Source organism: Xiphophorus hellerii, chromosome 3 (assembly GCF_003331165.1).
Source record: "Xiphophorus hellerii strain 12219 chromosome 3, Xiphophorus_hellerii-4.1, whole genome shotgun sequence".
NCBI classification, from domain to species: domain Eukaryota; kingdom Metazoa; phylum Chordata; class Actinopteri; order Cyprinodontiformes; family Poeciliidae; genus Xiphophorus; species Xiphophorus hellerii.
Window position 1 is genome coordinate 4,872,804 of NC_045674.1, and position 59,989 is coordinate 4,932,792.

General features: G+C 35.9%; 1 long non-coding RNA gene across 1 annotated transcript; it reads left to right on the top strand.

The window, feature by feature from the left end:
- Positions 1-831: 831 nt before the first annotated feature.
- Positions 832-32,267, top strand: LOC116716348 (uncharacterized). Its single transcript, XR_004338434.1, has 3 exons — positions 832-1,042; positions 8,326-8,388; positions 30,994-32,267. It is a non-coding gene; the product is annotated as an uncharacterized LOC116716348 (long non-coding RNA).
- The last annotated feature ends 27,722 nt before the right edge of the window (positions 32,268-59,989 follow it).

Consider the following 59,989-nt stretch of genomic DNA (forward strand, 5'->3'; position numbering starts at 1 on the left):
TAGCAACAATAAGCAAATAAACATGCCATGGTAAATTAGCTATGATCACATCTGACTTCTTTTTAAAACTTAAGATCACATCTGTTTTGTCCCCAGTTTGAATCCAGGAGTTCCACTGGTTAGAGCCATAAGGGAGGAAAAAAAAAAACATCTGCGCAAACATTTATGCATTCATTTTAATTAATAGAGCTTCATAAAATTTCTTAAACTTAAGTACATTTCATTTCAGCAGAACCTGACAGAGGTGTATTCAAACGGGTTTCCTATTCTAGAGTCTTCAAAACTCTGTAAATTATTCTTGGTGGTTTGATTATTGTGGCTTTTGCAAATACTCAGTTGAGAGAAAATCAGAGATTTGATTAAAACATTAGAAGCAGAAAATGGCAAACAACCCGTAATCATTCTGAAGTTACAGGATATTTATTTTTGCCAGTTTTACAGCCTTTTTTTACCATCCATCCATTATCTCTCATTATCTGGGGTCAGGTCGCGGCTACTTGGGCTAGCTAGTGGAAAGTACACTTTCATATAAGTATGAATGTCATTCATTCAAGTTTTCATACAAGATTTCATTTTTCAAGCCAGTTTCCAATCATACTTCTCCATGTTTAGGATCTCTGAAATGGCAGTGGAACATTGGTCACATACTGTATGTGTGAATATTTGCACTGAAAACATTTGAAGTGCAAAATAAAACAGTTTTTACTGTGACAACACAACACTGCTGGAAGTACAGGTGCTGTAAAGTTTGTTGCAAAAAATGTAATGTTTTTGAATACAGTCTTCAGCAGATCACTGATTGCCTCCAATTTCTATTTTTATTCTAGGAGTTTCCTCTGGGAATTGTTCAGTAATTGTGCCTCACCGTTAAAGAAGCCTCGCTGGTTTCTGCACAGCTGGATCGCAATATCTTAATGGGAGACAAGGTCAGGGATTCTTTGTTTAGATACTCCACAGAGGACAAAAACAGAAGAGAAATTGTGGTGAAACAAAAAGACAGACGTTGCTGATTGCAGTATGGGGGTAATTGGATCACGAAAAGGTAATTTCAAACAGGGTCACAGCCAGGCTGTGGTGGGCCTGCTTGTGTGTGTGTCTGTATCATTTTGTGGCACATTGTTGGATACACACAAGTCTGGTGAAGTAGTTCAGTCGATGCTTGTAAATCATTCTCTCAAGAACACATCAGAGATCATGACTGTTGTATTGTTTACATAGAAATAATAGATGAACTTCTCTCTCTCAGTTTTAACCACATTCATCAGAAACTGTCATCCAACACAGCCTGAAACCCCAGAATCTACACTAACAGATCGATAGCAGTGGTAATGAAAAGCTCTTTGGATAATAATAGTCTCCAGTTTGTTTTTAGTAACTCTGTTCTTTTTTGGAGATAGAATCAGCAATGAATTAGAACATCTATGTGTTGATGTCATAGATTTGGATAGAAAAGGACATAGCTGGACATAATTAGTTTATTTTTCTTAGTACAGGACCATTGGCAATTATCCAAACCTCTATTTAAACTGTTTTCTTATTCATTTGTCTATTGGTCTGACTGGCTTATCTGGTCCTGATTGATCAATCATTTGTGGCGATTGATCGATCAAGCTAAAGTTTGTTGTTTGCCAATGCTAATTACCATTGGTCATGTAAACCTGACCAATATATTACAATTAAATCCTGTTCTGATGCACTTTTTTCCATATTGTGTTTTTCTTTTGGACCTAAAAGTGAATTAGAAGAAGCCAAGCTTTTTTTTCCTTTTCCTGTTTTTGGTGTTATTAAAAACAAAAAAACTAAATAACCAGCCAATTTGTCATTATTTGATTTTCTATTGCCAATTGAGAGAAGAGCAAATGTGCACAGGTTTTTCTAAAACTGCATTTAAAACGTGCTGTTTTGCAGTTTTTCAAACTATAACACAACTTGATCCAGATACTCATGTGACAGAAAATAAATGATTGTTGGAAAAAGTCAAATAAGTACTGGTATAGATGCTCAGAGATGAACTTACACCACTTAGTGCTGGAATAAATGAAGTACAACATGACAAAATGAGAACCTAAAGAGGGAATTGTCCTTTAATGTCCTTTGCAATCTGCTGAAGCAGATTAATCCCAGAAGCACTCTGAAGTGTGATGAGCTGGTTAGACCTTCCTCCTGGATAAACTAGCACAGTGCTTCAGTGTGAAGACTCTCCCGATTTATGAGGCTTTAGGTGAAGCCCTGCAGTCTGTATTGTGATTGTTGCTGTGTATCGTTGAAAATGAGTCTACAGTACAGAACCAAACATGAACTTCACTGTAGTTTCCATTGCAGTTGGACAAGATGTATGAAATTAGAATTATGCAAAGATAATATGCTACCTAAGGGGTGTAACTTTTTAAATTGATATTCAAGAGACACCATGAACTTTAACAAAACAAGTATTTGGAGGAACACTTCTTTAAACTGGCAGAGATTACCATATTTGGATTATTCAACCTCAGAACCCAACAACCTATTATTTTAAACCGAAAACAGTTGGCTTCTTGATAAAATAGACTTTCTTTAAAGGAAGACAAACTGTAAAACAATTTAAAGTCATGTTTGACAGAAAAATCTGTGAATAGGTGAATTTATGAATACTGAATTGCAAAAAGGCAGTGGTCCACTTTAGTGGATTAAACCATAAAGAGTAAATATAAATTCTGGTCAGTGTTCTGTCCCCAACAACATCACACTTCATCTGTGTTTTAATCTAACTTGTGCTCACTTTCTTTGTCTGTTATGTTTTTGTTTTTTTTAATTTATATTTGAAGATCAAATGACAAGCCCCAACACAACTGAAGTAAACAAGTGCTTAAAATGATGTGTGCTCGCTACCTTTTCATGAGATGGATGCTCATTTGGCTTTGACGCTTAGTTACTAGCGGTAAAAACTGAGAAAATTTTATTAGATTGCTGACATGTCAAACCTGTCATAGCATTTTTGTGAATAAATTATTGACAAATCTGGTTATTGATAAATTTGGTTTTCCCAGTACTACCCCGAAAGCCTAAGGTTTTTTGACACACAGGCACATTTTTTGTTTGTATTTTGTTTATTCAGTCAGACAGCGAGTATAACCTCTTTCAGCTGAAAAAGACTGGAGTAAACGGAACATGTGCCAGCATAGCTTTGCAAAGGCCCAATTTGCAGTCTGCATTGTCTGATTAAAAGGAAACATCCCTGGTGTTGTTTGACCAGGCCCTTTCAAACACAATGCAATTTTTGTTCCATTCTCATCTGTTTTGCGCATTCTGTTTAAAGTATTGCTGAGGACAAATCAGTCAGAAGCTTTTTTCAAATTGACAAACATGTTTTATTTGTGTATCCTTCATATTGTCCACATTACAACAAGCTTTTGTCAAAGCACATGTCCCACAACCACTTAGGTAAAAACATGCTTCAATCAAAGTGATTATCTTTTGAAGTTTTTATATGAAATCATAGATGTGCTGCATTAATGATTGAATATAGACACAGGGTCGGGTCATTGTCAATTTAGTCTTTTATGTCTATCTAGATCATAAATTATCATGGTGACAATAGAAGAAACATGTTTCAACAGTATTGTTTCCATTAAAGTGCTTAAATGGCAACACAGTAAACAATCCATTTGGCTGTCAAAGCACATAGGGAAAAGAACAAGAGTAAATACATAAATTGTCTGTTTCACAAAATGTTGGGTTTTGGAGCTTCTTTTCCCCATTTTGTTTGAGTTGATTCCTCACATCGGCTTTTCCGGTGAAGACTACACTGTAACAAATTGTTGTATAAAAACGGCCAAAACTGAACAGTATCATACTGTTTCTATTGAAAACGGTACTGCACCGTGAAAAACAATGCATTCTGGGCAATTATTACTGTTTTTAATAAAATACTGTAATATACTGTGAGTAGCATTGCATTTTGGGAATGATGTTAGATTCAACGGCAAGGAGGCTCTTTAAACAGAACGCTACTGTATTTCTCAAGAAGTCACGTCGTTGTGACATGTGGAAGCAACCTCTAGAATTTTCTTTACAAGGACTATCCATTTGAATCCTGCATTTTATGAGCCAATCCGGTAAGTTGGAGCATAATTTATTTGTCAGATGTTGTCATGCAGTTGTCATTTTTAAGCAGACTGTAGCTGTTTGAAAGTTAGCTTAGTTAATCTGTCATGCTGTAATAAGGAAGCTAGCATAACATTATTTGATATATCTTGACCCTGACTCCTTAAGCATCATATGCTAATCTGAAATTACTGCATTTTCAGGCACTTTCTTGATATCAACCCTGAAAGAGGGACCAAGGCCAGCTGTGGCAAGATCGTCTCCAAGAGGACAGGAAAAACTGTTCAAAAGAAGTCGGTCACTGTCAACCCCTGTGTTTCAACTCTGCTAAAAAACCTCATGGACTTTGAGTGGAATTTCATATAGGTTAGTGAGAACTTTCTAACCAGGCTATAGATATTGTTGCCCCTCTGCGCAAAAACAAACAAACAAAAAACTATACAGGCATGAAGGCAACTTATCCCTGAACAGGAGTGTTCTTGAGAGATTTATTTTGGTTTCAAGGTCAGCATAATCTTAGACATCTCTTTTAATTTATAGCATAAATTTTGTTAAGGCTCCCACTTTCTGTTCTTCAGATGTAATTTGTAATTTTGACTGTACAGGCACAATGTTTAACTTATCTTGGCAGTGTGTTGTCAAATATTGTTTCATTGTTTTATCATTTGAAGTTGGAGCTCTGATTTTGCCCTAAAGGAAATTCAAGTCTAAATGTTTCATTTAAATTTTTATCAAACTAAAATTTGCAATTTTTTTCTATGCTTTAGATTGAAAGTTAAATGTTTCATTTGTTTTATGTTGCATCATATTGTTCCTCACTTCCACTAAAAGTAGTATTTTGTATTGAAAAAGTAGTGTGCTGAGTTGTACAATGGATTATTTCATAATTTCTTTCATACTTATTTTATTTCAGACTAATCAAAAGGCCACAATTCATGCTTTATTCAAAAACTCTTTAAATCAGTTAAGAAATTTATTTTACAAAATAGATGGTGATTTTCTTACTGTTTTTCCAGAATACGACTTACTTTGGGCAGTTTACCCTCAACATTCTTGTAGAAAAGGTTTAGGTTTAAGGCACACATACGTTGTCGTTTCAAAACCTTCTTCTTTATTATGTGGCCACTAAAGACTGTATATGAGTCAATGTTTGAGTTGGTTCTTTTTTTTTCCCAAATAAATGTTGGTTGACATGATGGAACTTACATTTTCTAAGTGTTTTTTTTATGTTTCTATTTTGTATTGGAAATTTACAGTAGTAAGCTGTATGTGAATTCAACAGTAATGATACCATAGAAAAACTGTAATATACTGGCAACACAGCTGCCAGTAGTCTACTGTAAATCTGATAAAAACAGCAATGTGCTGTAATCAAAAGATTTCTTTTGTGACAGTAATATACTGTAAAGTTGATTACAGTAAGGGTACTGTATAATTAACAGTAAAATGCTGGCAACCCTGCTGCCAGCATTTTACTGTAAAAATACAGGGCAATTTGTTACAGTGTACTTTTATTTTAAAAGTCTTACATTTAAAGATACAACTTGTGAAAGCAGAACCACTAAAAAGGGAAGCTGTATGTTGGTTGATTATTATTTTTTAATGAAAATCTGTTCAAGTTAAATTGATTTTTCTGTAACAAATCTGATTCAGGTTGATCTAATTTTCTGCTCCATATGCTCTGTTGATGATTTTTTTCTTCTTCTTTTTAGTAGGGGAGGGACATTTTTTATAGAGATTAAAATCCCAAGAAATCTTTAATAGGATTTCCATTTTAATTTAAACATATTTGCAAACATTAGATGCATCTTCATCTGTCAAAGCCATGCATTCATTTTGAAATATTTCTCTTGAAACAATGAATAAATAGTGTAGGCTTGACTTTTACTGCATATAGTTGTTTTTGTCTTTTTTTTATTTTTATTAATTAGCATGATCACTGTCTATTGTAGGGATGTATAGTTTTCAGAATCACTAAAAGGTTTTGGCTGATTTAGCTATCTTTTTATTTTTACTCTAGCTTGGTTACCACCACTGACATGCTATCAGCTTATATGTATAATTGTTTTACACAGAAACTGTGTTGAGTTTTACCCCCTGAGTGTATAATAATGTACCTGGTGTTCAGGTGAAGTGTCTGATTTCCAAACACTTCTTGTTTTTTATTCTTTTTTATGCCTTGAAAAAGATTCATTAAGATTTAACTCAAAGTTGCCTTGTTGTAGTCCTGCTCCATGCCACTTTCCCCTGTGTTTGAACCTCATCCACCAGCCTCTGCTGACTCTGAAAGCTATAAAATTTATATTTTTGGCAGTGCTGAAAGTTGCTGGAGTTTCAGAAAGCCTATTTGAAAACTTCAGCTGAAAAGTTTGCAAAGCTTTGCTAAACAGAGATGTTAATTAAACCACGATGATGATATGTATAATGATTTTGTAAAAAAACTACCATAAAAAAGGCAAACAAGTAAGGTTATCAGTCAAACTAGGACTAATAACACGCTACGTTAGGCAGGTAGGAAGGAGGTGGAAAGGTATTTCCCTTTATTGAGTGTGCACAGTAATGAGTTTTGTTGGGAAGAAAAAATAGGTTATTTTCTGTAGGTAAAACAAGACTTGAACCAATTTTCTTAAGCTATTTAATTTCCTGTGCAATAACCAGCATCCTGTTTCCACCTGGTCTCTGTGTTCCAACAGTACAGATGCTTTGATAATGTGCCACTTTTACATCTAGTCTAATCTACTAAAACAATTCAGACACATTTTAATTTTGCCTGATTTATAGAGCGAAACAACCTGGTTAGATAAAGAAAAAAGAAAACTTAAAGCTATTAGAAAAGTGTATGTACTGTAAAATTCATCAAAAACATTACAATGATTATTTTCAGTGAAGTTTGCAACGTCTAACCCTCAGAGCACCATGCTGGGAAATATTATTTGGTGTTGAGCTTGCTCTAGAAATACACCGTTCTGTCCTCGTGCTTGGCTGTGGTTCTTTTGTGCCCTTCCTCCTTTGGAAAAAATCCTTGATATGTTGAGATTGTTTAACTCTTGCACTCTTCCTGTCCCTTCAGCTAACTAGAGAAAACCACATTCTTCTGGCAGATAAGAGTTACAAAGAGCACATTTTCTGTTGCAGAGCTCTGATGTACAAGTCCTTTAACTTGGCAAAGTCAATAAAGTCCTTTAATTTGAGTGGTGTTGTGATTTTTACATTGTCAACATATTTTCCTGAATATTTGTATAGAAATGATTTTATTTTTGGTATAAAATGACATAACACTTTTACATTTAATAATGTTAACTTTCCAACACTGCCAGTGAACCATGGTGAGAGTTGTTATCTTGCCTGGAGTGGATGGAACCCTAAAAATTTACTCACAGTTTTCAATAACTAATCAGGGTCACAAAAAAATCTAAATCAATATTTTACACCTCAACTGTCTGCAAAAAAGGTCCACATAACAGTCAGCAATGTCTCACATTTGAAGGAAAATTTAAGAGTCTGTTTGCAAGATTTCAGTTTTCATTTACTTCCAACTGCACAGCTGGTTAATATCTCCAGATAGAGTTATACTTTATTCATATTTGTTATGAGGAAACTACTGTGAAGTTTGAGCTTTTCCAAAGTTAATCCTACTCATGAATGTGTCCCTTGGAACATGTGTTTCCAAGACTGGTCACTTTACTCAGCAAGGCTTAAAGGTCTCTAGTTTTGTGATGATAAAAGACCTGCCACTGGACCTGCCACACTTTGATCAATTCTTCTAAAGAGACGCTGCTGCCGAACTGATATTTAAATTTTTCAAATTAAAACCCCCAATTACCGCAGTTTCTTTGTGCTTGACCTGTGAGAAGACAGTTCTCTGAGATACCTTCGGCAGTGGGCTGATATTAACATACAGCTTGGTGCACAGCACAAGCATAAGGCGCCTGCACCGAAAGTACAGTGGATTTTTGTTGCCTTATTGTCTACCTGGATGCTGTGTGTTGATATAAACTGAACACAGAATTAGATAGGTGTTCTCAACAGTATCCAGTGTGGCTGTGGTGTTGGATAAATACATAGCTTTCCCATTGCACTGATGTCAGATGCTTTGAGAGTGCCAAAGCTCCTCGTGCTACCCACCTCATCCTTCTCACTGTCCTTTGCCAGCTTAACACAGCCATGTGCACGTTTATTTAGCAGCTTTTCCCCCCAGGGCAATTTGCATTCTCCTCATTCCTTCCTGTTTCTCCCCCCTAGGGAATCAGTCAAGGTGTTTGCACCGGAGAAGTTCCCTGAGGATGTCTACAAATTGAACAATTGGTAATTCCTGTATTCTATTAACATTTACAAAATTGTATCAAAATACTAAGAGTTTGTAAGCAGAAAAGTATTTTGAAGATTCTAATAGCTTCTGTAGTTCAAAAGAAGGCAACTGGACTTTCTTTCTTGGTTATTAAAAACGTTTTTTTTTCTCATAGCTTTTAAGATTAATTACATTTGGTGGTTATTCCTTGTTGATGTCATGCACTAATGGTTAAAAAGTCCAAATAGTGCCACTGTCTATTTGTTCTTTTTATATTATTAAATATTAACTATTTGTCTGGTCAATTGAATTTCAGTGCCATATCACTGTCAATTATTAGACAAATTGATAGAAAAGTAGGTCAAGCCATCAGTTTCAAGTATCCAGCATATTGTTAAGTGAAGCTTTATCAATGCACTACAGGGTCTCAAAAGATTAAGTAATACTATTATTGGGTCACTGCTGGAAAATTTCAGTTGATTTGATTCTTAAACATTGCTGCACTGTGTGATAGTCATGGCTATTGGAAAGCTGCAGGACCTGTGCAAAGGAATTGTTTAACCTTTCCCAAAAAATCTGTGGCAGGTGTGTATGCTACACTAAAATAGGTTGCAGAGTGATGTGGAAGGTTATTTTTTTTGTTTTTTTGTGTATGTTTTTCTGCATCAATTGAAATGAAAGACAATAGAGTTACGGGGCTTTATGGTCATACAGGTTTGGCTTTTTTATTCATGCATGTTCTCCTTTAATCAAAAACAGTTATACTGACAATGTTTAGGCTTATTGGAGTCATGTTTTGGTGAAAGCATGCCATAAAGTACAGACTGTGTACAAGGCTTTTATCCATTTCATCTTTTCATCTCTGTGAAAAACATACGTGCAGTTAAACAGTTTTGGCCGGCGTGGGAGTGAAGCGCAAAATAAGAACAATTCAGCATAAAAAACAGCAGATGGTGAGGCATATGAAGCTAAAGGAAGATGTCATTTCATTCTAGTGTAAAATGAAATCTGAGGTAATAAGCCAAACATAATGCAAACTGAACTGTGATCACATATTATCTGTGAAAATTCTCATTGCATTTTCTTTCCTGCCATAACTCATCTCTCTCATACCAATTATAACCGTTTAAAATAGCCAAGATAGCTTTTATTGCCAATCCAATAGCCATCATGGCCTGGAGGTTGTGTGTGTTAATATTTCATCTTCAGCCTAGTGAATACCATCAACTGGGATTTAACATTCTTTTTATTTAATTTTAAATTTCAATACAATCCCTGCTGCTTTGAACAGAGGTATCAAAACCATCTCTGAATGACAATGAGATTTATGAGTAATTAATGCTTTGGTGCAAGCCCAACTCTGTCCTTTAAAAGACACATGCTAATCCTGGCTGATGTAGGGATCAGAAAACATGCTGAGAAAAAGATGCTCAGTTTCAAATTCAGGTGAAAGCAATGCAGCCTGCAATGGCTTGTTGTTGGCTTGGTAACGTAGAGCACAGATTCCACTTGTTTTCCCCACAATATCCTACAAAAGATTACTGAGTAAATGTAAAATGCAGTAATTTCACCTATTTTTGGAAAATCATCCTTGGTGTCAACAACTGCTATCAAACATTTGCATTAAGTGGCTTTGACTCTTTTACATTGGTGTGGCCCACTCTTCTTCGCAGAATTGCTTATAGGTTACATGAGGCTTTATGAACACTAATGACCTGCTTTTAGTCAGACAGTTTCTGTTAAAAGTTGTTTTCATTCTACATGTTTGGCAAGAAATGATGAAACTGAACTCGACTTTCAACAAAATATCAGATATCAGAAATAAATCTTGATTTACCTCATAAAATAATTTCCCATTATTCACCTCAAGCCTTCTTGGTTTTAAAGTATTTTGCCCTTCAGAAACTAAATCAACTTTTGACGACTTAATTTACTCGCATTTGCATTACTTACTCAAAACTTCATTTATTTACGCATAATAGCACATTTTTCTTTGCTACTGAGCTGACATTATGACCAACAACATGGGTCACCACAATATAAAGACTAGTCTAAATATGACAAACATTACCTGGAAAAACTACATTGGGCAGTAGAGCACAGAGGTTATCCCCACAAGCCATCCCTTTCACATTTCAAAGGTAATCGGACAGAAATGTTTAAAAATGAATACAATCTTCTGACACTTTTGGCACATTCAGTTGTACCAAATGTTGTGCTAACTGTAAAGTTTTACAACAATTACAAAAGAAAAATGTGAAAAATAAGTGTTTTGATGCTGGCTGTCTCCATTAGCAACATTTTGATATATCTGTGAATAAGTGTCTTTTTTGTTGTTGTTGTTGTTGTTTGAAGGATGCTCCTTTCATGAGGAAGTTTGGAAAACAAAATAAGACAGCTAAGTCTGAGCTTCTCTCTTCTTTATCAGCAAATAAAGAAAGGTACAGTTGGACATGCTTCTTTTTGAGGATAATGTAGCTACTAAAACACTGAAATCAAAAAGAACAGGTCTGTTCAGTAAATCATTCATTGGACAAGCTAGAAAAAGTGAGCTTTTCAGATTTCACTATGGATAAAGGTTTGCTGAAAGAGTTTTTCACTCATTTTATGAGACCAACAGAGGTTGTTGTTGATGTCTTTGGCACCTGATAAAAGAAACTGATGCTGCCTCTGAAACTTGCTGATAAAACATTGATGGCTTTTGTCTGAATAAAGTCTGCTCATGTACCGTTAAATATTGCAATAATATACCTGTGTTTTGTCAGCCAGCTCTTTTTATGTTTTATGTTTATGTTATATCACATCCTTTTGCTCTAGATGGCAGAGAGCACCATGTTCTCCCCTTTTAAAAGCAGATTCTATTTATGAAAACATAACACCCTGTTCTCATGAAATCTCTTGCCTCCTCTTTCCTATACAGCCTCATCCAGGTTTCCTCTTCCCCCGGGTCACCTGGATACATCTCACAATTTAGACTTGTAACGCTATTGATTCACATGTAAACAGGACACTGTTCTCATTTCCCCATGTTGCCATTTCTCCTTAACTCGTACATGGAAACCTTCCTTATCTTTGCATTATACCTTGAAAATAAAATCACCGACTACATGAACCAATGCATGGGAATTTGTGAGGTTGATGTAACGAGCATGCCAAGTAACTTAATTAATGTGAAGGAATTTTATTCGCAGTAGGTAAAAAAAAAACAAAAAAAAAAACAGTAATTACCCAACTGACATACTTCATGTTTGAAGTACTACTATTTTAGAGAAGTTGAATCATTTTTGTACCCACAAAAATGTGTATTTGAAAATGGTGCCACTGCCTCAGCAGTTTATCCTTCTTTTTTCCCGTACTTTCTTTCTGACATTTAAGTTAAACAGACTTGCTCTTCTTTTTTATTTCTAATTTTCCTACGTTGCACCTAGTTAATGTAGTCCCTGACACAATAATAAACTGAAAGTCATTCACTGCGTGTTCATCTGCAGGCAACCAGCTTCATCTAACTGCTCAGAGACCACTTGGATTGCTCTGCTGTTCTGATGCTTATCATCAATTTCAGTTTGGGCCTTCATTTAATGGGCTGGTCTTATTTCACACTGAAAGGTAGATTATATGCATTATTCACATTCTAATATTGTGGTGATATTACAAATCCTCCCTCGCTTCTCGTCTCCGCCACATGCAAACAAACGCCCCCTCCCCTACACACTCTTGCCTTACAGTGATAAAATATGTGCATAGTTTTTACAGCTTCATCAATTGAGGAGGCGCACAGAGGCATAAGAGATTACATACAGAAGTTCCTTGAGCTTGTTTTTCTTGTTTCATCTTCCTCACATGGCGATGAACTGCAGAGCTTTTCCTTTCCGAGTCTCCCTGTGCGGATTTGTGAACTTCCAACTCAGTCGCAGCAGAAAGTATTGTAAACAGGAAAACAGAGCTGGGAGCCCTGGGTAGGGGAAACAGGTTCTTTTATTTGTGAGTTTAGTAAAGAGAGGTTCAGTGCACCAGGCATGTAGCTGAAGGCCTTGGAGGCTCCCCAAAGCAAGAGGCAAACTTGTCTAGCTGACCACAATGCATTATTTAGATCAACGCTGATGGAAGATGAGGGCATCTGCAGGGTAGCTGGGCTTGACATGGATTATAATGTTTTTTTCCAATGACAAAAAAATGAGATTCATGTATTTTACTTCATTAGCATGATGTCTTAGGTGTTTGGAAAAAGTGCTAATTTCTTAAAAGAAAGCAGCTTTTCTGAGATTGTGTTTTTTTTAGAAATAGATTATTAAAATCTTCTTCTTTGTAAACATGACTGCTCCAAAAAAAGCCCTAATGCAGCAGTTTTTGAGCAAAACTAATAAATGACAATGTAAACAGAACTAATAAATGTTCCACCACTCAGCCCAACAATTTATTTGAACATTGAAAATATCAGCAGAAAAATCAAGCATTTCCAGGGAATCCATTTTACTATCTGATGCTTTTTGTCAACCAAACAGTGCAGAAGGACATTGAAATTAACTCCAGCTCTCCGCAGACACTCATTTTTGAGTCCACTCTGCAAACAGCAATTTATTTAGGTTTAAATTTGCATCAATCTGCTTTAGCTTTCCCTTCACTCAAGCTATTTCGCGAGCAAATTTAACTCTGTACCTAGCCAGAATAAATTTAGCATCTGAAAACTGAGAGGATTCATTGATCTGCAGCATTTTATTTGCCCTACCAACCATTACATGCATACCATTTGGTTGAAGTACATTTTGATGACCAACTAGCAGCAGACAGACTTTAAAGTGTATGGGTGGTGTCACATTGTCCTTAGAATAAGGTTTTGAAAACTACATCACTGTAGCATAATTAGACCTTCACAATTAAAAATTTGACTAATTATGAGGCGAGAAGACATGTTACATGTACCACTGTACAGTTCCTCAATGTAATGTATTCTGGTTATAGTGATGTTGATAAATGTAGGGATGACATCCAGTGGGATCAAAGTATCAATGCTAGTCACAACTGAATCTTCAGTGTGTGTGAATTACATTACTGGACTCACCATAGAACACTTTTATGGTGAGAAATGGATTTCACAAAATAAAGCTTCACATTTACATGGTGTTTTGGTTTGATTTCCAAATCTGGACTGAAGATCTAATCTCACAACGTTCTGATCTTAAGTTGTAAACTTTTCCTATGCAGTGTACAGGTTTGTGTGTGACCTTCTTGGCAACTCCTGGCTACTTTTACTGATAGATTTTTCATAACAGAAGAGAGCATGTTGCTTTGTAGGAATCTACACTGTGATCTTTTATTGCAATGTTCGCTGTTCTTGCCCTTTCTGAGCTAAAAATATCCATTTTTGGAATTAATCAGGGAGGTTGTAACACTCCAGATTAGTTTTGCTTGTAGCTCCGCCAATTTATTATCATGAAAGGGAATAAAAGGAGCTTTTTAAAAGCTGTATTTATTCAGTTAAATATTGTGTTTGGCGGCTTCATGACGTCTCCAGAACAACTGGCAGCACGGTAGGAGAGGGGGAGGAATTGTATGTTTGGCTGTAACCTTTATACCCCCCTTGATGACAAAATTGAATCAATAAGTTAATACAAAATATTGGAAATATAAGGGCAAGAAGTCACAGTCCACCTGCTATGACCTTTTAAAAGAAATCCAATGAAGCTGTATCTAAAAAAACAAACAAATCTTACGCTGCCAGGATTGTCTTGGCTTTGCAGAACCTTTGCATTAAAGCAGCAGAAGGTGAGAGAATCTTACAGGATCAGTCCAAATCAGAGCAACAACCAAGAGTTACATCACAACGCTCACAGCTTCCTGAAACACCCCCTGCGCTAAATGGACTTGTTTGTCTACCAAGGGGGTCCTGTCAGGAGCTCTGATGCCATTAATATTTGATGGAGGTAACCTTTATCGTATCCCACTGCTGCCGATGACCTTTTTCATTTTAGCTAGACTATATTCTTCAGTAACCTCACTTGTCCTGATTCTGGTTGGACACAACTCAGACACAAATTGTTTCAAGATCCAGATTCAGTCAGAACAGATTGTTCTTATTTTATTCACAGAAATTCTTTTAAGTAATTTAACAAGCTATAAACCTGGGATATAGTTATTTTTATTTTTTTCAAATCATGAAACTTCAAACATGATGGTGGCTGACTATTACAACCTGTAGGAAGGTTTTCTTATTTGATGTATTATTGTCAACACATCAAAAAAATCCAGAAGGTGATTCAAACAAACCTCAAACTTGTCATTAATAACGTTGTTTCTAATTTCTAGAGTAGTGTAAAAGAAAAAAAAAATGTTTCCCTTACAAATTTCTTAGGTTGACATGTAAGCCAAATCTGTATGTCCATAATACCCTATAAGACTATTGTCTATTTGTCTTTCATTTACATTGGTGCAGGAAAACATACACAAAAAAAAGACAAAAAAACAACCATAACCCTGATCTTATTCTCAGATCATCAAATAAATCTTAATATTGACACTAAAACATTGGTAAATATCAGTGGTTTGAGCTCATACTTTTCAATAAGCCCACATCCCTGTACAAAAATATATTGTTTTTGGTCTGATAATACTTTAATTGTGGTGTCTATGTTAGCTTCAGAGGAAAGTTGTTAGGAAAATTATCCTCCTGTTCATTTACTCATGAGTTTATTTTACAAGTTATCTTTTCATATTATTCTTTTTATATTATTCTTCTTTTTATATTTACTTAACTTCTCTTTCTTTTGTAGTATATTATTAACTTTGTTTAGGATGTTTGCTTAGAAGCTAAAAACGTTAAACATTCATGTGTTATTAGTTCCATATGTAACTGATTAGTTGCTATAATTAATAGAAATAGTGGCTTTAAAACATCAGTTTCTATGCAACCATTCAACATAATGTCTTTCAATTACTGAAAAATGAGTTACTTAATAATTAATTTTATTGAATATGAATATTTATTGAGTTGTCCAGAGTTGGACTTGATGTTGTGCCTTGAGTGATTGCCCTGCTGCATCTCTAAAATGTGCAAGGATGCTTTATAATCCCAATTTTGTGTAAGCAGAAGATTAATTGCGGTCCTGCTGACACAAGTATTGACAGCAGGAGGACCAAAAGTTGGGCTACTTGTTTTTATTTTTGTTTTTTTTTCCAGATAATTATTTCTTTTGTTGGATTTTTAGATAAATGTTCTCAAACTGAAGATTGGATGTTTTTCCAAGATTTCAGACTGATATAATTTTACAGTCATATAAGTTGAATGCTACTGTTTTTTATGTTCATCAGGCGTGACAATAACCGTGGCTGTGTGTGTACTCCCCAAAAATTAGTTTGCATGATTTTTTTTGTGTTATTCTAAAATGTAATGGATATAATAATTTTTTTCTAAAAGAAAAGTAAATAGTTAGTATATTTGTGGTTTGTTTGATAAGTCTTAATGCTAAGCAACTGTGAAATTTACCATTTTAAAATGGTTATTGCAGGATCCTATTTTAGTGTTCTGTAAATGCTTGTACAACATTTTACTTCTCTTCCACTCTTCCCTCTCTCTGAAAAACAGTCTTCCCTGCTTCGGCAACATTTGATTTCCCAGGAGATACTCAGCAGCTAATCGGATGATTTAAACACTAATATCTTCAGATTAAAAAAAAATTTTTTTGCTTAAGCAATGCTTGCCAGTGTCTTGCCAGTTTTGAAAGTAACACTGTGCAGCTCAATATCATATTAGAAAACTATCTTCAATTTCATGTAGTGAATACTGTTCTATTTAGTCAGACAAAAGAACAAAAAACCAACTACAACCTAGTCATCACACAGAAGTATGAGAAAACGTGTAATCAAGATCATGTCCACCTATCAGACAGACAGACTCATCCATTTTGATTCTAACTAACTTACAAAACATGCCTTCCTGCTGCAAGTACATTATTTTACTGACATCAAAACAGAAAGTGGAGAAAAATGCTTTAAAACAAACTCAATCTTGTTGCCAAGTGATAAGATTAACTGTACAGATCATAAACCAAAACTGGATTACTGCCTCAATTTATGCTCTATTTTAACTCCTGTACATTCAAAAGCTTTTATAAAATGAAATGAAAAATTCAAATAACAGTAGGTTTATAGTAGCTCTGTGTAAAAATATCATATGTTCAAATCAGTTGAACACGCCTGCGGTAGTCTGCACTTCAGTTGAGGTCATGTGTGTACAGCACAATTATTTTAAAAAAAATTTTTCAAGATTTTCTTAATAGCAGTATTTGCAAGGAAGCATGTCAGTCAACATGTCTAATGATTTTAAGTTTATAGTCAGACAATAGTAATTAACATTGATAATGTCTGACCGCCCGACGGGTTTTTGCAAGGATTGCAGTAACCTTCAGCCCTTCGTGGTGAACAGTGACCAAATACTTTACTCTGATTGTACAGTTTACTCCCATACTATACAAAATGGGTGTGCAAGCAATGTACTTATTTCATAAATGTCACTAAGCACACGGTTTCACAAAATGGGCTTTAAAGGCTTTAGGTATACCTCACATGAAACACATTTTATGATAACATGCATAGAAAAATAAGTAATTGTGCAACTGAATTTACAATTTAACAAAGACTGTTTTAGAATGGTATTTGGGTGCATTTGTCGCATAACTTACGTATGCAATTTCCCTTTTGATGTGCACTCTGTCTTCCATATCAAGTGTTTCATTCACACAGTGTCTCAGATTTTGTTACTTTATTTTCATGTCTAGGAGCAGTCTCGCAGAAAGCATATCAGTCTTCTTAAATGGGTCAATTTAAGTTGCTCTTTACACCGTACAAAATTCAGAAGACAAATAGGTATAAAATTGCTCTAGGCGACACTGGATAATGATTTTATTTCATTCGCCGTGCAGTGTCCGGCAATACTCGGGCAGATTGTTCTGGGAGCAGATGTGTTTGTGCCATTGATCTTGGCCATCTGATAAGGAAAGTCAGCGACAAGCTGTTAACCTCAAACAGTGGGAGCATTAATCCATTTCAAAACATCCTGCTGCTTTTCACCTCGCTCTGCTCAATTTTTCCTCTTGTGCAGGCTTGCTGGGGAGAGCAACACAAGCTCTTTAGTGTTCCTGCCTGCCCTACAACTATTTTCTATCTACCCTCAAATATGATGAATTAGCTATTTCTTGAGGAACCATCAGAACTCCAAAATAGGCTGGTATTGGAAAACAGGGATCGGGTTGTTTCTTAAAAATCCAATGAATCACATTTGCTAGGGGCTACAAAGATTTCATGTGACTGCAGCTTTATACTGATAAGAGATTGAATAGAGAGTTTTATTGCCCTACAGCAGTTTACAGGCTTTCAGTCAACAGGTCAACCTGTTTCGAACAGTGCTTCTGTAATGAGAAACGGTACCTCTGAAAAGCATAAACCTCAGGGCGGGCCCCCAGAAAGATACAAGACTAGGCACTAATACATATGTTAAAAGAAGTTGCATTAAGGGAATTTTACCATTAATGATTGTTTTTTAAAAAAAGACCTGAAGGTTAATTGAAAGTGCCTGAAGGTAATTTATTAAATCACTTAGTATGAAACTCTGATTACGAATGAAAGGTGCCACTGATAACTGCTTCAGGAGGATTGCGTGTCATTACAGGTTTTACGCTCAGTTCCAGCACAAAGTCTGATGTAACAGTTTCTAATTTAGCTAAAGTCAAGGGAAAGTCATCTGACAGTTGGGATGACGACTGGAGGATATGAAAACTGATTGAAAACCTTAAGAGGTGAGTCAGGGAAAGTATGAAAAATATTAAATGCTGGTTTTCTGATTCTGACATCAATGTAGTTAAGCCTGTGTTTGGTTTTAAAAACATTTCTGGAAAGTTTTATCCACTTGTCCAAGCATGGTTAACCAACAGGACATAAATAATAAAGTTAAATTCAGTAAAGTAAAAAAAATGCATTATATGTGCTTATTGTGTTTGATTTAAGAAAGGTTAATACACACAGAGCTTCTAGAGTTGTGCATTTTAAATGATTGATGTGCATTTTGTAGCAGTCTATTGAGTGCTAAGACTGTTTGAACTATTACTGCTTGTTGCAATTTATTGTTATATCTTGTCTCTGTCATTTAGTGACAAGAATATATTTACATTTACAATAAAACTTAATCAACCAACCTAATTAACTAGCTTTTTTGCTAGTTAATTACAAACATATGTTTGGGTAGTTTGATTATCATTCCAAAAATAAGTCTGGTTCATCACATAAAAGTCTGTGTATTGGTCTGATGTGATATGAACACTTCTGTTGATGCTTTTCTTCAATTATAAGTTTGCATTTGAGTCTACAAGTTTCAAGATTTGGGTTTGATAATTGTATGTGGTACTGAAGTGTTGGGGTCAGATATACTACAGCCTTCACTACACAATTGTTTTTGTTATTTAGTCTTTCTCCTGCCACTTGTGTTTCCTTGTGATTTTTATTGAGTGATCAAACTTCTCCCATATTTAGTTCATAAATTTTGGTGTCAACACTGATTCTTTAACTTGTTTCTTCCTATTTATTTGCTTTGTCCATTGGAGGTTGTAAACTTACTATTAGAATAATTCCAAATTCCAATCATAGTAAATGCTTCCTTTTTTAGAAGTTAAATCATGTGGAATTTCATGTCAACATATTCCTAAATTTTTTGTTATGTAGGCTCTGTAGGCTTAAATAAAACTCCCAGGCTGTATATCCAGCTTGAAAAAGAGGCCACTGAATAGCAAATTTGTAAAACCAGTCCTAAAACACTGGAAGCAAGTGAAAGGAAGCCAAAATCAATGTAACAGTATTTTCTACCACTTGTTGGAAGTCTGGCACTTGACTTATATACAGTCTGGAAGAGGATTACTGAGGCCAATAAAAAACCTTTTACACTAATCAGGACAGAGAGAAACAAGAGCTAATAATATGACAACTATACAGTTTAATGTGTCTAAAAATCTTGTTTATCCATTACAAGTAAAGATTATACTGCAGTGTTTTACTTACTAAACGTTGAAGGCTATCACTGTCGCAGTATTTCTTTTGTCATATTATTCTGGATTTTGGTGTTTGGGTAAAAGCTAAACGTTGATACAAAATATATCTTCTGTTTTTCCTTTTTAGTTTTGACCACACAAATCAAAAAAACAATTGGTAATTTGAATTGTTTCTGCTAGCAATAAAACCAAATTCTTCATGTCTTTCTCACTTTAAACATCAGCATCTAAAGGAATATTTAAATTTAAACCTGACAGCTGAAACATCTGTGATCCCTTAATTACTAAGGACCGTTGTGTGATGTTTTTGTCTTAGAAAGGAATGTGAACGTTAAATTTAGTGTTAATTTATTGTTGTTCTGAAAATTTTGTAGGAGGTATCTTACACCTAAAATTGAAACATATTTATCTTGTATACTTTCAGCTTGACTGACTTCTCCAGAGTTTCAGCCAGCATCTGTGAGTAGGTTTACCTGTAAACATTTGTTAACACTAAGCTGGAAAAGAGCTCCTCCTGTCCTCAGGTTTTGGCAGTTAAACATGCTCTCAAGTTTCACCAGGCAGCATGTTCGTGCAAATTCTCACAATCGTTCTTGAACCAGAGAATTAAACCTGTTATCTGGGAAGAAAATACCTTTCAGACAGTATTGCATGCCTGGCTGAGGTCTTATTTGCTTTACTCTGACATGTGCTTTCCTTGTGCCATAGACAAGCTAACCTGTTTAAATGTAACGATCTGGATGTCTGAGCATAATGCAGTTTGACCCGTTGTTAATGATGTCCTGACACTTGGTTAGCAGACCTCCCTATTTGGCTAAAGACATCTAATTTGAAGTGACAGAGTTGCACTTGTTTCTCACTCCACACTGTGTTTACCGGAAGAATATTTGGGGTGATGTGAGAGGTGAAGGACTCAGATGGTTTGGTGGGTCAAAGGGCTACAGATTCAAAGAATATAATTCTTTCTACTCAGCTCCACCTTTTCTATGTTTGACATTAGGTTTTTGCTTCTAATTGAGATATTTTTAAAAAAAAATATAACTTTGGAAAGAATTAGGATAATAATGATTTACGAATACTTTCCTAGTCATTGGAAAAGAGCTTCTTAAAAGTTGGTGATGATTGACCAATGCTATTGAATAAGCCTTTAGAAAGTTTTATTTAATTATTGAATATGTTATACCTTTTGGAGTGGTGGGCTGGTTTGGTAACATTAGTGTGGTAAACTAAAGCAGGATAATGTGCATAGTTGAGATCTGTACAAAGACTGCGAGTGGCGCTTCGAGAAACTTTAATCAGGTCTTAAGCACAAAAGTCACTAACGGGCCCAGTATGGTCAAAGTTAAACAGTTTCATGATTTGCACACACACCCTTCAAGGTCCTCAAGACACATTGTTCCGGTCTCCTTGGACCGGAAAACTCGTCCCGCTGCTTTTTACATCATGGTATTGAGGGATATATAGCTGTACTTTAGTAGAATAATAAACACAACAATCATAGCATGAGAGGAACAACTATTAGAAATTCAGTTCGGAGGAGGAGGAAATAATGATTGATGAGCTACAACATCTTATTTCATTGGTTCAGAACAAAATGAGGTGATTTTGTTCTGAACCATTGTCTCGGTTTCCTCTCCTCAAGTTCAAGCTTGTACCATCAAGAAAGAGGTTTATCTATGCCTAAAGGGCAAGATTCAGCTTGAGATCTTTTATTTTTTTAGCTATTAAGCTTTTAAATGATTCTAGATGAATTGTGCTGCTTGGATGAATTGTTACTGATGTAAATTTGTAAATGTGATTTTTTGGGGAGTAGGTTTTTTTTCTCTCTCTGTATTTTTGTGAGTGTTTCTGTCGTGACTAATTTTATTGACTGCTGCAAATGACTTGGCCCCTGGGGACAATAAAGTATTTCAAATTCAAATTAACATGGGTTAAAATAAGATAGGAAGCAGGTCGAGGTCTGGGTTTTGGATGGGCCAATAAAAAAATAAAACTCATTGTCCTGTTTATGACCCAGGTTTAACCGATTATTAGCTTCAAATTTGACACTCAGATATTTTACAGAGGAGTTTGTGATTCCTCCAATAACTTCAAAGTTACCCAGGTGCAATGGATTAACAACAAAAGCCCAAATCATACCCCTTCCATCACTTCACTTGACAATTTTAATAAGAGTTTTAGATTGTAATATGTTTGGTTTGAATTTGTCTGAGCATAGTGCTGTGCATTGTGGGCAAGCAAGTCTTTTGAACAGATGTTTTCATTTTGGGTAACATAAATGCGACTTGTGTTCAAGCAAATATATGAGGAGGTGCTGGCTCAGCATACAAGAGTTCATCTTCTATCTTGAAGGCAGGGAAGGGAAACTCCAGGCCACCAGGGTTGGTGTCCTGCAACTTTTAGATGTGTGTCTACTTCAACACACCTGAGTCAAACAATGAGGTCATTAGCAGGACTCTGGAGAACTTGACTGCACTTACGAACTATTTGATTGAAGTGTGTTGGATCAGGGAGACATCTAAGAGTTGCAGGACACCAACCTTTGAGGACTGGATTAGTCACCCATGCTTTAAGGATTCCTGCAGTAAAAACTGTCTACTGTATAAACTCAGTCCATCAGGGCTCAAACCTTTACTAGCTGTAGAATCAGAAAGTACGGTGGAGTGCATGTTTTTTGAGCTCCTCCAAGAGGTTGGCATGCCAAAGTAAAAAATTGTGTCATCAGCAAAGACAGAGTGTCTGCTTAACATATGACAGAAATTGTTCTAATTCAGTAGCAGTTGGACATTTTGTGCACTCTCTTTACAGAGTTTTGCCCAATGTGAAGCAGAAGTGTTCAGCATTTCCAAAAAATATGTGGCACCTTGGTTTCACTGGAGATTAGATTGCAGTAAGATGATGCTGGAGCGTTCTTTACCTAAGTCTCTGCATCTCACACTATTGAACCACATGGCAGACATCTGGTATCTGCACTATTCTGCGATTACAATTTTGTAAGAATGGTAACACTAACATCAGCTGCTAACGCTTTTTTGAGCACATTTGTCAGAGCACCAGTACACTTTTCTATTTCTGAAAGTGCCATAAAAGCCAGCTTCATAAAATGAAATAAGCTTTTTCTGTCCTTCTCTATCACCATTGTCCAGGCATCTAACTCTATTAAGAACAGAAAGAAAAGAAGCTCCTTTCTTTTTACACTGAGCAAAAGAACCCTCCCTTCTTCCTGCAGCCATCTCACCTCTCTTTGACTCTTAAATCTGTCTCCAGGCTAGCTTGGAGTATTTGTGGTGGAGCTGGTGCCATTCACCATGTGATCTTCCTCACTGATACTGATGTTCTGAAAAAAGATACTTTAACAGGATAGGAGGAATCAATGTGCTTCTATCCAGCTTAGACATTCTATTGCTTGTTATTGTGATACAGAAAATCTGTATCACAATAACAGCAGCAGACCAAGAAATTCTTTATCTTTCCTCCTACATCTCTCAAAATGTTTCTGCATCAAGGGCAGCAAAAAAATGTTGCAATAATAATACATTTTTATCAAAATGTGTTTTATTATGTAATTGTGTTTTGCTGCTACCAATAAATAAGAACAGTTGTGGTTTACAGCGGTTTGAGAAAATATTAAAATGTTCATACCAAAAAACTGTAACAAGCAGAAGTCTTCCTTTGCAAGCTTGATAGGAACAAAACATGCAGATGAAAAACATTTCTATCATTGAAATTTAAGGTCTTCTTGAAGCACCGGCAATTTAGAGAAAAATGTGAAAATATTATTTTTACGCTCATGTTATTTTAAACATGTTCTTCTGTAGAAAGCATTTAAATTGGTGTAAAGTGTGGTCTCTTACGAATATCCTGCTATGGTGTCATCTCCCAAATGGAGAAAAGGTCTTGGGAGAGCAGATCATTTGTTCACCGACCTCGGGTATTAGGTTTTGTTTTACTTGTTATCTGGAACAAAGAAAAAGTACAGGTGATTAGTGGTTTCTCTGACTGGAAACATCTTGAATGCATGTATTAAATTAGATGCTAGCTAGTACGCCAGCATTGCGTCAGCACTGATCAGCCAGTCTGATCAGAGTTCGCTTAGCAGTCCTGGTGGGAGGCATTTAGGGGGTCGTAGCTGTAGAACTATGTGAGACAGGAGAGGAAGATGGAGACAGGAGCCATGAGAGACTATTATAGGTGTGCGCATCTGAAGAAAAGAGAAACAGGCATGACTGTGTGTTTGTAATTAAATTAATAACAATCTGAATTGAACCTAAATTGGCCTAGTGGGGGTACAATGACGCAACATGTATTTACATAAGACAGCGAGTTATACCATGCTGTTTATGTTTTGATAATGTTGCCCCCAGACGGGAACTGTAGTTTTATCAGAATGTTGTGTAAATGTGTGCCCTTTGAAGACAATAGGGAAGCTTTAAACACATTGTAACCAGGAGCCTCTGCATTCATAATCTGGGCCCGGTTGCGTATTAAAAAAATACTGCCATGACATCAACAATAGACAAATATACTTATTTTCTTCCTTCCTCCATTTTTTTAAAATATGTGCTTCCATCACTTTGTGACCTTTATGATTTTGGGCAACCTTATTGGTGTTCAATGTGAGCATCTGCTGGTGTTAGACTCTGCTCACCTGGTGAAGTATAACATTAGCAAGAAAATTGCAAGTTCATAACATCTGGGAATAAATTAGCCAACAACGATCACATTAGAAACAAGCTCTTCAATGTGAATATTGCAAACAGTTATAAGGCATTAGCGCTACATTCACAATATTGAGCAGTCTGAATATGAAGCATGTTTTATTTCACGTTTGACCAGCCTACATAGTGTGTTTTAAATGCTTCCCTTGATCTAAAGTGTGTTCAACAGAAAGGAAGCTTTGAAACTGTTTTTTTTTTTATAAATACAGTGAACTATCTATGGTCATAGCGGTTAGGAACCACAACCACCTGTAAATAGCTGAAACCCATGAATACCTAAGATCCCCTCTAAAAACATTTAGAACTGACTAATTTGATAGTTCAGACACCAAATATGCATTTAATGCAAATTGATAGATGCAGTAGAAACTGTCAGCAGAATCTTCCGTATCTCCGCTCTTGGTGGTACAGCCAATCAGTGCTTAGGAAAAGAAATTATACTCCTGAACTACCTGTCAAACAATAAAGTTTTAAGTAGTATTGCAAATATATCAGCCTCAAATACTTTCTATATGCTCCACAAAAATCTGTAAATAGGGCTATTTCCACAAAAAAAAAGACCAAACCATGAATGGGTGAGGATGCTTTGTAGAACAAATGTGTAGCAAAGCATAAATTGTGTTTGTGTAATTAGGGTTAGGGTTAATTCAGTCTGAACATGCACAATTGTAAACTAGAGGTGCTTAAATGCAGCCCATACTTCTTAAAACAAAATAATAACACTGAATCAAAAATTCTGAATCAAACAGAAACTTCAGTGCCAACTTTGATCATCTGAGAGTGACCTACCCTGCAAGTTTGATGTGCAAATAACACCTTCCATTCTTCTGATGAGTTTCCCCTTATTAATAGCCACCACTTTTTATACTGTAAACATTAAATTTGAATCAATTCAAACTGGAAGAACATCAAATGGTTTCTCTGTCATGCCCAGTTTCAATTTTGTTAATGTTAGCATTGAATACACATAATTATATATACATAAAAAAGTTAACAGTCAGTTTGATCTTTGTGCTTGACTTTATTTATACAGATTCACATTGCAAAGATTGACGGTGTCATGTCAATGTGTTACTGGTAGTCAGCACAGAGATTCTGTTGTTTTCATTCCTTTGCTCTGTTTGTGGTGCTGAGTCTTGTGAAATAAATCTTTTTAATGTTTCACTGATTAATAGCATAGTGGTATGTTTTTCTCTGAGTGTTTGAACTCATCAGACAGATCCACTTTGCATGTGGAGTCCTCATATTGCACTTGTGAGTACTGTTATCAGTATTGTATAGATTAATGCAGAGGGATAACCATGTGTGACTGTCTGCTGTGCTATGTGAGCCTGTGCTGAGGAGTGTTCCTCTTTTCTGTTGGTGGAGATGGGACCCATCCATCAGCTGAAGGAGCAGAATAACCAAGAGTGACATTCAATTACATTATGCAAATGTGTGTTCTTTATTTATTTATCAAGGCTTCACCATTCATTTACTCAATTAACTATTTTGGACATGCACTATCATGAGGAGATTGCAATATGCTTTCCAATAACAACCAATAATGAAATGTATTATTAGCAATAACATTAATGAAACAAGTGAAGTGAGACGCCTCATCACCATTGGATGAATGACAAATGAACTACAATAAAGGGAAAAACATAGAACAAGGACTTGCAACATGATACCTGTTTGACATTTAGGACACAGTCCATACATACAAAGATTGCATATTAGGAAAAATTGCATATTAGGAAAAAACAAAAAATCCATGTTCAATAAGTGGGCGTGTTACACGCAATCTACAAATATGCACATGTAATTGATTTAATGTGCAAAAGTAGTGCAGACCGCCCTCTTTTCAAGAGGATTTTGCGTGTGCTACTGGCTGTCATCATGGAGAGTGTTGGAAAGTGGAATGGCCATAAAAGAATGATAAAGTGGAAAGTTATTATGCTGGAACTATGAAAACAAAAACATCAATAATACATTTCATGTAAATAGATTTACAATGTGGTACAATGCAACAGCGATTAATCAAAAATAAATCTCAAAACAACTGATTTAACATCAGTAACACCTGAACCAATCCTTTCCAAAGTGTTTTCTGCCCATAAAAGCTTGCTTTCCTCACTGTCACCCTGCCCCAAAGCCAAAAATGAACAATGTGTATAATGAAAGCCCTGATCTTGAAGTGTACCTGCATCTCCACAGTGTCTGAGTGGCTCCATTACAGAATGAAAAGTGAATCTCTTTTGTTGCTTCCAGATTTGCCCATTATTAAGGAAACCCATTAAACGACAGAAGGTGACTTTCCCTTTCACAACGATGACACATGGAAAGAGTCCACTGTCGGGTTGGATATGGAAGCGACTGATGGGGCTTGGGAGGAGGTTTTGACCCAAGAGGAAAGGGGTTATTGATTGACTGAGCCAGCACTGCGTCCTGTGCTCTCTGTCAATCACCTGTAAACCCTTTTCTTTGCTGCTCTTTTTTCTTCTGGCCACGAGTGAACTCCTATTTCCCAAATGCTACTGTGTCCTAATTTAACTTCATTACTGTGTGGCTGACATCTAGGCAACAAGGGGGGAACAAACTGTATCTTTCAACCCTGCATGTTTGCAATCCACTGGATGAGCGACCTTTTCTATGGCCATCCATCCACAGCTCTCCTCATCTTCTCTTTGCCTTCATTCGAGTTCCCTGTGGTTAGTCTGTCACTGTCTTTCTTATCCTTGCGCCCTCCCCATGGTGCCCACAAATGCAGCTCAGCAGCATTGATAATGGCCTGACAGACCACAGTGGTGGGCTTGCATCGGCTCCTCAGCTCCGTCCATTCTTCCTCAATCCTGACGCCTTGCCTTTGTCACCAAGGTCACCTTGCTGCCTGTCGACTCAGAGAGAGAGGCTGTCAGGCTGAAAATGGGAGGCATTCACCTGCCTCCTTTAGTCTTTCTACTGAGGTTGCTTACACTTAGTGTGTTCGGACTGTGTGAGCAGGTTGTAGACAAAGTAACAAATGACACATCTTAAAACAACTTCAATCCAAAGGGCAAAGTGAGCAGTTCCACAAACTTTTAAGCTATCATCATGTTTGCACAGTGCAGTTATTTGAAGAGAGACAGATGATTATTTACATGGAAAACAGAGGTAGCAGGCAGTTTGGCTCAAGGACTGCTATAAATTCGGGACATGAATCTTAAAATAACATAAATCCCAGTTTAATCATGTTTTCTGCTAGTCAGAAAATCAGAGTCCAAGTGTTAATAAGGGGTAGGGTTACGCTAAAAGATTTCTCGTTGACACTACTATTCAGATTTACTCTGTTAACATTATTTATTCTTATTGTATTTATTGAAATATTAAATTAACATATTCACTACCTGACCTCATTCACTGTGTGTGGAAGATTGAAATGAGATACTTATCAGATTGACTTTGGCACCAGTACTCATTGTTCTATTATTGCTTCTGACAAGGTGATGATATAAATGTTTCTAATAGATCATTTCTGTGTTATTCTGTAGCAGATTCATTTTATTCTGAAGTGAGTGAATGCTTGAATGATTCAGGTAAGACGAGATTTAAATGAATGTTTCCTGATTCTTCCATAAATATCTCCAGTTTATCCTGTTTTTCTTAGCCAAAGCTCTTTGATTCTGGTGGTAGAATCAAATCATGCACAAGGCAACACAGCATCACAGATTGGTGTAGTATGAGCTCCTTCTGTGGGTGAGTAGCCTGTTGGCTAGCATCTGTCAGATTATTTGAGGTACCCACAAATCCCTCATTTTATTGGGATTAGTGGAGTAATGTCTTCCTTATTGGTCATTGTTCGCCAACTAAAAGTGAATTAACTTTAAATATGTAGGAGCACAAAACACTTAACACTCGAAAGTGATTGACAAAGTTGCAGACAATATTTTTATTTTTTTTCTGTAATGGTAGTTGGACATCAAAAGTTTGTGTAACATTGTCAGACGAGTCTTAGTATCATTTAAACTTAATAATTTTGTAAGCAACATTATCATGGTTATCTAAATATTCTGAAATATTCATGCTGTCTTGAGCCTTTTTGCATTTTAATTAGTTCTAATTTTCAGAAGTGCATAATTTTTATGGAGAAATACAAATGACAAATCTTGACAGTTTAGTTACCTCTAACTCCACTGCTTCCTTGTTCATATTTGTTGTAAATACAAAGCCAGAATGTAGCCCTACACCGAAACAGAAACCTTTTAGAGTCTATAGCAGATTTATAAGGAAAAGAAACTTTACTATGCTAATTGCATCCAGCAACGAAAGATGGCTGGGACACTCAAACCTAACTCCATAACTTAAATGTAACCCCAATTAGGATACAGGAAAAATTAGCTAGCCTCTTGAAAGCTTTGTTGTGCTTCTTTCATATGAAACTGTCAGTTCTTTGCTCTCTCTGTGGTATTTGCACAGCCATTATAGATTTAACACCTACCTTCAAACTCAAGTGTCTTGCACTTTTGGCTGTAGCTGGCAAAGAAACACTTGAAAGAACTTGTTAATGTTCCATCTGCCATGTGTGTAATGTGTGGATCATATGAATTAAAATGAATTAACCCATCCACAGTCATATTCAGTAGAAGCTGAAAAGTTAATTTATTTCAAGAACTCAGTTCACTAAGTGAACCACATTATACAGACCCAATAGACACAGTGACGTTTTTAAGCGTTTATTTCTGTTAATTATGATGATCTATGACTTACAGCTATGAAAATACAAGATTTAAGATTAGAATGTACAACATCAGACTAATAAAAATAGATTTTCAAAAGTTGTAATATTTATTTTAGTTATTTTTAAAGATACTTTCTGTCTAACAAACAAGCATCATCAGAAGGCTTATTTGTATGTCTGAACTCTGATTAGAGTTCTGAATATGTACTTTAGGAGCGAGGTACTAAATGTTGCTTGTGTAGCTCAAACCAATATGGTAATATCTGCACATGAAGAAATCAGCACTTAATTTATCTGAAAATCTCCAACTCTATCATATAAAGTTTGATATTTTTTATTTATTTTACTACCTTTTGTAAGTCACTTCAAAATTAGACAAATATAATCTAGGTAAATGCAAAATAATCAAATGATACTTTTCCATATTAGAGCCAAAAATTGCATTTGGCTCATTCTTGTTTGCTGTATGATTTTCCTTCATTAGCTTCTTGTTTAAGGTTATGGTACATAATCTCAAAAGTCCAAACTCTAATTAGACTACCAACTCCTGCTGGTCATGGGTGTGGGTGGTGAAGTTGACCTTAACTTTTAATAAAATACTCTAAACTTTGCTATGGATTCACAGTGAAATATAAAGGCACTGAAACCAAGTCTTCCTCTGAGCAACTGGCTCTCTTGACCTGTATCATTCATTTCTGTAGCTGCTTTTTAGTTTCACCAATGTAGAGGTTTAAACACTGGACATTTTCATTCAATATGTGTCTGAGAACCTCCAAGAACAACATTCAGTTGATTTTCAAACCTAACATCACTCTCAGACAGACTGGTTCACCCACAAGGATACAAAACACCCAAACAGAAGCTTAGAGTACCTGTACATACAATATAGTGCTTCAAAGTGTTTGAACCTCTATATTGGATAAACTAGCCAGCAGCTATAAAAATGTATGGCACTATATAGAAGAGCAAGCGCATCAGGTCAAGAGTGGTTCAGTGGTTCATACGGTGCTATTTTATTAATCTTAACTTGTATCAACAACCAAATCAGAAAAATTACAAGAGAGGGATATATCAGTCCTTCCAGTGTCTCAAACCCATTAATTCAGAAAACCCAGTCAAAGCCTGAGTCGATTTTTCTCCATCACAGCAGAATGCTCCTCAGCCTATGTAGATGAGATGCACCAGCTTATCCCCAGATGACAGAACTGCTGTCAACCTAAATTCTGTGAATAGTTTTAGCAATCAACTATATCCACACCAGTAAGCCCACTCTATTAATATCAGTTCATAATTCAACATCGTCATAACTATTGATTAATTTTTCATTGGTTATGTTTCAAAAGCAACTCGACACACGTGGGTTTTTAATGTAGATCTAAAGGAACAGTGTTTCAGCTGTTTTGCAGTTTTCTGGAAGTTTGTTCTAGATTTGTGGTGCATAGAAGCTGAATGTTAGTACCATCCTGGAACCCAGTACCAAAATGTGCAGAACATACTTCGTGAACATAAAATAGTAAATTCTTTGCATGTCAGTGCTTATTGCGAAACTGATCTGAAAGAGACTCAGGACATTAAGACTAGCAGTGTCTTTAAGAAACATCTGTCATGTAAGAATTGCAGGACAGTCCAGTGGGTCAATGATGTATTTGTGGTGGTCTAAATAATGACTTATGAGCTTTGAACTACCAGTTTTACTCTTAACTAAAGAAGCAATTTGGACAAAAAAAAAACCAACAAAATAATCCTGTTTACATAAAAAAGACCTGTATTATTTTTTCTGAAATATCTTAGCTACATTTGAGTATTCGGGAGCTTTTAATTAGGTTATAATTCTAACGCTGGAATAGTTGTCCATATGTGCCCTTTTGAAAAACAGAAGTTTTCTTCTTTTAAATCAAATTTTTTTCAAGTTTGTTGAACTTTTTCTTTCCATGTCGTTACTGGTCTCTTATGATTCATCACATATTTCACTCAGCAGCGACTTGGTCATATCCTACTGATTCATATGTTAATAAGTTTCTAAGACAACCCCCCATGGCTCGCAGGCAGAGCTTGAAATATTCCTTTCATTTTTCTCCTTCATTCGCAGCAACAGCACTCGCTGTGAAAAGCAGAGCTTTATCATTCCTCCAGCCCACCGGATTTTGTTGACCTATCTTGTTTTTTCCCCTGCAGTGTGGAAGGCATTTCTGGGATAAACAATCCACTGAAATGTCACCAGATTCCATGGAGTCCAAGAGAGCTGTGTGCCGTCAAGCTGGAGGGACAGTCGCATTGTCATCAGCCATTAGGCAGAATTTCATGTCTTATTATGGTGTGACAACGATGTATAAGACCAGCTTTAAAAATATCATTCTCAAATGGTGGGCAATGAGACATTTCATATTGATGCTATAAAAGGAACATCACAACACTGCCTAATTCCCTAAATCCATAAATAAAATGAAGATACACTTTTGTGCAAACTGCAGTGGTGATTATGTTGTCTAAATGATGTCAAGGCAAGTCCTCTTTCATTCTTTGTTATGATTATTTTTTTTCATTTATTTATTTCTTTTGCAGAAAAAATATTCTTAAGCTGAAGCCTGTAAATAAATAAAAAAATCAACCTCTAAGCAACTATTTAGCAGGACACAAAAATGCTTTTTTTTTTTTTTAAATCCCTTGTGTCACACATACTGGCATCCTTACATTTGACACTTTGAACAACTCCAAGTTGCCAAAAGGAAAGCACTTACTCATGTCCTCTAACATTTCACAGTGTTTTTAGTTACAGAGAGAAGGATCTTTGACCATTCCTTTTCGCACATTTCCCAAAAATCACCCAGTTACAGTTTTTTTACTCACGCACTCCTTTCTTCTGTTCACCTCACTGATTTTTAAAAGGATTAAGGTCTGTGGACTTAGATGACCCCAGAAGATGTTTTTATCTTGTTTTTTTTTGTTTTATTTTAGGAAACTTTTCTGATTAAAAAAGATACTTTATTGTCATTATGTTGTTCAATGAACTTGTGATGCAGAGAAACTCCACATGCCAAAGAATATTAACAATCTATGACTTCTTGTTTCCATGTAGTATTAATATGATCTGATGCAAAAGGTCATTTCAATTGGTCACTCTACAAACTAGGAAATAAAGGAGAATAATCCATTCAAGTAAGGTACATTAAGGTTCAATAATGTTTTATAGCATAGTTTTTTTTGTTTGTTTGTTTTGTGTCTTTTTTTTGTTTGTTTGTTTTGTGTGTGGCACTAATGGGAAAAAAGTACTGGTCGCCTGTGTGGTACATACAGAATGTTACAAATATAATCTAATGGTAACATTGATGGTACTTACTTGACTGTCTAGGAAAGTTCTCTGCATTTATGAAGACATAAATTCCAGTGATAAATATTTTGTATTTGTAAATCAGACTGCAACGTTGTGTGTTGAGTTTTGTACCCCTGTAAGAATTTCTGCTTTGTGTGTATGCAATAAAATTTATACAACACAATTATAGCAAATTATAATTAATCACTACCAAAGATAGTGGCCTGGTTAATTTTCTTCAAACAAAATAAAGCAAATACAAACTTGCTAATTTTAATAGCTTCTAAATAACAGCTTACGGTTTGCTTTTCCAACACGTGTAAAGATTGACTTTAGCAGTCACAAGATTACAGACCAAAAGATGCACAGAGCTTTTAATTGCTCTCAACATGTCAAGATAAAGTAAAAGAATGTACAGTCAATTCTATTTTCTTAAAATGGATGTTTCTATAAACTTACATTTCCTTCACGATAACCTCATGGTGAGTATTAAAAATGTACAAAACTTTATCTTTAAATTTGTTTGAGTGTGCTGCAGTAGAAAGTATGCAATTTTTGAATCTAGGGTAAAATTTCAAACACAATAAACTCACACAGAATAAAAATAATTCTGTCCCTTGAATAGAAAGTAACCTGATGTTCAAACCAAGAGGCAGGAGGTGGCCTGTAAATGAGTTTTACCCCTTTTAATTTCCTGCTGGTTTACTGGCAGATCTCTCTATCTGTGTATGGTAAACCCATTGGTGTGCAGTGCACTGGGGTATTTTATCATCTGCTGTAGCCGTCCCAAAGCAACAGAGCAACTGGTTCTCATGGTGAGAGACGATCGGGTTCTCACTGCAAACCAAATGAGGCTTTAAATGGGGCTCGGCACATTCTCCGTGCATGTAATTGCAGCCCATCGTTAACCTTCCAACACAGTTTTTATGCTAACTATTCTGTCCCAGTGCAATTTGGGAATCCAAAAGGAAAATTAATGAGGATGTCCGAATTCACAGAATGCCCATCTGGCTAGATGAATAAGAAAGGTTTTACACAAAACAATGATTTTAGAGTTGTAGCTTAGCAACTAGAGTTGTCAGGTCTTTGAAGTTTTTAAGCAATTTTGAGGGGTACGGATGTTAAAATAGTTAATGAATTTAATCGCCTTTTATTGATAGATGGATCTTAGACGTCCATTTTTCTTTAGAAGCCTCCAATACGCTTTCATTTGGGATTTTGATCCCAAATGAATGCTTATTGAGTTGCTTGAAACCATCTAAGTCTTCCCATATGAGCTTGTTTCTGAGGATACCCAATAATAATGTAACATCAAGTTTATAAACACTCATTATCCGCATGCTAATAATTTTTTCTGCTGGTTTTTAGATGCAGCAGGGAAATAAGAATGGAAAATTATCCCAAACACAACTTAAAATTGCTTCTGGAATGGCAAAAGAAGATTAACTACTGAAATGGACATTAATTAAGCTGCAAGAAATTCTAGAAGTTTTTCTTTCATGAATGATATTAGAAAAAAAAAACTTCAAATAATATTGGAAAAACACAACATTTTATAGATTTGTGTTCCTTTAGAAAATTTATTTGATGAATTAAAGTCGAACCTTTCTGATGGTTTCTCTTTGGGGAAAGTTTAAGTTTGAGAGTGTAACAAAAAAGCAAAACCAAACAGCAAGCTGGAAGAATTTGATATTTAGTGTAAACTGAAAATGGTGACACATTTTCTTCTCATACTTTCACCTGTTACTTTTTTAAACGTATCTAATTCTGATGTTTATAGTTCAGCACCAAATAAATACCAATATCAAATAAACAAGAAAGCAAAATATTTAAAACATAGCTTTGTCTGCACAAATCTCCCTTTAATATTAACTTTAAACAAAAGAAATGTAAAAGGAAAGAAAAAGTCAACTCCCATGCCCTTTGTGGTTAACATTGATATAATTACAACTTAATTATCTCGGTTTGGCTGCATGACTCTCTTTATGTCTATCACTCTGGAGTTTTTAAAATGTCCCGTTGGTGTAACTGTTAAAGCTGTTATGTTTGCCAGTAGCCCTGTCAGTCTGTTTTAATATTCAATACATGGCTGCTAATGATAAAATACATAACAACAGAGCGGTTGCAATTCAACACATGCCGCTTAAATCCTGCAGCGATGTTCCCGTTGACTTTACTCCACTGTTGGTGTTGTCCTTGAAGTTAAGTCCTGTTTTTGTTTTTTTCCTTCATGCAGTCTCGGTCTGGCTGCAGCTTCACTGCCCTTAGCGACTAAGTGGTCAGAGGTGGGGTTAGTTTTATCTGAGGTCACCTCTCCACTATCTCAGCCTTGTGTTCCTCAGAGAAATGTTTGGATCTTGCAAAGAGCTACTCTACAGTTTTGATTAAAGCTTGCTCCTCCTTCACAGCTTCTCCTGGAGGGGAGAGGATAAACTGTCAGGATAAAAGTAGTGTTGTCCAAGGTTGGCAACAGTGAATCTCATCAGATATACATGAACAGACTAAGCAAAGAATAACTGGATTTTCTCTCCACTATAACCCTGCAGCTACAACTGTGATCGAAATGGTGACCTTGTTGCAGGGGCATTGAATGCTGAGTTTGGTGGGTGTATTTTAAGCTGCAGGACTATTTCTAAATGCCACGCTCCGATGCCAATCACACTGAAAATCAACTGAATTGCTAGTCAAACAGCATAATGACTTGGTATTTGGATAAACTGTCCTTTTTTTAGACAATTGAAAATGCTGTAAGTTGAAGATGAAAATGGGGGATAATTCTTAACAAAACTTGCTCTGTATTTAAATCTTGAAGGGTCTCTGCAAGTAATTTTCACCTAGCGTGTAAAAGGAGGGAAAAAGCTGTTTTTCTATTTCTGCAGGAGGTTATGGATGTTAAGTATGTACTCCCTTAACCCCCTTAATGCTGGTACAGCCAACTTGCCAGTTTTCCCAAATGCATGTGTTTAATTCTGTACCTCTTATGATTTTTCAAAAAATTATAAAATAAGTCATCATGTGTGACACCTTCTGAACAGTGTTCATGTTCCTTGGTTTGACATATTTTTCACAAATACTGTCTAAAATGAGGTGTGCATTTGAACTTTCTGACCCAGATCTTTTGGTAAATGTCTATACCATCTTTGCACATCTGCAGACATACATTTTCCATCAGTCCTCGGTGCAAAGTAAGCTAACTCCATCTGTGAACAACAATTTTCACATTTTCCACATTTTTGTATTTACATTTAGGACTGGACTTTGAATAGACGACAGGTGTCAAACTCCTGTCCTGGAGAGCCACTGCCCTGCAACATTTAGATGTGCCTCTGCTGCACCACACCTGAATAGAGTGCTGGCCAGAGCACTTTTTCTCATCTTGACTATGTCCCCGTTGTGCCTTGTGGCAAATAGGACTTTCAAAAACTTTACTTCAACAATGACTTTCTTCTTGCCATTCTTCAAAAGACACAAAGACTTTTGGAATATCCAACTCATATTTGTCCTGTCAAGATTCTCTCACCCAAGAAGTGGATGTCTGCAGCTCCTCTGGAGTTAACGTTTGCCTTTTAGCTTATTACTACTCTCTTTGTCCAGCCTGTCAGCTTATACGGTTGGGTATATTTTAGTTTGTGACTGTGCTATACATGTTCCCTTTCCAGTTGATAGATTGAGAGGAATGACTTTTACCAGTTCTGCGACTGCGACTTATGAAGGCAACTGGTTGCACTCTATTTTATTTTGGGCCTTCTCCACAGTGCCGCCCAAACTGACAACTTTCATCTATTTCCAACTAGAAATCCTCAGAGCCTAGAAACATTGCTTTTAAAAACACACTTTATTCAATGAATCTGATTCAGGTGAAGCTTGAGAACTCATTTTTACCACCAAAATTCTATTGGCCTGATGCAATGACCTCACTTCCTTGTTAAATTTTTATGTTTTCATTGATTTCATCCTTTGTGTTTTTATTGTTTTACGAGACTAATTTAGTGGCTATAGTTTTGCTCTGCAGCACTGGTGCAACTTTTGTCTGTTTGTAGTGCGATATGTATGAAATTGACATGAGCCATCTGAATTGCTTTTAACTCACAAAGCACTGGCATTAGATGAATTAGTCTGTGTCTCACAGCATCCCTGAAATATGAGTCACTGCAGAGAAATGAGCCTTTTTCTGGTCCTTTATGGATTGCAGGTCTTTACCACTCTAAATGCTGTTTCTGCCGCATATCTTTTAAGTTAATTAAATGCCAATGGTAAATAGTTTTAGTTTACCAATGATAAATGATCTCAGCATGTAAGCCGTTTACAAAGCCAAGGCTTTGGGTCGCTCAATACATGTGAGGGAAGCTTTTCTTGAACAGGACCCAGCATCTAAATGGGCAGTCTGGTCGAGTGCATCATTCCCATGTCAAGGAACAAACAAATAAGATGAAGTGCTTTCTCAAAGTCAGTGTAAAGGACAACCACACTGGCTCCCAACAAACAATGATAGATGAGCAATACATGATGGTCTGGGCCACAAATGGAGGGAGTGTTCAATTAGTAGGAGCAGAAATGGCAGTTTAACAGTATGGCGAGAGAAGCTGGCAGGCATTAAGAGACGCTAAATTGAAAACGCATACATCTCAGAAAGCTGACAAGCTCATTCCCTTGCCCAAATTGGTCGCAAATTTATGGTTTTCCATAACTGTTCATGTTTTGACACCTCATATTTCAGTCTTAAAAATGAATGGGATAAAAGTACAAACGACACTTTTTTTTTGACTAAGTTTTGGGTGGCCCTCTGGGAAGAATTTGCTCTAAATGCTAAAGAAGGTGATCTCAGCCACATACTCCACTTCTACACTTTTCTACACTTTTGCCATTCAGCTGCTGGATTTGTGGGACACTGAAGGCTATGTGCCAAGATATTGTGAAGAGTAACACCTTTAACAGCACTCTGAGCGGAACTCATGAATATTTATGCACTGATTAGGTGCCTTGATTTATCAAGCTGTTATATAAAGGAATGATGGGTTTTAAGAAGTTGAGGCACCTTCTGGGACAAAGGTATGGGACTTTTAATAAAGAACCTTCAACTCCCATAACAGGTTTTCATTTAGGAAAAATGTTGACTGTGTAGAAAACTTCCAACCTTAATCTTTGGGAGATTAGTTCAATAGTGCAGAGATAACATATTGTGTTTTGGGATCATAAATACTACAATCTATGACAATGCTATTATTGCTTCTTTCTTTCAGCAGAGTTTCTTGGCAGCCAATCTAAACACATTCACACAAAAATATCTAAATGGGACTGAGTATTTTTTTTAACTTATCTTGCAGTCGGTAGCCCTGTTAATGTTTAAAGTTTAGAGTTTGTAGTGTTTTGTTTCATAGTCAACAAAAGGCAAGGGCAGCAAGTGTAGTGAATTCTTGAAACACGAGATCTTGTAAAATTAAAAAGGTGCAATATTTTATTTCTAAGTTAAACAGCCATGACTAACTGGGTGTTGTGTGAATCTATCAGGTGACTAAAGCGCTATACAAATGGAAACCATTTACCAATTACATTTAGATAGGACTGTGACATCCTGGCAACCTGTCCAGGGTGTACCCCGCTTCTCGCCCGAAATGTCTTGCTGGAGATAGGCACCAGCACCACCACTAGGGACAAGGGTGTAAGAAAATGGATGGATGGATGGATGGATGGATTAGGTTTGGAAAGAAATTTGTTGTGCAATTAGTACATTGATAGAATCAACTAATATTATTCTTGAGGGATCAGCTGAAAGAACTTGGTTACAAAGAAGCCCCGTCCATTTTTATATGTTTTATCTGGCTGCATTTTGGGTATACAATAAAAAAGGAAATGGTGACAGAGTTACAAATGAGATACAGATAATTTCTGTTTGCTGTGGGAATATTTTGGCCATTACCCAATTGACAAATTTGCCATCTGCTTTATAGCTTCCTATTACAGCTAAACAAAGGGGCTATTCTGGAGTTATTTAACAATTACATGTTGGGGGGCATTGAGCAATTTAATAACCAGATCAGCATAAAAACTGCTAAGAAGTAATGAGACCTGGATTTAGATAAAAGACTAAAATATAGTTTCTGTGAACTCAGTATCAAAGATTTTGCTTTATGGACTAGACAAATTGTTGTACTCCTAGGAATTACAGATTTCACACTTGTTCACACTTGTTTCTAATCCCAAATAGTATATCTGAACAGTCAGCCACCAGCTGGAGCAAACCAGAAATTTAAATAATTATTGCTGAATAAGATGATCAGTATTTCCTCACCTCTTTTCCTGTTTTGTGTTTCTGGGTTGTGCTTGTGTATGTACCTGTGATTGTATGGGGCTCTTCCCTGAGGTCATTCACATTTTTAAATGGTGGAAAAAATCCAAAGTTTTGAGAAAGAAATAATGAAATCTGTGGTTTGCCAGTTCTCCCAGTGTATGCCAACTCCAAATGCAAAAGACTCCAAACAAAAGTCGAACTGGAGTCTCTCTGCCTGTTAGGTGACAATGCTAACCCCAACAACAAAGTGAAGACCTCAGAATAAATAGTTTAAACATGATTTAGAAAAATAAATCAGATCGTTAATCTTTAAGCACTTATTTATTTGGCTTTGAAATTGTGCTTTAGCAAATATCAAAGGTAAAATTTCTTATGTTGAACCATCAATAAGGACATTTAAGCACCGACAACAAAAATGACATTATTGGTATCCATAGAAACTTTAAAGCTTTTAATAATTTCTAAGCTTTTAAACTTTGTTGATATGCTCACATTTCTCCATTGAAATGTTTTTTAATTAGTTCGATGTCTTATCGTAAACATAATTTTTATGTTTTTATTCGCTGTAAGCAGAAAAATCATAATTATCAGAAAATAGTGTCAGGACTCTGGGTTTTTGGGTTGGTTTTGCTGTTTGTTTTATTTAGCTTTATGTTTTAGTTCACTTTAGTTTAGCCCTTCATGGTTCTTTTGATATTATTAATTGAAGTATTTAGTGTAATTAGAATTGTCTTATTGCTTTCCTTATTTTCAGTTCTTTATAGTGTTTCTAGTTATGTTTATTCTTTAGTTACTTTAGGTTCTGTCCTTGTTTGAGTCCATGTTAAGCATGATTTAATGACTATAGTTTATTTCTATTTTATCCTTCTAGTTATTTCTTATTTCAGCCTCCCTGCAGTGTTTCTAGTAATGTTTATTTCTTAATTTAATCACCCTAGGTTCAATTATTATTCCATGTCCAAGTCTATGTATACATTCCTTTCGTAATTCTAGTTAGGTTATTTCTTATGTGATCCTAGATCCCCCCTAGTGTTACTATTTCTTATTTTGTCACTAGGTTCAGTAAGTCTTTCTTTAGTAATTCTAGTTAAGTTATTTCTTTGATTAGATCTTCTAGTTTCTCTAGCTCTATGTTCCTTAGTTCTTCTAGATCAGCCTTGTTTCTATTTAGGTTCGATTATGGTCTCCCTCATATCTTTCTCTCTTAGTTCATCAGGTTTACTTTACTCTTATTATCTTTTGTATTAGAAATATTTTTCAGCTCCCCGTTTCCTCCCTTTTGTTTTCCCCAGCAGATCTCCTTAGTTTCCTTAAGGAGATCTTGTGCCACCTACTCCCCTCCCCTCAGCCAGCGCCTGTGCCAACTACTCACACCTGCAATCACTCTTCTCATCTCGGCCATTGTTCCAATTACTACCTTCCAGTACTTAAGCTCCTCTTTTTCTGTCACAACTCACCAGTCTGTCTTGTTACCCTGCTGATCTCCATGCTACTTATTCCCCTGGTGTTCCTTAGAATCTCTTTGTGTCTCAGTTTTGGATTTGCTTTGGTTTGTTTTTGTGTTTCCCTTGGATGTTCATTTTTTTGTAAGTTGGACTCTGATTTTGTTAATTAAATTTTCTAAACCGCACCACATCTTTACCTGCTGCTTTTGGAACCACAACACCTCCTCATGACAAATGGGCTTGAAAACATTATTCTGTTTATAATTAATCTGCACAATGTGTTTCACTTTGTGAAGTTGAGTTACTAAAATCAAATGTTTGATATTTAATTTATTGAATAACTCTATGTTGAAATAATACATGAGTGAAATAAAAACCTGTTTTGCAAATAGGTTTCAAATTTATTTTAAACCAGGTTTTAAAATCATTTTAAAGGATTTTCATAACAGGAAATTCTCACAAGATTCTTAAAACTACTATAGTAAAAATGTTAATAGACGAAATAGAGCCTCTTGTTTCTCTGAGTAACATTAGCTATACATGTGTACCTGCTCTTAATGGTTTTTTTTAATTATTATTATTTTGAAGACTTAATTTTAACTATTGTTGATGGACCAAATCTAAACTTTAATTGATAAATCCATGCTCCACATACATACAGACAGCTGTGTACTTTTATGATTTATTATGAGTAACTTGTCCAAAGTGGGAATCCAATGCATGTTCATTCTGTTATTTATTTTAAAAATAATCTAACTTACTGTTTTTATAACTTAATCCTGAATGTTTCTGAAACATAAAGAAAAGGGTCATTTAAAAGAAGTTCCCATTTGTTTTTAGTCTCTTCTTTGTATGATTTGATCTGTGATGGAGAACAGAGACACCAACCACTTTGTAGATGATAAACAATTACAAGGGGATTAGTTATTAGATTATGTGATATTGCAACTATTTTTCAGACGTAACATTGTTTACCCTTTCATGCTGATTGTATCATCAGTCATGGTAATCTTCAGAAGAGTGATTTAAATACTTGGACTTTAGGGCTTTTTAAGACGCCAGCTGCAGTTCTGACCTAAAGTCTATTTAAATTAATCAGATTTGGAGAAGTTTCTCTTTGTTCTAATAGTGCTACTTGCCCTCTTATAATTGGAAGGTAATGAAAGAAACTTTAATAATAAAGTGATGGAAGATTATTTAAATAATTCATCTATCATTCTTTTTAATCATAGTTTTGTTCTGATAGCACTATGTTTTTTTTCTTTTTTTAAAGAGTTGCTTGTTTTATTTTGGTATTCAGTCCAAAACAGACTCTTGTTTTTACTCAGTGGGAGAAAAGAATTTGATTTTAGCTAAACAGTTGTGTCCCCATGTTGTTTTCACATTTTAAGTTTAATTCTGCATGAATACAGACTATAATTACAGTCTCTGCATGTTTTTAGCCAGATTTTGAACACAACTGGAGAAAACACCAAACAACATAAACTGTCACCTCTAAAGCTGACAAAGAATCCCTTGCACACGTCCACTAAGAAGTTATGAAAGCCCTGCTGTTCACCTTAACATGCAACTTACTCTGAAAGGAACACTTTCAACTTCCGTTTTGTTCTTCATTCAAGTCGGCCTTCCCTCCTGATCATTTGAGTGACAGCTGAGATTAAGCACCCTTTGAACTCTATCTAGTTATTTGGAAGAGCTGTCTAAATTGAGGCGGTGTTATTTCATGCTGTCTTGCTGAGTCAGTTGGAAAGTGGGAGCAGGGGGTGGCACTTCTCTGAATGAATAAAGAGCTGCTAGGAAGGAAAGGTGTGCAGACATATTTCAAATGCATTATACAGCTATAATGAGAATTGTAAAGGAAAGAGGATAAAATTTAGATTAAGAATGTTGTGAACAGCAATTTTGCTGTCATTTAATCCCTTATATGAAAAACATGATTTTGAAAGTTAGTTTTTCCTGCTAAGGGATTTGCTGAATATGAGAAAAGTGCTTATTTTAACTCTCATATCAGAAAGTATAAGCGGATGACTTTCCGAATGGAAATATATCCGCATAATTAAAAGAAATGCAACACATTATTCATACAATAAAAATATTATTTGGTGTCGTATGAATTTTTTGAAAGCCTTTATATTTTAATTTAGTAAATAAAAAATGCTCTGTGCCAGTAAATCTGTAAAATATTGCTGCCAAGATTTTTAGAGGGTCATACTTTATGAGCCTGACAACAAAAATCTGTTTTCTCACAGTGTTTGCTCTTAAAAAACAAATTCATCTGTCATGTCACTCTGTGTAAATTTTCCCATTTGTTGCTTTTAAGCAGAAGAAAATGCTTTCTTGTTGGGAGTACAACTGAAAACTCCAAGAGAAAGAAAACAATGAATTCACATTATATTTGATGAAAAACAGCATTGCACAACATGTGAACAAACTTTTTTGGATCCAAAATTGCATCTAAAAAACAGGACAGGTCACTTTTTATGTCTTCCCCGGTAAAGTTCTAAAGAAGTCTTCAAAATAATTGAAATAAAAAAGAAAAAATGCCTGCATGTGAATTTAAACTGAGTTAATTCCTTCAGTGGGGAATAAATCTCATGTTAGGAAATATTTGTCACAGAGTTCCCCAGTTGTCAGAGTGTTTGGAAAATAACACTGCATCACAGAACTTCTACCATGCTGGACATGAGGACTTCGTCCTTATATTCATATTGCCATACCAGGTGCACGAAAAAGCACCAAAAGGTTTAGCTTAGTTTCATCCCAGTGGAAAGTTAGTCCCAGTAGAGTCTAACAAACTACATCCATTCAAGTTTGTGACAGGATGACAGAACTACTCTGTATGGCATATCTTCCAGGCAACTGATTTAGATTTAAATGGCATTTAATAAAACCGTGTCACTCAATCAAAACAGCTATGATATGTTAAACATTTAAATGAACTCTTTGAAAGACAAAAAATAGTTTTTCTCAGTGAATTTGTGATTATACATAAATATTTTTGAGCAAAAATACATTATAAATAATGCTACTTGCAAATAATCTTACAAGATTATTTGAAATGGGATAAATGAAAATATTCTCGATGAGAACATGAAAATTAAAATGTACTCAATTTCCAATTAAAATCTTAAAAAATGCACTTGCTTCCATTACAGTAATGACCAGTGTAAAATGAAGGATTCATGATTTAAATGCTGCCCTGTCTGCAAGTAGAAGTTTTCTCTTGGTCAGAAACAACAGAGCAGACTTAAGCGAACATCTGACCAAGTACCTGTGAAACAAACCCTCCATTTTCATCCCTACAGTGGAGTTGAGCCTGGAGAGCCAGAGTCATGCAGGCACATCGCAGACATATGTTTCTGTCAGACAGTGTTAGGGTTGATTCACGTGGAACACAGATGCCATTAGAAATAGATGTCAAAACAGTCCTGGATGAATCGGTCCAGGCTGCAGCAATCTGGTGACTTCCATCCATCACTGACCTCTGAAAATCAGGGGCAGCACCGATACACTGTACGCTTCACTTCATATCTCCAGGCACATATTTGGAGAACTAAATGTTACTTTTTGCACCTGTAGGAAATGTAATTTTTTTTTTTCCTCCTGCATCTAAGTTGCAGAGTTCTGGTTAAATATTGTTTTTGGGTTGAACCTCTTTGCTCAGCAGATATAAGCAAAAACAATATTTTTTAGCCCAATTAAACTTGACACATTTTATTGGCAGAGTTTGTAAGAACTAATCAAAAACAAATATACCATTGTTTGTATGATCCTGAATTGTAGCTAATTGTATTTTAATAATTTGAAAACTATATTTAGGATAAAACATATTAAGTCATGATTTTTATTACTCTGCTGTTACTTTGCTTTCTTAGATAATGATACATAAACCAAAACTAAATATTTGGAGGGGCGGCAGGAGGTGCTGTAAGAATAAGAATTGGGAGAAAATAATAAAGAGGAAAATTAAAAATGGCTGGAGCTTTGTGGCTGCAGCTTGTTGCTTTATTTACTCTGTATAAAACTAGCTTAATCTGCATGGACGCTTGTATTCCCTTTCATTAGAGGGAAAGATTTTTGCAGGTTTCTCGGAAAATATGCTGTGAGTCAATTCAATGATTTGCTACAACACCACCTGCTTTGTCTAGTCAGAAAAAATGACTTTTTCATAGTTGGAGTGCCTGTGTTTCCTTTAAAATGAGACCTTGGACGACTGGTTGTATCTGTGATCCACTAAAATGTGTTTGAATATAGGTTTTAACAACCAATGTTGAAGTTTTGGACATAATAAATACAATACCCTTTATTAAACAGACCTATTTCAGTCATTTTGCCACTTTTGAAAAATGTATTTATACCTTCGTCTTACGCCAGTTCTGATTCTTAGTCCTCCAGGACATAACAATGTAACTGCCTGGGTAAAAGATGCTGCTCTTCTCCTTTTTTTGAAGGAACTTAATCTTTTATCCAAATGACCTCTTTAGTTATTCATCTTGTCTCTAAATGTTGCTATTATATTCCAATTATCAGAAACAAGAAGCGTGCACTTTATTGATCTTTGATAGAAAACTGTCCAGTTTGATGGTCTTTTAATGATCAACCATCTTCAAAGTCAACATGACAGTTATTTACAAGGAATCTTGGTTCATCTACAGGGAGAAGATATCTGACTTTTAAATGCAAATTCATATGCCAAAGTTGGATTCAGACAAATTAGTCAATGTGTTCAAATGTGTCTGCAAACGTTTCAAAAAATAAACCATCAAATATTTTAAGAGAGAGCAGGATTATTTTGTAATCAAGTCTTTGCTTGTGTTGAATTCCAAACATGGTCTGAAGAGAAAACACGGGTAAATGATAATTTTATGAAAAAGCTTGTTTTGATAGCATGACATGTTTTTTTAAATCTGAGCCCTTCATACGTATCTGGTTTTGTTTTTCTTTTAAGTGGAGGTCTTGAGGCCTACATTGATTATGTCTATATTTATATTCATCAACAAAAAGTGATTTACTTTTGATAAAAGAACTGAATTAATACAGAAATATTCAAACAGGACAACATGGAAAACACAAATGCCAAATGATTTTCCACAGTTAAGACAGTAGTAATAATGCAAAGGCAGTAATTGAGCACATTAGGAGGATTTATAGAGATTTGAGAGGTGGTGTTGAAAATTTTAAAGCATACGCTAGAAAACAGTAGAAGATTAATCACAAATATGTGAGATTACTAGTTTACAGAGCTGCAGACAGATGCAGAAGGACTACCTGGATGGACCACTGATTACTGTTTCCTTTTTTGTATAATTTTTAGGGACCTGTTGTACAAACGTTGGGCATTGAAATAAGTGCCATGTGGTGGCTTGTTGTTTTGACATATTTTGATAGATCTGTTGTGACTTTCCCCCATTCTGTTTTGTAAATGATTGTTGGATGGAGTGAGACATGGATTGATGGACTGAGGACTTGTCTTCAGTAATGTGAGCATTGCTCTTGTTTGTTGCAGTGAAAAAAAGAACTATGTCAAAATGTGAAGCTCCGGATTGCCAGGTTCAGTTTACACTCTCACCTCTGGTTTTGAAATATGGATCTTGACCGAAAGAACAAAATCCCAGGTACAGTGAAACATACGTTTCAGACACATTAGGATTCTGGTAATCCAAAAACCATAACCAATGCTAATAGGTAGCAGAAAGGATGAGGATAATGATATTCAGAAGTTAAATTGTTGTCAATTGTTTTGTTGGAAAAATAATTTCAAATGTACATTGAATGTGGCCAAACATCAATAATTTGGAAAACTTCAAACATCATACCTATTCCTAGATCACAAACGCCTAAAAAACTAAACGGCTTTAAACTAATGGCACCCATATCTGAGATTATGAAGGTTTTTGAAAAGACAAAGAACCTGCACAGATGTAAAGCTAATATTTGCTTACTGAACTGGTAAAGGTTCAGAAGATCCAACATCTTGATGTATCTTGTTTTAAATTACCAGTCCAGCTTTTATTGTTGCTTTTAGATTTTCTTAGGAGCAGAGTCCAGCAGGTTTATGCAAATTGACATATGTCTGCCTCCAGGCTTTCAGGTTCAGGCTCACCACAAGCTTATGCCCATTCCCCATTACTTTTTCAAGTGTGTGCAGATGGTTGCAAAAGTCCTCAGGATAGCACCTATATTGAAATGTTTTCTGATGACCCTGCAAACCGTTGGTTTGCTATGAGGCTCAATTTTATCAAGATACATCAGAATCGACAGCAAAAATAAAATAAAATAGAAAAACTGACGTTTCCGTTTTGTTTTTTAGTTCATGGATCTTATGTTGGATGAGTTTTATGGATTATTCTGTCTTGTTAAAGGATTGAAAAAAGATTTTGTTAGACACTTTTGTCTATTTTTTTTCCTTCTGCAAACTAGTGGTGAACAGTAAACAATCTAATTTAACAAATTCAGAGAGCTTGTCAAACTTCCAACTGTTGATCACACAAGTTGATAGTTTTTCTTTGTCTCCTTTGTTGCTTTTTGTCCATCGTGGGTTGTTCATGTAATCTTCGAAGTGTGTGTTGGTGTGTTTGAAGATGAGAGTAACAGAATGCTGTACATGACTGGTCTCACAGTGTAGAAATTGCGAGCCTCAGTTATTCATCTCCACTCAAGCAATGCGGCTTGTCCCAGATGGATTAGACGACACAGAACTCACCTCAGGGGAATGCGCCTGGTTATTACTTCTGTGTTTGGCTGTCCTGAGGTCAGTGACCACCATTTGGCAGCCAGTAGAGACAATCTGGCTGTTTCTGTTTGCTTTTAATAAAATTCTGATTGGTTTTATCTTCATTTTTGCCTGATTCTGTTACATGACACATGGCAGTGTATCATCGAGCTGCCTTTACTGTATGAAATGAGTGATCTGCACACAAGTTCACTGAGGTCATATTACATGGGTTTGGCATCTATGTTGAGCTGATAAAACGTACAAAATTAAAACCCTTCCTTTCCTCAGCTTGGCTAAAACTGTATCACAATTGACAATGCAAATCCTCTATTAACATTATGTAGCAACTGAACTTTATCAGATCAGTGTCACATACAAAACAGCTTGATGTGAACAATGTTTCCTGCTTAAAGTTCCAGCTTTTGGAGCGGCTGTCGGTCCGCTTGTATACATCAGTGCATTTATTAGGTGGACCAGGTTACGATTTAGAGTTTGATTGTTTATTGACATCTCCTCAAATGAGCTGACTTTTTAGGCAAATGGACTAGAGTTTGAGTAACGCTAAACGTGGCTGGTGAGATTGGACTGCATTTAATCATTAATCTTTCGATTCCAGGCCCGGGATCTTTCTGCATGGAGTTTGCATGTTCTCCCTGTGCATGCATGGGTTCTCTCCGGGTACAGTCTCTCCCACAGTCCAAAAACATGACTGCCAGGTAAATTGGTCTCCTTTGGTGTGAGTGTGTGTGTGCATGGTTGTTTGTCCTGTCTGTCTCTGTGTTGCCCTGCGACAGACTGGCGACCTGTCCAGGGTGACCCCACCTCTCGCCCTGAACGTTCGCTGGAGATAGACACCAGCAGCCCTCCTGACTCCAATAGGGACAAGGGTGTACAGAAAATGAACGGATGGATGGGAATCCAAGCAAGGCAGTTGTTTGGATTAGATTTTATTTTGAAGTTATATTTTTCAACTCTTTTTACTTTTCTATTACATATTGAATTTAACTAATAACACAGTTTGCTTTGGTCACACTGACACCAGGAGAATGAGTCAGACTGAATCAGAGATGACTTGTGTAACAGTTTTCCATCCTCTTAAGGGATAAAATCCGGCCTTGCTGCTGATTGGGACCTCTACTGGTTAATGGACTGACAAAATGAAAAGGAACAAACTCACTAATGCACACCTTTGTCTTCTATTGTAAAAAAAACCAACACTTTATGCCACACTAAGCCACTTCAACTATGAGAGTGAATGAGTGGCTGATGGGCTCAACTGACGATAAAATTAATATGTCTGCAAAACCTGGGAATAAAAGTAAATTTGAGAATGCAATTTTTATTTTTACTGAAGTAGATGCACCATATAGTAGTTGTTTTTATTTTAATATGTAAATTAAAGTAAGAAAAATGTTAGTATGAAAGAGATGCCTCAGATCTTATCTGTTTATCCAGTGCCCATGGCCAGGTGTGAGAAAGGAGCCTTACAGCACCATCTTAGTTTTACAAATAGAGAACTGAATAAGAATGTGACAAATGAAAATCAATATGCTGCACTCACCGTTATAAGGTTTGCAGAACAGATAAGAATAAGCAGGAGAGCTTGTTTATCAGCTCTCCTAATTATTCTATAGTATAATTATAATTATCTGGTCTGCAAACCTTTTAATGTTGAATAATATACTTTTTTTCATGTAGTGTCTGTCTAAGAGAAAAGGGAAAGGCACAGATATCTAACTGAATTTAATAAGGCTAATGCTGATGACAGTTTTAATCCTGCTGAAATCCTTAATCGTGTATTTCAGATGTTGTTTGTGTTTTGCTTTTTCCCTCAAGAGGTTATTTTTTATCGTTTTTCTTATCTTAAAAATTCTAATTATTCTGGCGAAAAGTTCAATTTTAAAACCATAAAACCATAACACTTACAGCATTCTTCAGACACAAACAAGGCTAGACACCCTGTTAAAGCACACTCTTCTGTCAGTGTGTTTAACAAGCATTAGTATTCAGCACCTTGTCCAAGACCAGCAGACTGCATCAGTGGGAGATGACACAGTGACAGTCCCCAAAGCCAATACCCTCCATTTGTTTGTCAGTGTCATGTCTTCTTTCCAAACTCTTGTCCTGCTTGTTCATTTCGGTCCTCAGAGCCTGTCACATTTCAGTCCAGCAGCCCCGGTAATCGTCACTTAATTGTGCCCTCCATGCAAAGCAGGGGACACTCGTACAGCTGCGAGAGCAGCATCCTTCAATTAATTCTTCACTCGCAAATTATTAATTAAACTCAATTCTTCACATTGCTGTGAAAGCAAATGAATGGCAAATCATTATGATGGTAATTGCACGTTGCAGTAATGGAGAAAGTGGTCATTAGTCCTCATATTTTATTTATGTAACTGCTCTTGAGACATTGAAGATTTGTGAACTGCACTTTTAAAACAGAGGGTGACATGGTAGCAGTGTTTTACTTATGTATTTTACATTTTACTTGTGATAGTTCCCTGTTTACACTTTACTTAAAAGTGAGTATCAATGAGCAGCAAGTATAACTGAGTGAAGGTGAAATCAAAACATTGTTCGACTGAAGATTGAAGTTCAATAAGTTCTTTGTGAGGGACCTTTAAGTTTGACTTAAAAGGACATTAATTAGGTTTATTGGAAAAATGCAAAATATTAATAGGATATTGATCCTGATCTCGAAATGGCAGCATATAATATTTTGAGTAAATGTGTGAAATTAAAGATTATGTTTTTTTCTATGTGTAGTCTGTTCCATGCTAACTTGAATACATTCAATGCACTTTTTTTTTTTTTTTTTACAGTTTTTAAACCTTTTTTGCATTAAATAATTTTTATAACCACTATTCTGTCTGTAAAATTTTAAATATCTAGCAAAGCACTTAAATTGCTGTGTTTGAAAGGATCCAAGTGCAACACAAATTAACCTGGGCTCTCTTCTCCCCACAGATTACGATTTAAGAGATTGATAGGGACAGAAGGTTTGGAACTAATCCAAAACTGAGTGAAGACACCATAACCTGCAGAACTGCTGCAGTGTAATAAAGGACCCAATTGTCTGTGTCACTGTAAAGGTGCTCGATTTTATTATATTTTTTTCTATGCTGCTGTTTTCTGGTCAACTAAACACTGTAACTATAGCAAATAAAACCCTCACTGTTCTGTGTAATTTCAGAACATCAGCGTTATTTAACAATAGATTCTCTGGCATGAAATTTCTTCAATTGTTTTGACTAGCATCAGTCAACCTTATAAAAGTCACAGCCTTAAACATGTTGGTCTGCAAACAGCAGCAGCGTATTTTCCATGTAAGGCACAGTTAGTCACAACTTCCTCCAGTCTGCTGAATAAAAGGTCGGAAACTAGGTTTCATTTTTATCATTGTTGAATAACAAGATGCTTTATTTACTTTTTGCTGATCATAAATAATCATTCAGTTCATCCAGACCTATTTTTGTGTATGCATTTGTTTCCTAGTTTAGTTTATAGTTGTGTTACATAACATTTTCTCATTCATGAGGATGTTCTGCAGAGTGTGGGCATGCTGTTTGTAAAGTTACACAGTCACAAATAATTATAAGAATAATTTGAGATATTTAGTCTGTTATAAGAGAAAAAAAGTAAATTTATCAAAGTCATATTTCCACCATGGTTTTCAAATATATCAACGCCCAAAATAAACTAGAACTATCAATTTTGTAGTTAAGCTTTCTACAATTGGTGGGTTATCTTGCTTTTGCAGAAAGCAATTTTGTGTTTTGATTATCTGGATTACATAAGCTTTTGTTATTGGCAACAGTCAGAGGGCTTAAATTGGTTTTCTGCAGCTTTTAAACACATGATGTAAGACTTTCCAGTTCAAAAACTGAGAGCAACTGTGATTAGACCTATTTTGCAACTCGACCGAGCCAATCAAGACCAAGTTCAGCTTTCATGTGCCTCCTGGCTACAAAGGAAAACTTTTTCTGACCGGGTAGAAACTGTAATCATTTGAAGTCCAGTTACATGGACTAAACTGGTACATATTCTTTGGATATATGGTGGATATAACATCCTGCTTTCAGTATGCCTTTTTTCTTTAGGAACTGGAAAGCTGGTCAGAGCTGATGGGAAGATGGATTAATATAAAATACCAGGGAAATGCGAATGAAATCCAGTTAGAAGCAACAAAAACAAAAAACAGATTTGGTAGAAGTTACCTTCTAAAGGACACTAAACGAATGGGGATTTATACAACAAAACGGTTTATATCAAACCATGCTTATGTGTTGATTGATTCAGTCATATCTAATTCATATTGACAGACTTCAAAATTTCAGTCATACATATCTGCATCCATAACTGCAGCAAACGTGAGAACTCCACCACTCTTTTCAGGTTTTCGATTAACATTTTTGAACACCCTGGATCAATTTTTATCCACTTCAAAGTTGGTCCATCTTTTCTAATAGATAAAGGATTACAGAAGCTAATAGTTGTGTTTTTCTTTGACCACCCTTTGTCCATGTGCCATTCCATCTACATATTTGACATCTGCTCCAAGGGATATGTTGACAGTTGGGTTAAATACAGGATGGCGGGAATAAGAAGAGAGAACTTGAAATACTGCTCTACCTTAAAGGGGAAATGGATTTTAACAACAACATGGAGAGAAGGATGTTGGACAATTTAGGGAGTTGGTGTCACCTGAACAGAACAGTCAAACATTTAGGAGTCCTAAAGAAGAGAAAAGGAAATGACCATATGAAAGAAATTGAGACCCTTTGATGTCTGGTTGTTATCTGCCCTGTTGGTTTTTATCTATTTTTACTGAACTGCTATATGAATCTCCTCTCCCTCATTCAAGACAGAGCCCAGCGGTCAGTATTGATTTTACTCCCCATGCTTTTCTTACCCATCTACACTTAGTGGCAGGCATGGGGTACATTTAACGGATATTTCGTGGCCATCATGTTTCCGATATTGGATGTTAATATTAGAGGTGAATTTCTCAAAGGAGACAAAAATGTAATCTTTTTTTTATTCGGTCCTACTTGCCCTTTGTCCCCTGGTAGCAGTCCTCTGGGAATCAGAATATAAAACCCCCAAAAGACAGACTGAATAACTATTAATTTCCTGCTGACAGGTGACACAGATTGATGCATAGCCTGCAGATTTACTTGATTTATCAAAAACACACAAAGAGCGCAACAGAGGCTGAGAGAAGAAAGGGTGAAAAATCATTTGAAATCTGCTGAATGGGCCGCTTTTGAGTGCCATTTGCATAATTGGTTGTTTGCTCTGACAAGATGAATAAATCCAAATGCATGCAAAAAAATAACAGCAAAGTCTATCTACAAAAAAGTGTCCACTGCTAAATGAGCATGCAACAGAATATGAGTGCCCCTGCTTCTCTGCTAATGAAATTGAGTTTGCACTGTCAGTTTGAAGCATGACCAAAAGTGAGAGAGTAAGAGGGGAGGGCGTCAAATTGTATTATTTGGTTCGAGCCAAGCAAAGACAATAACATATGAACTCCAATAGCTGCAGAAAACTTTGTTTTGAGAATAAACAGGGTTCAGGAAAAACTGATTATCTATTAAAACTGAATAATACATGAAGTCAATCTTTTTATTAGCAACAATCTAAAGAGTGCTGACAACCTTCAGTTCAGCATTTTGTGTGAGAAGATTTGATGACACAGTTTGTCATCGCGTTGCTTCATTTTCTCTGTTTATTTGACACTAGCTCATGAATTCTAATAAAAAATGAAGATGAGTGAGATATTTTAATGCACTTCCTATTTTGAATTGCAGATCTTCCCTCCCGATTCGCTCCATAAACCCAACAGTCTAACGTTGTCCTCATCAGTAATGTTCACTTTAGGAGTGGAGTGGTAATAAAAATTTGTTTCATGATTATAGTCTGCAAATTCATCACATTTCTCCTTATTATCACACTTTGGTGAAGTGTGCAATGTATTATTATATACTGACGTTATTGTACTTAGAGTAGTGCCAGCAGAATCACTATCATATCCTGCACTATAAATGGTAATTTAAACTATTTATTATTAATAGTATTAGGTCTTGTAATAATAGTGTGGGGATCTATTTGACATTTCCGTTAAATGGAAACCCCCTAAGCAATGACATCTCTATTTGGGTCTCCTCAAAGAGTTTAAAGACAGTATGGCGTGTACATGTAAATATGCAAGCTTGAGGAAAGTACTAAAGATTCCCCAAAAAAGTAAAAAGAAATAATTTTGGTAATCCTGGAAATGGATTTAAATTTCTCAAGTTAATGAGCATTAAAAGTTATACAAAAATTGTCTTATTTACTGTTCTGGAATTATATTGTTGATAATCGTTACTAAACAAAAACACAAAAGTTTAGTTTGATTTAATATCAGACCATGACACAAAAAATCTTTGTATTTTTATGCAGTTTATGTACATCTGGTTTCAGCTGTAAGCAATCTCACTGAGACACAATATCTAAACCTTAAATGAATCCTTTCAAGGTACATAATAGATGCAATCTAACTCATCATTGCAAATTCAAAGTTAATGTAAGCTAAAATAGTGAAGATGCAGGTACAAAGTTCATGTTTTACACTCTTCAGTTACATAAGTGTTTAAAAGATCTGCTGTTTTTGAAGTGGTGGTTAAGAAAGTAAACATTGTGAAGAGAAAACATCTTAAAAATATCTGCCTTGTGCAGCTAAAAATTACAAAGAAAAGAGTCTTTAATGTCATGGTCAACAAACACTTTAGATGTTATCACAGTAATAAAAAAAAGAAAATTATTTAATCTCTAGTTCACTAGATGTTAGTTACATCCAGATTTAAATATCATTTAATATTTTGGAACATGAAGATGGGCCAATGATTTTACTATTCCTTCTATGACAACAGGCAATCGGCACCCTTTCCTACACAATCAAGCTCCTTTTATAATCAGTTGGAGAGTAGCTGGCCCAATCACAGTCATCAGTGAAATAGATTTTTCCTCTGTGCTCTCAGATAATTAGCCAATTTTAACAACGAGCTGAATTAGATGATTGATTAGTGCAAAATGGAGCTGCTCAAATTCTGGCCTCAAGGACCATCACTTGACTGTAAGATGCCAGGAAGAAAGAGTTTGGAAATGCAATGCGTGGCCTTTTCAAACTTCTTGGTTGGGGTAATAATATCTGAAGAAAAGAATATACGATAGTGCCAAGAAACAGCAATTTAGGAACAGACTTCAAGTGGTTGGTCAGCATCTTTCGTGTGAATAATAGGTGCGTTGGGCGTAGAATAAAACCTTCTTTTTAACAATTTCCTGCAGAGCGCCAAACAGCCATGGCACAAAGAGTAATCGTCCACAGATGTTAGAGGGCAAAAGCACAGACATCCATCAAGCCTGTCATGGAGCTTCCCATCTCTCTAAAGAAACAAAACACCCTGAAAACTAAATTAGTGAACAATTGTTCTGGTTTGTCAGTGTCCCACAATTGACCCTTTTAATGTAGAGTTTCCCATCCTTAAGCCACAACACAGCGTCTCCTTGTCCTTTAGAAGCAAAGATTGACACATCCAGCCTGGCCTCTTCCAACACTCCCTGGTCCCTTGCCCACATGTGCTTTGTCTCGTCTGCCCTGCCTCATTGGAGCAGTCAGCTTCATTCAGGCAGGATCATGGGGGGGCATTTAGTCATGCACTGTCAGCTCCGCTGTAGTCTTTCGCCTCTCCGTGTGAGGTGTGTCAGGGGAATGACACACATTCAACCCAACCTGATCCAGGTCTGGCATGCATGGAAACACACACTCAAACCAACACTGTGACAAACAATATCACGCGTGAGGGCAGGCCGTTGAGGAAGGATGTCAGAAAGGCCGATGCTGGTAGATCTGCTTGGTTTGGAGAATAGCCAACAGCACAGTATCAAGGGGAAAAAGTGAGCTATGACACACAAGAAAACGTTCTTAGGAATGTGGCTGCAAATAAATTTATTTCAGAGTATAACTGAAATGTTACCACAGAAAATTATTTTATGCTATAGTGCATACTTTCACTTTATGTCTACATATTTTCATTCATATTTATGTTACAGTTTCATCGTCTGTGTACAATCACATACAAAAGTCTTACATAGCAGAGTTTAAATTTCAGTTATGCTATGAGAACAGGGATGAGCATTTATCATATAGTTTCTCATTCATCACGATAATTTTCTTATAAGAATTGTGATTTATTGTTGCTACAATAAATTCCAATTAATAATGTTTAAAAAAACTCTCTGCATTGTTAGGATTGTTAGATTTACAATTTTCCTCATTGTTTGTTCAATGATAGCATTGATAAATATCAATACATTTGAAAACATGACTAAATATAGTTACTGTCTTCATTTAAGTGACATTAATCACACTTATTTATGTTACTGGTGTCATAAAGATCCGTATTACAAATGTAATACCACAATAATATTATCGCAAGATACAGCAATTAAACTTTGAGTTTAACCTCTTAATCTTCTTAAATCCAAATTTGCCAAGAGTATAAAGAAAACGAAATACTACTGAAACCACCAACCCACCTTTTGTGCCCCATTTTATGAGTGCCATATATCGTTCTTGTTTTCTCCTTCCAACTTATACACTTCTGTATTAGCTACGGTAAATTTGTTGTCATTAAACTGTAATTAAGAGAAACTATGCTGTTAGCCCCCTGCTTGTAATTCCCATTTGGAGGAAAAATGATTTTCTGAGAGAGATGTAGGATATCTTTCTGCACAACAAGAACACCAAAAGAACAACTAGATGGAAATAAATGTATTCTAATTCCAATTCAGCTCCTCAATGCAACAGAGATGAACAAAATTTTAATTTAAAATCTAGTGCTTACTTCTTCTCCTGAGAATTTTGTTGTGTTCAGGTTGTGCAGGAAGGCTATGACACATGTATTCTGCAGACATCCATGGCCTGGTGCATGAGCAAACAATATTGAGCTAACATCATTATAATCCTCATCGACAATTCTTACAGCATGTTGTATCTGCATATGAAATGTAATCACAGCCTTGAAGTTTTATTAAAAAGTAAGTAATATAGAGGGACACTCAGACAGTAATCCCTCCTCAGCTCAGCTCACCATGTTTAATAATGATAATGGTAAGAGGAATTTGTTTCAGTCTGTCATTTTCACGCACACACACACACACACACACACACAATCAGCCATCTCACTAACAGCGAACTGTAACTTAAATTTCAGACAAAGTTCATGCATTCACACATATACTGAGGGCAAATCAAACCCGCTCCAGCACATACACACACACATGCACTCACGCCTTTTCAGTGTGACAGTACATGGGTGATAAGTAATTTCCCCTCATTGTCATTATTAGATTAGTGCTTATTTGAGCGAATATATTGGCAGCAGTTGGAATGAATGCCATAAGCCAGACTCTAATACATATCTCCTCTGTCTTCTCACTGTGCCATAAGTTCCTGGTTATATGTGGAGTGAGTTTGCCGGAGGGGAGGTCCTTCCAGTGCCACCCATCAGATGGGACACTCACTTAGCTTAGATGATGTGTTTCCCCTTAAGCGGAGAAAGGCAGCAGAGAGAATTCAGATTTCAGGGACTTTTGCTACTTGACAAAAAGATGATGACTAAATCCAAGATGTAAAGTAGCTGAACGCTTTGGGAATGATTATGGAGACAAAACACTGCGAGTGCAGTGTAAACTGTCTCTGTGTTTGCTTTGGAAAGAAAACCAATTATTGGATGTGGATGCTTCAGTCTAGTTTTTACCAAACAGTTTATTTTAGGATTTTAAAAAAATCAAGAAAAAAAGCGCAGCTTTTTCTTTTTTTAAATCCGACTCTTAGTGGGAGATGCTGATATGCACAGACGCAGTTGCAAATTTCATAGGGTTGTGAAACATGTTTGTGTCTCTTAAATGCTTCCCTTCATTTCCTCCCTTTGATTGGTCGACTGTTGAAATAAACTCAGCTGGGGCCGTTTGATGACTTTGGCTATGAAGGATAATTGGTTCATGGGGATTATCCCCCACCAAGTCACCTGCTGATGGAGCTCAGACTCACAAGGTGAACCTATCTACAACCAGAGCGCATTCAGCTCTCCACCAGGGTGGTGCTTAAAATCTCATGTGAGGATGAGTACTGCTGAATGGTAAATAAATATTTTATTCAATTTCAAAATAGTACTAACAGGTGTCTTTCCAAAATGGCTCAATGAGTCATTGACAATAATATAATATAATATTAATATAATATGTAATATAAAAAATTTAATATTTAAAATAATCAGCAGTTTATTTCCTTCATAATTATAGTCTACAAAAATAACTACATTCTTTTAATTGGGGCATGCAAATGTCTACAAAAGCAGAAAACAGATTCCACCATTAATGATCAAACAAAGATTTAGTCAGACTGGAAAATTGTAACAAATAATTTAGTTATCAAAAAATATTAGATAATACCAACTTTATTGATAAAACCTTTTTGTGTGTGTAGTGCATACTGAGCTGTGTTCCGCTGGAGCTCCATTCTTTTCCATTCTTTTTCAGGTATTTTTGAAATTGTAGATGTTTCGCTTGTCTCCAATCCTGCAAATTGAAAGACCCAACCACAGGTTTTGTCTTTGATTGTGTCCATTTGACATGAGCATTTTTTTTGCTTTGGTAACTGTCCTAATTTGCTTTTTCCAGTTTTTTGGCAGTGGTTTTCTTGTCTGATAATTAATAAGTATGTATCAAAAACAACTAAAACATAAAAGTCAAATTTTCACTATTCCTCAAATGAATTAAAAGTCTAAGTAAATATTGAATTTACTATAACTTTACATGTATAATTTTGTTTGAGCATTTCCAGAGGTGTCTTAAATGCATTTAGACAAATGTTACACAGCATACTAGAATCTGTATACCAGAGTCTAATAGTGTCACCTAAATGGGAATTTGGTAAATGCTAATTGAGCTAATCAGAGTTTTCCTTTTTTTTTTGTCTTTTTTTTTTGACAACATACACTTTATGTGTACTGCTGTATAAATAGCCTGGCTTCTCTAGCACTTTGGTGGGGAATTAGGAGGCATTTTGGGCTTTTTCTGCCATGTCATGCTCGTAAATGGCACACCTAATGAGTAGGAATAGCAAAAAATCCAAAGTGGAGTGTCACCCCTTCACAGTGCAGGGTGTTAATGGTTCACAGCATGACCAGGCATGTCATTAAAGTGCTTTTCAGGAAACCAGGGTGTCTAGGCAGCGGTAGAAGCTGTCTTGTAAGCCTTACTCTCTTTTTGAAGCGCTACAATCAACTACATTGCAGTCCCAGTCTAACCAGCTTTTATGTTCTGAAAATTACAAGATGCTCATCAGCAGTTGGTTTAATTGAGATAAGAAAGAAAACCAAAATAAAAAAGGAAATTTTGCCATAGCACACACAACAACCCAGCTTCTCTTATTTCAGTTCAGTATTTGAGTTTTGTAAAGTTACTCCTGTCTCCCTCCCGCTTTACTAAGACCTGGAGGAGGCAGGTGGACTCTGAGGGTTCCTGTCAGAGCAAAGCAGGGAAATACAGCTAAATCAAAGAGCCCTAATTGTTTTTTAATGTGCTTCACTGCAGGGAGCATGGTTTTGTTGAGGAAGTGTGTATTTGTTTATGTGAAATCTGTTTGTGTAGGCAATGTGGGTGGAAAGCAATGCTGGGTTTTATATAGAGACTCAATGACATTACCCCACACACTCCATAAAGTGGAGCATAATTATATGGTAATTATCATAATTTAGAGGCTGATAAAGACAAATTAAGGTCAAGGAAAAGTGCAGATACCCGCTGCTCTTTTGACTTGACTTCGATTTCGAGCACCAAGTTTTAAATACAGTTTTCACATGTTGGGGTCATTTATTTTATTTGCATGAACAGTAACCCTCAGACACATTTAATTTGTCTTTATGAAAATGTTTCACTTGAACCTTAAAAGAGTTTATTTTAGTTTTCCTGTAGCACAAATAAACCATGATTTAGTTCTCATTAAGTTGTCACTTTGGATGCTAATGTAAAGATCCTTTAAAAAAAATAATAATCTGCCTTCCTTTAGAGCCATTTTCTTTCTGCTTAAATGTTGCTGAATGCTACCTTTAGTGCTAATAGCATCACTAACATCTGAATGGAAAATAGAATGTACTTCCATCTCAAGCGAACATTTAACTAGAAACTTTAAACCCATAAAATATGATTTGAGGAATTGACTGTGACTCTAATTGATGACTCTTACTTTTTTCAATTTTGGTGATTTTTGGGGAAGTTGAACATGAATGAAAAAAGGAAATTGGGTTATCTTCTTACGTGTTCGGGCCACAGTTTGGGTCCACTTTTCACTAGAAGAGAAAAGTCTGACAGGTTTGAGAAAGAGAAGCACATTTTATAGGAGCAGAAACCAGAAGACCTAATCAGGCTTGTAGAGTTGTAGAAGTATTGGATGTTAAAATATGTCTCATTAAAGGGATACATTTGATTATTCTTTAAGTAGGGTAGTGTGGAGGACTTGTTAGTACGCAGTGTTACAACAGGTAGACATTTGTCTCACTAACCTCAGTTTGCAAGACATCTGGCATACTACAATTTCTAGATTGCATGTAAAAAGTGTAATTAACATTACCCTTAATTTGAAAGTCAAACGTGGTGTTTGAAGGTGTTTGTGTAAGACTGTTATAGCATTGTCATAAACATGAGGGAGTCTTCATGAATATTTGTGACAGTAATCACTAAGTATCATTTGGTAAATAACGCAGAGTTGCATTAAAAGTTTCATTATTTACCAAATGGCACTTCATGACAACCGTTATAAGCAGTCCTTCAGTCTACTTTAGGTTCACAACAGCTGTGTCATGTCAGTCCTATGCACACCCCTTCAAATAAAGTGTTACAGGGATAATTTCCATTCAACATGACGGATAGTAACTTAACTTGAGCTTAGTTTAGCCTTTATCTAACAAACGATTCTGGCAGGAAATCCTTTTAAAATTCAGAATCAGTGACTTGAAAGCCTTCTCAACAAAGAATTTCACAAACTTCAAAAAATATGCGACCAATCTATTCTCCATCCCAAACTAAACATTTGCTTCAGATACTAACTTAAAATTCAACCCATATTATGTTCTTTACTAACATAAAGTAGCAAAAACAAGCTTCTGAGGGTTTTTATGCTTTTGAGTCTATTTATTACTTTTATTTTACTTGGAATTTAGCAAGTGGCTGCCTACAGTTTGTTACCTTGTTAACAATTGGCAATTGGCAAGGTATCAGATATTTAATTGATTAAATGAGAAAATGTTCCTGAAAAATATTATAATAATATTGAATTTATGTCCCAACTTTTGTTCCTCACAATACCG